Here is a 71,588-nt window from a genome sequence, read left to right on the forward strand (position 1 = left end):
GTATTAACTATATATCAAAAATGTTTCAAAGATGAAGTGGAACTGCTGGGACATTTCAAAGTTCAAATTCAATTTTCCCAACAGTCTCCATTAGAGGAATAAAAACAATGAAGGAAAATCGTCCTCCTGATTATCCTGAAGAGAAACATGTGAGAATTAATAAGTTGAGCGAGAAGTTGTTACCTACTGTGCGCTTAAGGCAAAATGTCGGAATGCCTGTTATTCTCTCTCCCTCTCTCTCTCTCACTCTGTCTAAGTGCCTGAATTACGAAAATGCGCGGGCGCCGCACGTGTTTTGGGTTGAACAACGTCGGCGCACGCGTTTTTCGCCCGACATACGAATACCTGCTGCGGCGTAAACCGCGCGCAGACCTTGCTGGTCCCACATATTAAGACAGTCCGCGCTACTGTCGACAAAACAGTTCAGAGCAGCAGCTCGTCGTGTCAGTGAGTCGAGTGATCAAACGCAGTTTGAATTAGCACGATAACCAGTTTGATAATTTTACAGTGTTTCTAAACAATCTAAAGAACGTTGAAAAAACCATACAAACCAGAAAAACCATCCGCTAAAAGTGAAAGAAATTTTTATACTAAATACTCAAAATAAACTTTGACGCGGAACACTTTAAGGGATAACGAAAAGTGCTCATCCGCCCATCGCCTGAAAGGTGTCCGGTGCAATTTGGAAGCTTATCAAAGGTAGGAAATGACCTATCGATTCTTTTTTTTTTCTTTTTTTATTTTTATTTTTTACGATAATTGGAATTATTGAAAAGTTTTAGTTCTGAAAATTTTCTCAGAGGTCCGTTTCTTCGTGGCAATAAGATCACTGCATGCGGAATTGTGTATAATTGTATATATACAAAGACTAAATTCGAACTCGCTGCCTCGGAACGAATCGCTGTAATTTAAACTATGTGTAATCATTTCATTTTTTTTTTTTTTCTCTCTTTTTTCTTTTCCTCTGGTAATATTATGTACGCGTTGCCCGATTGTATGCTCGTCCTTCGAAACGCCCACGCTTTACATGTCGAGATAAAATTTAAGTCTTAATTCATGCGTTTTGGTGGAGGAAGAGGAGGAGGAGGAGGAAGGAGAAGAAGAAGAAGAAGAATGCGACCCCAAAAATACACCGCACAGTCCTCGATTGTGTAATTCGTTCAATTATTTATATTCTCATCACTAATTATTTATGCTCATTCGGCTCGAAAAAATAATCATTCGATAGGCTCGGTGAAAGCTATAATCACGGATAAACAAAATTGTAATCAGTTCAGTTATAAATTACAAATTACAAATTACAAATTACAAATAGAAGTTGCCATTCAAGGTTAATAAAATACAAGCTGCAATAATATTTTATTACTGGTAAAATATGTATATATGTATACAGATTACATTTATATTTTGTAATTGAAGCGAAATAAGATATTGATACTTAAATTACTTACGTCTCGTACATTTCCCTGTAAGATATATCGTGAACACTATAAATTTAAAATTCAGTAACAGCGATTGATTACATTGAAAAATTGGAATTGGATCGAATACATATATCAGTCACACTTGAAAATAATAACTGACATAAATAAAGATATCAGTTAATTGCAAAAGTAGTAATTTAAACGAAATTAATTAATTTCAAAGACAATTTTCATTTTATTTTGTTATAATTACAAAATACAATTACAATTTCTATCTCAATTCACCATGATTCTAAAATAGGTATGTAATTGTTAGCTTATTTTGCACCAATTACAAATTCTACATGTTGAAAATGCGATAGTAATACACGCTAAGTGTCCTAAACAGCTCGTGCTCGAAGTGCTAAAAGTCAAATTCATAACGGAACGAAGAAAAGAGTAAATGAAAATTCGTTCGCTCTGTGTACACAAAATAAAAGAGCTAACCGAAAACCCGAAGCCAACGAGCTTAATTCTCTCTTAGCCAGATATTTCGACTCTCTTTTCTCCGACCGGTCGCCGCAGTGGCAGGCTGCTGGCTGGTATGCTTGTGAACTAGTTGCGAGCCAAAATATCTCAGACACGAGAACGAGAACAGCTTAGCCAAGTCCGTTTCAAGGGTGGGCTGTTCCAACGATGAGCAATACTTGAGACCGCCTGCATCTCACAATTGAATTTTGGAACGGCAAAAGTATCTTAAAATCGTTCTTATCTCTGGAATCCAATATGGCGTCGCACAGGGAGATCAGCTGATCGTTTTAACCTCACTTTTAGGTGAATCGTGAGAGAGTGAATCTCATACAGAGTGAAATGTGAGCCGAAAAATTACTCATCTAATTAAATAGTTGCTACTAGATTTTCGGCAGTCAGGTAGCGTCTTTCATTACTTTCCAATCCGATTTTTGACCAAATTTTCATCGCGTAAACAAAGAGAGCGAGAAAACAACGAGGACAAATAAAGGCTGGTCGTTAATTTTACCTTGGCGCCAGGGGGATTACCCCGCTATTTTTCTCGTGTCAAAATTGTCCAGTTTATCGGGAAACCGATTTATTATATCGTGGATTTAGATGTTAAAAACAAATTCCCTAGACATTTGATTTGGCGTCGGTCGTATTTATTTCAACGGGGCAGATGCACCTTTACCAACATTTATAAAACATATCTTTCTATAATTATGTGCTTACCATAAAGCATCGAGATATTTTTACGAATTTTCCTTTTATATGTGTGTGCCCGCGTGTGTTTTGTAAGAATATTATATTTATCATCTCAGTGGCGCCGTATTTCCGGTCGTTTGGACAACGACCAGGATTTCTTCTTTTTCTCTCTCTCTCCCACATCTTGACGAGTTTTTAAACTCCTGCACAGCGATCGTCGATGCTCGTATGTACGCTGTATACCTATATTTGGCACTACTCGACTGCGAAGATTCTTTCCTCTGTCGAATCGTGCAATAAATGTAACCTATACAATCGGCTGCCTATATATCATGATCACGTTGCCAGCGATGCGTCAGTTCATTATATTTATTTTTCTAACACATAGTATAATGGATAAATGGCAGGTGTCCTATTTTCCACATGGAGTTGCCGTGCCTCTCGTATTTGGCTTTTCGCGCGCGTTGCATACACAGCTTATAATCACACGGATATATATATAATCTCATTTGACGTAAAGAATGTGCACAAAGCCAGGAAATGATTATTCAATTTTATACTCCTTGAATAGATGTCAGAGAATTTATCGTCATTCTTAGTTGCAGGAATTTATGCACAAAGCAACAACGTTATTGCTCGGACAAATATTTTCTCATGATGAATGAAAAAAACACGTATTTCTTCACGTTGCTTTCGAAAAGAAATTAAATATATAAAAATAATAATAAAAAGCTTTCTATTCCGACAAATCATGATCAATAATATTTCTAGACCGCAAACAATTCAGTGTATAACGGTAAACAAAATTTGATGTCAGTCTTGTGTACCGTATACAATATTCACGTTTATTCTTACAACTATAATAATAATATTAACCAGTTATGAAATGTTTTCACAGCGTGAATGAATATTGCAGGAGTTTCTAGATTCACCGTGCGAGCAAAAGAAAATATTTTTCATACTTCTCAAAGGAGAGAAAACTCCTCAAAGTATAATTTCCACAAAAAACGGTTTGATTTAAAAATCTAAAATTATTCAATTTAGGCAAAATAGTTTAGTTCAGGCGCATTAATAGTCCGTCACAACCCGTTGGAATTGAGGTTTCGCCAGGCGTATTCTCGTTAGCTTATAGCAGATGGGTGAATCATAAAGCCCGCCTGCTTTTAACAACCTTGACCAATCGGTGACATCCAAAGGCCATCGCACTGCGTCTCCATTTGACGAATTGTGAATAAAGCGCCAGAATACGTGTGAAGCGACACATTGTTTGTCAAAACGACACGTTGCTAATTGTGCTGAAAATGGAAGTCAAATTTTGACACATCCGCGTCAAGACGAAGAGACAATATAATGCATTCATATTTTTTTCGTCTTGTAGTCAGGGTAGATCAATATGGCGCGAACGGGCAATCAACTGATTGTTTTAGGTCAATGTTACAAATATCACCGCATGGAAAATGTCATGCAAGCTGATGGACTTCTATTTTGCGATATTTAGTCCATGTGACGTAAAATATTCGATGAAAGACAACATTTATAATTAAATATGACGGCCATGACAGTTAGCGGTGCATATTTACTCTCGCCAGATGGCGTCCTCCGGATTCAATTATTAATACCATAACCTTTTATTTATTTCCTGTTGCAGATTCAATAATGAAAACCGATGAAAGGAACGGAAATGTTTCCCGGGTTAGAATCGCGGTTCTTGGTAGCAGCAACGTTGGTAAATCCGGTAAGCAGTTCCTCAATACTTTACTGTAGTAATAGCGCTTCGTTGTATTGTTTTGATCAGTTTTTTGGCAAAGACTTCTAATTCTTTTCATCGTCCAGTTGTCACTTTCAAAACAAACTACCCGGTTTCTAGAAAGTTTCGAATTTGTATTTACACCTACTTTTGCCCCGGACTGATCAATTCAAGTCAAATTAATGCCAATTTAAACCGAGCCTTGAATAATCTGATTTTTATGAATTTTCAGCATTGACTGTCCGCTATCTTACCAGGCGTTTCATCGGAGAATACCGCTCGAATACCGGTGAGTGTCTAAATTTCATAGGTAATTAATAAATAAGAGTATTTAGCAGTTCGAGAGAAAATTATTCCTGGTCGCTTAGCGTCGTCAAATTGTTGAGTAATGAATTCTAAAACGTTTTGTCAATTTTTATTGATCTATTAAATTCTTACTCGCTTCTAAGAATGTAGGAATAATTTGTTCTAAATTCAAATTTCGACGATCTTACATGTTAGATTTATAAGCGAGTAAAATCATTCAATACCGATTAGTCAAGAATTTATAAATCGTTCTCCCGAAGCGGAAACGATAATAATTCAAACTATAAGCTCTTACCGGGAAGTTCCGGTTCACTGGAAATTTCTAGATATTTAATTATTTAAACGGCTACCGTTTTCCACCAGTATAACGACAATTTAATAACACATAAGACTTCGACCCGAGACACGTCATTCAGTCCGGATTCACGCAAAGGAAGAGTAAACAACCATGAAAGATCCAGCTCTTCGCGAATAAGCAGTCGCTAACGGACGTTTAGGTTCTCAGAAATTTAATTTTTAATCGCTTCTTTCCGATGCTTAGAAAATTCGCAAGAATTTGTCCGGAAGTTTATTTTCTCTCGTCGGTCGGAAATCGCTTGAGAACTTGCACTCGGAAGTACGAGACGTTAATTCGCAGCAGGCCTTTAACAATAAGAGATACATTCAATTTATGGATACACACTCTGTAACTCATAAAGATTCAATTATTTCCGCGTATCTGGATTATTAGGATCATTGATGCGGGTGATTTTCTGGCAATATGGCGTCGGATCAACTGATCGTTTTGAATGCAGAATGTAAGAAATATAAAGACATGAAATGCAGCGGAAAGGCTTTTGCAATATCATTTTGTGACATTAAGATAGTGTAGATTGAAATATGCGATGGCAAAATAACTGGTTTATAATTAAATACGTCGGCCATAACAGTTAGTGACGAAGTACATTTACCATCGCAATATCGCATCTTCTGAATTTAAATTATGATCCCACTATCTGGAGAATATTTAATCTAATTTCAATACTGCTAAACAACGAACTAGATTCCTAGACCCATCAACAGATACGCATATTATGTATTATATATATAATAATCGTAAATTATCAATCGCGTTTTTAGCGTTGTGGCAATCAACAGTAGAAACTGGGAAGTGTGCGTCCAGACGAAATTCCTTCTCCAGTAATATTAAGAAATCTGCTCTCGACAAAGTGTGTATATGGCTATATGCATATAGATGATTATATACACGGGCGCCTGCCGCAAGGAATCTTGTGATAATTATAGACACGCTCTTCCTTAAGCCAAGCATTGCGACAGCGTCGAAACGACATGACATCGCGAGCCCATATTTTCATTTTCCGCAGGTCGGTTGCAAGGGCGTGAGTATCTCGAATTTTGAGATTTCCAAGCTTCTTCGTTTTTTGCTTGTCAACCTGTTATTCGAAAACGTAGCGCTCGTATTTTGCGTTCAGTTAATTTTAGCGCGTATTATGAAGTACTGCACCATATATATATATATACCTATATACACACATTTTTAAACCTGTTATCGTTCGTTATCGTTCCTCGTGTATCTTGTGTAAAGAGGGTACACCGAAGGTGGATCGGAGCTTGACTAAACTTGTCTATAGATATGCATAATCATAACACACGCATATAGCTATGCCTACGTACAACCTGCCACAGTAATTGCACGTGATGACCTCGTGCGATCCTGCAGCATTCAATATTGTTCGACATGTTCACTGTTTGTTTCAGATCTCCTCTACAGGCAGATCATCACGATAAATAATATCCCGCTAGAGGTGGAAATAGTCGACGTTTCAGGCGAAGCTGTAAGTACATATATATATATATATATATTTATAAAAACCTCTCTAATCAAATTTACACATACGTATTGGGATCCGAAGTATAGCAAGCTCTTGGTGAAATATCGGATGGCATCCATCTCATAATGGCGGAAAATGTACGCTGACTGTCTCGTATTTATTTAAAATATAGCTTTGAACTACAACCGTGGCTGGAACGATCAGCTGATCACTCAGTGTGACGCCATATTGCTCTGTTCACTTGGAATCCCAATAAATTTGAAAATTATGTACATTAGTTGGTATAACATCGGTGCTTTCCCTTTTTCCAAACAGATAAGAATTACAAAAGTTATTATACAACCGTTCTATGTAGATTTCCACTATGATATCTCTTGCATGTAATACTGTGAAGTGATAATTGAGCAACCTAACCTTAAAAATCGCTACATCTTTGCAAGTTTTCGAAATTTGAAAAGTTTTTAATGATATAATTGCATTGTGATAGCATTAATCTCGATCAATAATTCGACGTTCGTAACGATACTTGCGTAACATTTCACTTCTTTATAAAAAATCTATAATACAATAATACGACGGTAAGAGAAACAATTGCATCATATTAATGGTATGTTTTTTATAATTTTTGTTTTAGGAAACGAGTTTTCCTTCCGATCAAGTTGCCTGGGCAGACGGTTGCCTAATAGCTTACAGTGTAACGGATCGTCAGAGTTTCTTGTACGCGGAGGAGTGCCTTCGACATATTCAAAACGGGGATAGTCCATCAGTGCAGACGGTATTACTGGCGAATAAAATGGACTTAGAACACCTCAGAGAGGTAAGAATCCACATGTATTTTTCATATTGAATACAGAAGAAAAAAAGTCAGATTACGATTAGCCATAATCCTCCAGCGCAATAAGTCACATGCTCCCGCAGAGACAATCAAGGATTTTGTCCTTCGAGGCAGACGATACGATTCCGTCTCGTAACCTCGTGCCTCCTGAAATATATTACTTCTTTTCGTGTATTGCGAATATACTTATTCATGTATTATTATAGTCACGTAGGTTCAACTTGATTTGGTTGCAGTTGTCGCTTTGCGGAATATGTTATACTTTAGAAATTTGTCCAAGGGTGGAAAAAAAAAACTGGGCAACACCGCGGTTGCCAGATAAACACGCGCACGCAAGAACTCCACGTGTCGTGGCATCGCGGGGGGTGAGAGCCCATCATCTCATTCATGATCCCCAATTGCTCGGGGTTAGATTTCTGGGTTGGGATCCGAAACAATTTCCCACCGCAAGCGTTTCTCATACCTAAGTAATCACAGCCACGTGGTGACTCCTCTCCTTGTTGATTCTCGGGTCTATAAACTCCTCGTGCAGATTATCACTTTCGCGTGGGATTTCTACCTCTTATATACATGTTTATTCGGGGATGACGAACACGTGCAGCCATGTGAAACCCATTGTTCCGTAATCGTTTCAGCCGGGAAAGGTTCTGAAAAGCTTGAATTTTTCTCAGATATTATGTCTCGAAATCCTGACTACCGCGGTTTTTCCTCGTGCAGTAGGATTATTGATACCTGGAGGTCTGGAAAGTAGAAATTTTTTATAATGGACTATAGGGTTGTAAGATTTATCGATTTACTGTAGACTTGAATTGACTGTTTTTCCAATTTATTAATTGGACAAACGAAAAACGATTAATTGAAAGGACCAAACAATCGATAAATCGGAAAATGATGAATTGAATGGGTGGATTAATTGATTAGGTGAAAAAACGATTGTCTAGGAGGGTCTAATAATCAACTAGTTATTATAACAAATAATTGATTCATATAGTGCAGCCCTAATATCTTAAATAGATTACCATCATGACATTCCATTGCAAACTTTTCAATTTTTTTCGACATCTTTAATATCGTCAGTCATGAAATGATTCAAACCGAACGTATTGGAAGATGCTTCTGCTGCCATAAAACGTTAAATAGATGAAAGTCGTGTTTTAACCCACATTTCATTCTTTATGGACTCAATTCAACAAAGACTAAAACGATCAGCTGATATCCAATTGCAGCGCCATATTGCTCTGACTGCGTGCCGCGTAGTTTATATCTCAATAACTTTTGTGATTCTCATTTGTTTACACAAAAAAACAAAGAAAATTATATTTCCAAATTTAACCATTAAATACAAAATAAGTCACTGAGTCGTAGGAAAAAAATATTCATCTTAATGGTCATTAAATTACGGTGCTTCATGCTGGTTACTACAGTTACTCCTTTCTCGTCCTCGTCACTCTCAAACTGAATAACTTTTCTACCGCAAACTTTTTCGTATTGTTTGACTAATTTAAGAACGATCAAGTTCCGACGTGGTTACATGACTCCCATAGTAAAAATAACAGCGTAATGTAAACTCTTTTATACGCCCAATATTCTTACATCACTCCACGACGTCGCTGCTCCGGCAAACTTCGCATTATTTCAACGCAGTTGCGGGATCGTCTGCTATTTACAAACCGCGGATCAATCACACAATATGTACCTACCCTATCGGGAAGGATACCTACCGGCTATCACTAGCCATTGAATCATCTACCCCACGATGTCTTTTAGCCATATTGCATCAGATTGTTGCATCAACCATACTTTATTCTCTTTTGATCCTGCAAAAGGGAAATTTATATTAATTTAATAGTGGGTCAGGAATTTCTTTGTTTCAAAGTTTTCTCAAGCGTCGATGGAGCGTTTTAGCGGGAAATTAAAAAAAAAAAAAAAAAAAAAAAAAAAACTTACCTGACACAGAACCTAACGTATGAATCATTCTTGTGTTGCCAGGTGGATGAATTGGAAGGCTTGGAACTTTCGAAACAGTACAGATGCCAATTCCACGAGATCTCAGTTGCCGAAGACTCGGCGTCGCTGTACAAGGCCTTCGAGCATCTTATGACGGAGTGCCGAGTTTTGCTGCAAAATACAAAGACGCGAAAATTCTCGGTCAGCAAAATGATCGGGACGTTGATCGGCTCGCAGAAGAACATCGCGCCCCAAGGCGGGACGGTCGTTGTCTGCAATAAGAACGACCTGCACCGATCGAGAGTGATGAAAAGGCGGCAAAACCTGGTCGCGACCGCAAGCCTCTGATGCAGCCCCGAAATAGCCGGGAGCCAGTAATCGGTTCAAGGCGGTGACAGGACTTCGATTCTTCATCTGAATGATGAGCCTTTTAGGCCAAGGAACTTCAGAACTTCAGTCAGACTGGCTGGCGGGTCGAGGAAAAATCCTTTTGTTTACTTCGGTATTTCCTTCCACGTGGCGGTATCGACGCCGCGGTGTTAAAGCCAGCCGATATTATACTTGGAGCTTGCGTTTGGTTGTACCGCTTGTCTACAAAAATAACCGACGAGACCTGGTATGTCGGCAGTGGCGCCGCCATAGTGACTTCGTCGGCTTTTCATTCATGCCTGCAGGGACTCGAGATGATGACTAACGCACTGACGGAGACGCGATCCGACGCCAAGCGTCGCGTCGTTTCGAAACAAGAAACCTCTTCTCAAATAATGAAAATCACCTCGAGTCAGATTACGACGAGGCATTATTTTCATAAAATTTTTCCAAGAATAACAATTTTCTGCTGCAGGATAGATGACTATGGATACGTCACTAATAGTTTTAAATAACTAATCAGGGATTTATATTTTGAGATAAAATTCTGTCGTCTAGGGTATCTCAGGGAGGAAATTGATCAGGAATCATCCTAAGGTATTCAATCCAGGAAGGCTTTAATAGATCTTCTAATTAAAAATGTTTTATATGTTTCGTAAGCGCGAAAAAACGGCTAAAATTCGATCTTTAACGTAAGGTTTTATTACATAACTTGTTCCGATAGACGTTAATTGCAGAGTGAACATATTTTCAGGCGACAGATTTTGTTGAAAATCAAAAATATATTATACACTTTCTGATGATTCAATACAAATTACAGTAGATCATTTGATCATCGAATTTATACAAGTGACATGCAAGATCGTAAGCGATTTTTCTATTATGAAAGATTTACGGTGTGCCAGATTGAAGAAATAAACAAAGCCGTAACACTAGATGATTGGAAAACAATTTCATTTAAGGACTTCTTTTTGCGAATATGTACTTCAGTGCAGCAATCTTAATTTCACAATTGGATCATTATTGACGAACAAACAGGGACGTATTTTATAGGCACTTTCAAAGTACCCCAAAAAAATATGGTCTCACGCAACTGAGTTACCTTAATACCCTTTTTTTTATCTTTAATGACTTATAATATATTGTAATTTCATTTTGAAATTTCGTTTTCAAGACATATGAATAGATATTGAATACATTCAGTTTGCAGATATTTGATCTAGGTGATATTTATGTGCTCAGATTCTTTTGATCTTTAAAGAAAACATTGAGGACGAAACAGAAAGTTTTGTTGCATGAACGCGATGAGCAAAAGTTGATTGATCTAAAGCGAAAAGGATAAGAAAATGTAATAACGTTTCGACGAAACAGAGAATTACCAGTTCGAAGGTTTTGAAAGAAAATATATAAATTCATGTATTATGAATACATATATTGCGAACAAAAATTCTTGGTAGCTTTTGCAGATCTTAGACTGTAATATTTTTATTTATTTATTATTTATTCTCTTTTTACTTTCACCGAAAATGTTTTACACACGACTCCGTCGTAGATCGTAAAAGAATTTTAAAATCAGCAGCTAGAATGTTTTTTTGAAACGACGATTATACCGACAACTTATTTTTGGTCACTAAAATATAGTGACTATATAATACGCAAATAGCATCTAGAAGAACGTGAGATTGAACAGTACGTGTAAATATAAACGTGTGAGTAATTCTGCAGTATACATGTATAGAATGAGCTGAAATTCCAATATATATATACACTGGATACTGAGTGCTTGTGATAACATGTATGAGCCTAAATTCGGGATGTACTGCACATTTAGGCCAGTCCAAGTAGATTATAGTTTATATAATACCTGCACGTATTTAATATAATATATAGTATTTTATATAGCGATACCTTTGTATACTTCAAATTACGATTTAAAAAGTACTTTACACATAATTATCACTAAGCTTAGGATTAAAATTGTGTACTATTATTGATATCGTTGTTATACCTACTATTAGCAAAGGAATTGTTCTCAAAAGGCTGTGACATTAATTATCTATAAGCGTATAGAATGTTGTACAAAATTCGTGTAAAAATAGATCACCCGTACTTATAATTTCATAAGTTATATAAAACTGTGAAGAATAAAATAATGTTTATAAAATATTCCGTATTTTCGTAAAAAACAATTCCATATGTATGTATGTACACTGACGTCTTAAATTGTTATGTCAAAGTATTTTCCAAAATAATATTTTGAGTGAAACGTGTGGCAAAAGACCGCATTTATAATCAAATATCAACGAGTTCGTGATGTAGTATATTCAATGTCACCAAATGGACCTCTTGAATCATCTGAAGTTGTCACGCTCATCAGCTGCGTTCATGTGAAATGTAAAATGACCGTGACAAACGCTTGAATAGACGTGTATCTCATGTCAGAATCTTTAGGTTAATCATTTAAAATTAAACAACATAGAATAAAATGATCATAATACAAATCTTGTACTGTAACGTATAAACATTTGAAATGTCCTCTTCGGGTGATGGCAACAACAAGCAACGGGATAAAAAGTAAGTATAATTATTTTTATCTTAAGCAGTTTAATTTATATTTTATTTTCCTTTACTTACAACGTATAATGTTTAACTTGTATCTTATTTCACCTCAATTACAAAATACATTTGTAATTTTTAATAGTTGTAATTCACTATAATTCCAATTCTGCCTATCACTGAACTAGACTACAATGTTCTCGGTTTACCTTGCAATCTATGAAATTAATAATCATTTAACGTATAACAAATTACCTAGATAATGAAGAAAATCTCATAAACGATCGTAATCCGGATTTACTTCTCGTGGCGAGTCTGCAGTTCCTGCATCGGCTTCTCAACGAGAGAACATCCGGTTCTAGTGCACAGAGCGACGTCGAGGAGTCCAGAAGACTGAGTGCAAACACGCTGAAACGAAGCAATTATAAAACCGGGCGATTAGATCCTCAGCAAATCGGTCAGATCGAAGAATACAAACGACAGCTGCGATGTATGGAACATTTTTTGTCCATCATTCATGCCGAGAGAAATCGATCACACCCTTCTAGCGATGAACTTCATCACGACAATATTTCGGAGCCAGCTGATACTCAAAGTTCAGATGCCAATTCAGTCGTACAAGAGACGTCGTCAGATGAAGTGCGCGATTTTGGCGATGCTCGGTCGGTAACAGATTTATTCACTTCTACCGGCTCAACGGGGGCTCAAAACAGCGCCCAATACAGCCCTTCTTACACGAATATTGTTCGGAGTAGGGTTTCACAATGGGCGAGAATCCGTGGTCAGAATTACATGAAAAGCAGACAAGCTAGTCCAGCTACGACAATCACCGGTGAACGGTGTGCAAAATCCGAAATTATGGAGAACTGTGAAAACATTCAAAATGACGGGGGATACGAGAGTGAAATTGACTCGTTAGCAAGTTCTGAATTGTCCAACAACAACGAAACCAAACGAACACCACTGCGATTTCACCTAGCGGTGAAAGTTAATCCGATCGCTGTTTTTGGCCCATTAAGTCGCGAAGTATCAAAACAAAGGTCTAACGTATCGAAAGCAAGGAATCGGCTGGCCTCGGTGTTTCTGAATCTGCTCAAAGGCAGGAGATCGGCTAGCTCCGCCACTGTCACCAAGGTGGAAGACGATGTGCGTCGAAACACCGATTGTGAGCACGTTTTAATACCGGTGGAAATCAAAACTACTGAAGCTCCGCTGTGTCTACAGCATAAAACTAATCGAAAAACCCTGACTAAAAATGAAGGTGATGTATTTAATCGAAAAAAAGTGAAAAGTTATCCAGAGTTGCCGAACACCATGCAAACGGAGGAATTTTTGGAAATGCTAGTCGGAACTTTGCCGAAAAATAAAAACCGTTTCACTTGGACCGGCGAATCGGTAAATCCGCAGGAGAATACGTCGTGCAGCAATTCTTCTACGCCAAAAGGTGGCGAAGGTTCAGCGTTGGAAATTCTGCTTCGCCATATCGCAAGTGATACTCCGATGTCTTGTCGCAGACTGCAATCACCTGAGGAAGATACTGGTATGTGAGGTACTCGTATTATTTTAAAACGTTACATACAATTAGGTGATACAAGGCCAATTTTCAAAATTTTTTTGCTCTTCCGATTATTAAGTATATACTGGCATGAGCAAACCATTTCTGCGTGCAAAAATCTATTCATTGTTCATTTCGACAAATAAAAAGCGAATAATACACATAAAGCCTACAAGTATTCCAAGACGATGATTACAGTTTAGATTCTCTCGGATAAATAAATATGCCGTGAAAAAAGCGCTATAAGGTAACATTTTATTGACTCTGATTATTGCATCTAAAATCTGCTTAGACAAAAACTTATGTCTTGTTCGTTCTCCGACATTCCCGCGCGATATTTAAACCTGCTCTACCGTCCTGTTTTTTTGACGAAGTCAATAAACCGTACTTCACACGTTTCTCCTCTCCCGAGTGTGAGAATCGCTTCAAAATTTAGAAAATAATAGAGTTTACGGCCGTACATGTATGATTGCTGAAGAAAGTTCAAAAATCGAGGGTGATCGCACAAGCTCAACTGTAAACTTTGTCATTACCGAAATCCAAAAACTCGCGTTTTCGCACGTTTACTGTTACCATCGGGTCCTAACACCCTCCAACTCAAAATGGGGTTTCAGTTGAAACTAATTGTACATACATACGTCAGTGATCACTCCTTTCGCCTTTTTCTTACCAAGCTTAGATAAAACAGAGCATGTTCATCATACAAATAACTGCTATGTTGATAAAAAAAAAAAAAAATTACAAACATCACCAAATGATATTACTTCTTTAGGTCTAGGCCTACTAGTGTTTGTATTATGTTTATTTTGTCCAGTATAACAGCAATTTGAATGGTAAAATGCTCTTACTTTTATTGAACTCAGTCGGTAACACGAGCGTGGATACAGCCAGACCCTAGAGCCGTGCCTAGAGCTACCTGAAAAACATTCAACGTTCTACTCACGATTCTACTGGTCATTTCTCCTCGTCCTTTGCTGTGACTTGGTAAAGATGCTGCATTAAAGCCCGATTGAAAAACAAGACATGCGGTCATGAAACGGGAGGTTAAAGTCTACCATGTCGTATTCACGTTTGCAATATTATTTGAGCAAAGGTACGTTCCTAACCTGTAAAGTGACAAATAGTTGTTTCCCTAAGATATTATTTCGCTTCAAACACGAAGAGAAAAAATTGATATTGAAAATGAATGAGGCGTTCGTTCGTTACGACGAAGAAGCCGAGACATTCGATGTGAGTTTTCGATATATTAACGCAGAACGTAATCTGAACAAGCAGTTCAATTTCAACAGAAAACCCGATTCCACGGTGTCCAATTTTCTCTCAAGAGTCGACACGAATGTCGGTAACGCTCTGAACGCAAAGAAAAAAAAGAGAAAATTGAAAGGTAAGGTTTTAGAAGACCCCCTCCCTGTCGAGGAGTGCAAATCTGCTCTCCTATCCCATGGTATACCTGTCGAAGGTGACGCAGCCTGCAGAAGTATTTTCACATCAAAAGCTGACATTAGCCTAGTGGTACTAGGAAGTGTATATTCAGTCAAATACAACGCTCCATGGGTGAGCGACATCAGATTGCCAAAATGCATACTTGCCGCGTTTCCAACTTATCCGGCAAGGTTTGAAGCTTCTCACACTTCTCAAACCGAGACAACATTTACGTGGTACACAAATAACAAATCGAAACCCCATACCAACGATTGGCAAGAAGTCGGTCAAGGATTTGTTTACACCCCCAAAGTCGAAGAAATTGGCTGCCTGCTGAAACTGCAATGCGTGCCCAAAAAAGCAGATGAAGTAGGACCAACCGTCGAAGTCCAATCTTCGTCAACAATTGAGGCTGGTCCAGGGCATTGTCCATTCGAAACAAGGCACTCATTTACCAAGAAAAAACTCTCTGGCGATTGGTAATGCGTTCGAATTTTTAATCATGTACCTATTGCGGCTTTGATTTGCAAATTCTGCTTCCAAAGTTGACTATTTTATTGTAAATATCAAACTTGTCTTAACGATAAATGATGCAAGTTCATCGCTTGTGTGCGCTAGCTTTTGAGATTGAACAATCAAAATTGTTATACAACTGTGATTTTATTCTTGAATCAAGTTTCAAGTTTCAAAGGTCTGATTTTTGGTTATAGATTTTAATGTTTACAAATAACTGGAATAGCAGGAAGTTCTAAGACTGTTGTGTTCGGTCTGACCGATTTGTCTTGCTAATTTTTTTTTACGTTCCACTTGCACTTCTGCCAACTTAGGCCACAACTGAATTTAAGTCATTATTAGTTTCAGAATAGTGTCATACAACATACTCGCAGATTTGTACACTGACTCTGGCTACTCTAGAGATGAACTCTTTCCGTACTGCCCACCATACGCTCTAGAGATGGACTACCGAAAGTATCTTATTCTCAAAGAGTTGATAGGTGAGCAAAACATAAGTTACACGCTTGTATTCTTCTTGGCTTGGAAAAATGAGATTTCATTATTAGTTTTCTCATTTAAAACAGAATATTGTAACACTTTCATTAAATACTCGCGAAGAATTACCTTCAAATCAGCTGGCGATCGTGTAAACTGTCCAAAGTCTAGATGAAAGAGATTCATCTCTTTATATCGAATTATTTTAGGGTACAATTCTGATATTATCTGTCTCCAAGAGGTGGATCATAAAATATTTCATCGTGACCTACTTCCGACACTTTCAACTCTTGATTACAACGGTGTTTTTAATCGTAAGGGTGGGACTGTGAGTGAAGGGCTATCGACTTTCTTCAACATTCATAGATTCCAAAAACTGAACTTCGAATCTACTGTCATTGGTGAGAATGTAGATTTACCAGGATTCGATCAGACTTGGAATTCTATAACGAACGAAAAAGTCAAGGAAAGGTTTTTGCGCAGATCTACTGCTGTGCAAGTGAGTTGTACACCTTACCTTGCATTAAAAATACACTTCAAACCATAGTGTTTCTCATGCACTATATTAATGTGCTTCATGTTTTAGGCAACAACATTACTGTCGCTTGACAATCCTTCAGAAATTCTTGTTGTTGGCAATACACATTTGTATTTTCATCCGGATGCCGATCATATACGATTATTGCAAGGCTATTATAGCCTCCTTTACGTTCGTAACGTTGCAAATGAAGTTCAGAAAAAGGTAAAGAATAGAACTCTGGTACTGTTCGTAACATGTAGTCGATTGTTGGAAAATTTTTACATTTATTTAATTTTCATTGCAAAATGCAAAAGATTAGGCCAATGAAAAGGGGATACGAACACCTTTTTATCATATAACTAAAAGATAAGAAGGTCTGTTTGTTTCGTTAAGTGTTAGGAAATTGTCATTGCAATTTGTAGAAAGTCTTAAAGCACTCCAAAATTGGCAAACAAACAAAACAAACGAAAATAAAGATTATGTAGATATCAAATGTGAATTTGGTTCTGAGAAATGATTAAAATTTACAGTTCCCGGACCACAATGTAAGTATCATATTGTGCGGCGATTTCAACAGTTCACCAGATTCTGGTATTTATCAACTGATGTGCAAAAATCAAATACCTGAAGATTACAAAGACTGGAGTAGTAGTAAGTTGGACAAAATAAGTCTTACCTAGAATCATCTAAATGGAGAACACACACCTTGGAATGTTTTTTTTTTTCTGACTTAGTTGTTTCACAGAAAATTACCCGTATTCCAGAGTAGATTTCATATGGATAATAATTATGCAATAACATCACACATGAATAGTATTGCTAAGTACAATTCGTTTTCCGAAATCACATATTTGTAGAAAGTTCAAGCCAAATTTTCAAAAGTTCTGTCCAACGATCTGATCTCTACCCTACATACAACTACTTTTACTTCTACTGGGTATAACTACGGTAAATAAATTGGCCTAAATGTTAAATTTTTCTCAATTATTGTTTCGAATACGAGTAATCTATTGTGAGAAAATATAGTTGATGAAATAATTTAAATTTTCAACCCAGCGTTATAAAAAAGCGTTTTGTGAGGTATATTCCTCCTCAAGATGGAATCGGTGGTCCTATCCGAATAAAAAGGTAGAAATCGAGAAAAAACCGTTTGCAAAAATCTCCAGCAATGTTATTCGCCCAAATAGTAGTAAACTTGAGTGAAACATCCTTACTATGTAATATAAATGACTTTGAGCAAATTCGAATAACACTAGCTAAGATATTAACAATTTCAGAAAAGAGGTCTAAAATTAGAACCTTTGGAATGATTGAACTGGGGTTTTTATTTCACACAATTCTAAATATTTTTTGGTTTATTTTACGTGCTGAATAGATTCTCATAAACTGTTTTAAAAACATTCAAGAAATCTTACATTAATATAATTATAACACGCAAATGTAATTGTGAATATTTGTTGCACGGTACTTACACAAGCCTATTTTTATTCACTCTTAAGATAACCTACTTGTAAAACATTCTTCAGGCGATCTTTGGAGATTTCTACGGTAACAAAATAAGCCCAAAACCTTAGAATTTGATCAAAAACCACAGTTTAATCATTTTGAACAGTATAAAACCTTTACTCAAATTGTTTGAATCTCAAAATCAGGGGATTATGTCGTTCCATAGGGTAAAATTAATTTTTCCCTTGTTCTTTCTCCAAATTACTCAAGAAGCCAAATGTGTTTCGTAAACTCAGTCAAACTTGCTTTTATAATATGATATAATCTTATGCGCCGTTCATCATAAAAGCTTTCCAACATTTCTCAAATTTGGAAGCGAAAGGTGAGGGAGTACTGAAATTTCTGCTGGCAAAATTGAGGGAATAGTACTTCAGTAAACTTGTCGCTACCCTGATTTGTATTATTCAAATTTCCTCAGATGCATTTCTAGTACTGTGTAGATGTCGTCTCACTCATGTTCACTATCATTGGCACAAATAACGCTACTTAAGATTTATTAAATTGTTTGTTTGTTTTTTTTTCGTTTTTCCTACCTTTTAATTCGTGCGGTATGGCCCACATATCCTTAGGCTTAATTGCATCACATGAAGTTTATGTTTGTCACAGATACTGAAGAGGCAGTACAATCTGTATCACTATCGCACAATATGTCGTTTGCTAGTGCATGCGGTACACCCGAGTATACAAACTTTACGAAAGGGTTTGCTGACTGTCTTGATTACATATATTATCAGACGGACCGACTGCAAGTTGATCAAGTCATTCCAATGCCAAGCACTGAAGAGCTCACCCAACACACAGCGTTACCATCCGTCGTATTCCCTAGTGACCATATTAGCATATGTGCAGATCTCAAGTGGAATATAACTCGTTGATAATTATTATTTTAGTGAAATTTGTAAGATCGAATGAATTTTCTTGAGCAATTAAAATATGGATTTTCATGAATTGGAATTAGTTTTTCGAAAAAAATAAAACAGCAAATATTTTCATTCTTTCGATTGATTTGTTCAACAAATTATCGCTGTAGGTGTAAATAATGAAATAATAAACTTATTTTTATTCAATTCATTGAACTTTCGTTGCACTGTGATGAAAATTCTCACTCTTCATTTTTCCCAAAACAGATTATATCTCAATTCGGTTAGTCGAAAGATTGGAGGGAAGCGCTGAAGTAGTATTTTTTGAAAACAGTCTCTTGTTTGTAACGTTTTTATTGCAGACCAGGGTGAATACGCCATAAATTTACATTAATTTAATTTATCATACTTGCGAAGTTACATTTGTTAAGTTATATCTATTACTAGTTTAAGTTAATTTACAAAACTTATATACAGCTATACCTTGTCAATACGTTAATCAAAGGGGTCTGCGGGTATCGCACTTCCTCAATAACTAATTGAATAATTGTCCAATGTCATCAACTGTGCAATCTGGGGCATTTGATCCAGATTTGAGGCCGAAGATTTTTAAGCCGAAATTGAATCGAATATGATTTTTTAATTTTGTGTTCAAGTGGACCAAGAGTCTGAAACCCGTCAAGAATGAACCTCAAAGTAAGTACAAATAGAAAACAAGTATTATTGTAGATTGAAAGAATCTCTTGGAACGCAGTCAAACGTAAAATTAGATCTCAGTTACCTTGCTGTAATCTTATTTAGTGTAAATTAGCACTAGATAACTAAATGAATTGTTCTAGAAGGTTTTTCCATTGAATTCGAACCCGCAAAACCCAAGATTTGTACAATATTGAATTACATAGAAAGAATCAATCACGTGTTTTACCAACGAAATATAGTAATACAAAATATGTAATGATTAGGTGATGATTTTCGTATTATAAATTTGAACTAGGCACATTTTTTATACAATTTTATAAATAGCGATTGTTCAAATCAAATAATAATAAGAGAAAATTCCTACAATAAATGAAATGATAATTTACCATTGTATCTGGGATTGGCTGACAATCAACAATAATATTTTTACCGCTCTAACATTGAAAGAAAACGAGGTTACACCATTGAAATCTAATATCATCAAGTATCGTGAATAATTATCACTTGTTAGTTGCAATTTTGATTGCAGTAAAAATATAACAAATCTACAATCATATTACAATAGCTTACCAACAAAAACGTCCATGTGGGGTTCTTGCAGTTTATTGTATATCATCAAACGTCGAAACTATAAATTGTCTTTATTATTCATTTCAAGTAATTTAACTTATGTAACAAATCATTTTTGTTATTTTTCAGCGACTGTTTATAACTACTGGTGTGTATAGCATCAATAATTCTACAGATAAACAATATTCAGACCAGATCGAATGCAATGTCAGTGTCAGAATAAAGCAGGAAGGGGCCATCTGAATTAAAAATTGGATAAAGATAACAAATTGTTCGAAAAATCTTTGGAAGTATTGCTTGTGCCAATGATAGTCAAGACAAACGAAACAACAGCCCTACTATATGATCGAAATGATGCTGCGCAAATCCGAATCACACAAACCAAGATATTGGCAATAAGAGAAAAGCTTTTATAATTAGAACGTTCAAACTGATTGAACTCATTTTTTTCAGATTCTAATGTTTTTGAGCTCATTTTGCTTGTTTTATTTAGGAAAACATTCAAGAAATCTTACAGTATACCATAGTTATAACGCGCAAATGTGAATGTCGAAGAAAATCTATTTTTATGCACTATGAAGATATTTCTAGGATTTTTGTGGGCGATCTCTGGATTGAATCTGTATGGTGAAGAGAATATTTGCAGAAACATTAAAATCAGATCCAAAACGTCAAAGATTAATCATTTTGAGCGGTCTAATTATAGAAGCTTGTCTCAAGTTGTCAATATCTGAGCTCGCGATATTCAAATTTGCTCAGACTCGTTATTCTAATTATCGGTATGTTAAGTTCGAATTTTCTTAGATTCATGTCTATCGTATCATAGGGATATTGTTTTATTGGTATTCACTATCATCGTCACAACACCGCTGGATATTTTTTGTTACCATTTTTTTTTTCCTTTCCCAACTCTTGATTTCAACAGTGAGACCCATTGATTCTGAATATAGTCAGAACATAATTTTTCCTACTAAGTCACATCCATACCATTAATACCACGGAATGATTGATGATACACGAAATACCACGGTATTCATACACGTAGAAATGAAAATTGTGATCGTTAAGAGTAAATTAGATATTGAATTTAAAATATCTGAATAACCCGTTTATTCTTACTAAGCTTGAGATCACATTCCTCGCCTTGGAGCACTCGGTGCAAGTAACTGTAAGGCTGTCATTGCGTCGGGGAATAACGAGTGGTAATTAACGAGAGGCACGTACGCTGCGGTTATAACACGTCCCGCGAACCATCGTCCGTGCAACGAATTCACAGCAGCGACGGCTGTCGCGATTGATGGACATTTCACGTACACGTTACCTTGAGGAGAGGCCTGATCAACGTAGACGTGTAAAACACCGCCGTGTTTGTTACACTCTTCGATAACGTCGTCTCGGATTTCCTTTGCCCAATTTGGATTCGTCTCGCTGAAATCAATCAGTGTAACTTATTTTATTTATTCAAAATTTCAAGTGAAATTGAATACTTCAGACAAGTTCCATTGAAATTCTGTGATTCGTTTTGAAAAAAGAAGTCAAGGTGCAAAGTGCGAATCAATTTGAACAGCTTTTCAAACAGAGACTGGTTTTCTCTTTAACACGAAGGTTTTCTGTTTAATTTAGCAATTTTCCTAACAACAATACCTAATCTTGCCAAAATTGTTCTTTGACATTGTATTGTTTTCTGATTTTCCTTGAATTATTATAAAGAAACATTGAAATTCTTTGCAAGTATTCCGAAGAATCCGAATTCCAGAATATTAGATTCCTTCAAATAATTTTAGAAAAAACTTTAGGGATATTCGTCGCATTTCCACCGAAATATTCAGATACAATCAAAGCACGAAACTTACTTTTGCGGATCAAACATGTTCGACAACATGAAACACTGAGTGGCGATAGGTGGAGCCGCTTGCGGAGGTGGTTGTGGGGCTGCAATCACCGGTGCCATGTTCAAAGCATTCGCTGCTGCTGGAGGAATTTCGAGACCAGTTCCTTCAGCCAATTTGCACATTAGCTGTAACCTGAAAAATAATATTAAATAAAAATCATTAGCTTTACAATATTCGGATATGCTAATTGTCGAATAAATTAGGTATATTCTTTCCTGTTCAATTCCGTGTGGTTTTACCAAGCATTTTTTAATTACTACCTGTGTAATTTGGTCTAGAATTTTTTGTAATTTCTGAGTCACAACGGCAGTAAATAATTCGTAACTTCCAAGCCAATAAAGTACTATTTTCGAGAAATATCTTCAAATTATCGTAATTATGCGTAGAAATTTCAAAAGTGGCCCGAAGATCCGAAATTTTACGGTTTCTAAGTTCGCAACAGTGGGGACTATCGAGTAGAAAAACAGAAGGTTGTATCATATACTACCGTATACTACCATATACTAAAGTTATAATAAGATTAGGAATGGAAACCGTCCAGTGTTTGGTGAAACCACGTGGAATTTCCGATATTTTATTTTGTATCTACAAACCTGCCCGTTGCACCAAGGTCTATACCGCTGCGATCCAATTCATCAGTGTCTAAGAGAGAAGAACCCTGGAGTAAATCTGTGCGTTCCGTGACATTGCCGACTTTCATGGGCCTGCCGGCTAGTTCAAACCCGTTCAATTGTTCCAAAGCTTTTTTCGCGTCATCAGCATTTCGGAACTGTATCAGGAATGACATGTTATGTGAAAAGATTTCTTATCTGGGTTGATTTATTCAACCATTTCCGATCGACATACAAGAGAACAAATATTTTCTTGTAATCAATTTATTTTTGTCATGCTTCTGTTGTTTTTCACGTACGTGACAATACATCGCGTACGTGGCTGTGTAACAGTAGCTTGGAATTTCTTTAGCATATGATTTTCCCCCTGATAAAGATACGTCAAACTCTGCATCAGGTCTACTAATATGCAGGCAAAAAATAAAATAATAATAACGCACATTGTGCATCAGTGACTTTAAACGGTTTTTCAAAATTCATTTGTTTTTGTATTGTGAAATCACATGTTTGTAAACTTACCGTTAAAAATCCGTATCCTTTGCTGCGACCAGTTTCCGGATCCATGATCAGTTGGATGTTATCAATTTTACCAAACGGTTCAAAAATCCCTCGAAGCATGTCTTCAGTTATATTGAAATGCAGAGACCCAACGTAAAGCCGCATCGGTCCAGTCTGTCCCTTTGGCATAAGATTTGGCATCGAGTTGCCCATACGATTTTTCTCTGCTTGAGTATGTTGGACAACTATCGGTATACCCAGTAATTTCTGTCCCGATAAACCCAATGCCTTTGCAAAAAGAAAAACAGAAACTGTACCAATATACCATTGTTTCAAACGAAAATCATGTCAAATTAATACAATTTGAGAATTACTGGGAACAAGTATTGCAGAATAGATCAAAATTCTTTTCTCTGGTGATACATGTGACCAAATCTTTAGTAAAAAAAATAGCCCGAATAATGCATTCTACATACCAGTGTGACGCTTTCTGGGTCCTTAAATTCGACATAAGCAATTCCTTTGAACCGCCTGGTTTTATTGCAAGTGATAAGTCTGACATCCTGGACTTTGCCAACACTAGAGAAGAACTCTTCTAAGTCACGTGCTCTAATTCGCTGGCTCAGTTGCATGCAAAATACAGTTCTAGCGTCACGTTCTTCGGGAGTGAGCTCATCAACCCTGCAATAAAAGAGAGAACAAAAATGAGATTATATCAATTGTCAAAAACCATTCGTTGACTTTCAACTGGCTTTGGCCATATGATATCAATACTCACAGTCCTAGCGGGCTAACTGCCTTCCCAAAGGGTGGTCGAACTCTAGGAAGCGAGATAGGCGTCAGCGATCTCTTCTTTTTTCTATCCCTGTCGCGGCCTCGATCCTTTTCTCTTTCGGGTTCCTTATCTTTGTCTCGGTCACGCCGCTCTCGAGAGCGCGTTCTTCGTTTTCTGTCACGATCCCGCTCCTTATCACGGTCCTTGTCACGATCCTTATCTCGCTCTCTGTCCCGATCCTTGTCCCGCTCCCGTTCTCTGTCTCCCCTATCACGGTCTCTGTCTCCTCGGTCACGATCACGCTCTCTCTCACCGCGTTCACGCTCACGATCCCGATCTCTCTCTCCACGATCTCGGTCTCTCCTGTCTTTCCGATCTCTTGATCTTGAACGGGTGCGCGAGCGATGCTTGCTCTTTCTGTAAATGATATGTAATTTACTTCAAGGGTTACACGATTGTCAAGCCTTAAAAATATCCACATGTTAATTTTTTGCTCAAGAAGTTAACTTATAGAATTGAAGGAATTACTTCAGCCTATTGGGAGTTTTCTATTTCGCAGTTTGCAGAATATGCAATTAGAACACAGATTTTCAAATTTATGATCATCTCTAAGCGACAAAATGTTTTCTACTGACATTGAATCTTGATAGAAGTAATTTTATACTCTGCTGATTTTTCTTTAAGCATCATTTTTTTTCTGATATGAAATTACTTTGAACTACATAGTAGAAGCTTAAAAGATTTGACCAATACTTTTTCTCGGATCATCGCAAATATTTTTGGCAAAAAGCACAAAAGGTCCTAACTACATAATACTTGAGGATATATTCCCATTTTTCATTTAATTTTCTTTCTTTTATCGAGAAGTACAACTGTGGACAATCCTTCTCAAGTTATAAAAATATCATCCAATCCTTTTTCTATTTTTTTTTCTGTTTTTCTATATAATATTATTGTTTCCTGAAACATGAAACGGACATTTTTTTTCTTTTTTGACCAAATGAAACCGAAAGCTAATATGCCTCCTTTACTGTAAAAAATTTGCCTTTATCCTAAAGTTGTGAGCTGTAAATTTCCAGAAATAAATTTCTTCTTTTGTTACATGAACCGATCCACCAACTTTCAGCCAGCTTCTCAGTGAAAAATTTCGATTTTGATGCAATTTGGATATGTTACAGTGTGCATCTAGTTGCACAAAACATTTCTTTAAAAATTTTAGCACAGCTTATTGTCACAAAAGAACATGATCGAGTGTGTTTTGAATGCGATAACGTCTAATTTTTCCAAATAAGAAATTATTTTAAGGTAGATCCTCAGGAACTGTGAAAAAAAACCATGGCATTGTTGATAATGACGAAATTTGAAGACAGACGATCAATTGTAAAATGTCATACAATTGGTCGAATGTTTCTCTTAAAGGTATGACCCAGGGCCTGAAAAGTGGAGGATTTTCATATCTCGATATAGGATCTTTTTGAGCAACGAAATTATTATACTATAAAATATCAAAATTGCAGGCAAATAGAAATTTTTAGCCTGAAAAGTTGATGGAAGGTCAATGAATCTGCCCATATCTTCCTCTGCTTTATTCTGCTTAATTAAGGTATTTTTTGATATGTGAAATCTGTTATTGGCACAAGTTGGTAAAACGGTACAAAATTCCAAGTATTGGGTCCCATTACAACTAGGAATTTTTCACGTTTTCACGCTACGAGTATACATCCTATATACTCACCATATTCAGGTTTAACCTTTGGTATTATCAAAATAAGCGGCATTTACACTAACTGTACGGTTTCTATAACAAAGAGAATTATGACTTGAGGTAGAATTGTCAAGCAGAGCAGACAATGTTTGGCACAATCACAACATTCAATCGCAAACCATTTTATTTTTTATTGGTACTATTGCTACTGTTATTATTATTATTACTTATACAACACATGTACGTGAAATGGTATGGGTTGAGCGATGTGTGCGCAAGTGCAATTAATAAAATGCAACAGAAGCGAACGTTGTAAACGCCGATAACTTTGCAATCTTCCGAAAGACCAAGTTGAAATTCGTAATGTTAACTTGGTAAAACTTTGAGAAAAACATCAGAATTTTCGGACTTGAGAATTACTTCACAGAGCTGTAATTTAATATTTATTGCATTTCGAACAATTTCAAAGACTTTTGAAATAGCAATCCTTCTCAAAATAGCTCTGCTACGTAATGTAACAACTTTCAACTTGTTCCAAAGAACACATCATCATGAGTTGATGATGTATATTTATAAAGCGTAGTTCGATCAATTGCCTCTTCTGTCACACTGTTAGACACTTTGTAACGGTAAATAATACATGTATGTTAGGATATTTTGTTTGGAAGCATAATTCCTTTTTTTATGATGCCTGAGAAACTTGTATATAGCACAAAAAAATTCTCACGAATGGGATATCTCGTATATCGAATTTCAGGAGGTTCTTCTCGGAATTCAGAGCTTTCCTATTTAAATACCATATGAAAGATGTTATTATTTTTAAAATTATTAACAATCCTGGAAGCATTCAACATTTGTAGAGACTAACAATTCGCTGCAATAGTGATCATTGAAAAAAGTTCATAACTCTAATGGTTCAAAAGTTGTAAGCGGAGAAAGTTAGCTTTAATGTAAATATTTATCTTCTATAATTTTCTATAAAAATATCAGTAGAATGAAATCTGCAGCTTCGACTGTTCACAAATTATGAACATCAGAAATCAATAATTTTATTAAAAATTCATTTTTGAACATTTTTGGTGCCTACACCATGGAGTTTACAATAAAAAGTTCAAATAAAAAATTCGTAGGTAATTCATTTCTCTACAAAATGAATGATTGAATGTGGCTTGTAAAAATTTTTTTTGTCTAAATGATAGATTCCTCGTATTATTTAACCCTTTAGGTTTTAGTTGTAAATATTCTCAACACCTATTTGAAATCCATTTTTTGGATATTGACAGAAGTTTTCAACATATTTCTTTACGGTTCTTTGCTAATTCCATTAGTATACTAGTATACTATTGCGATATAATGTAAATTATTATTGTTAAAAACACAAAAATGGCAAAAATTGAAGGAATAATTCATTTTCGAGTAAGTTATAAATTAAACGTAATAAACGTATAAATTAAAGTAAATTATAAATTTGACACAACACATTAATGTTTGGCTAATCGAGTTAAATGGAAAGACTTTGAATTTCCGAAGACCACCTTTGAAAATTTTATTGGAAAGATATCTGTCCGCAAGCATTTCCTTTCTTATTGCGTACAAATTTCAGATCAGAAGCGAAAAAAAAGGATGCTTCCAAATGAAACATCCTAACTGATATATATGTAAATATAAATACGTATCAACTTACCCAGAAGATTTCCGACTGGACCCATTCTCTTTGGAGGATTTGTCTCGGGATAAGGAGTCCTGCTCCTACGAACAGCAAACAGGTTGAATGCCATGCCAACCAGCCGATGTGGCAAGGACGAACGCGAACAAGGGGACAAAAATCAAAATTCAGATGATATTAGTTAAATAATAATAATGTTGTGGAAAAATATATGTGTATAATATAATATAATATAAAATCTGGTATTGTGAAAGAGAGATTTCCTTGATGACTACTCGAGCATCGACGTTGTCGGCAGCGCAATTGTCAGCTAGATTTTTTAGCGGGTTTGGGTCGGGGCGACGACTGAGCATAGTGACACGATGCATCGTGTTACACTTGGCTCAAACTTACCAATTGGGTTTTAGGAAAGCATTGCAATCTTGGGTTGAGCATGCCTTGGTCTTAAACTACCAATGGCCAACCACACATCCTTTTTCTTCTGCAAAAGAGAGCCCTCGTCAAAGACAGTACGTTTTCAAATTACACTTGATCATCACCCTAACGCTAGCCTAGGTACTCACACTTTGGACGCAAAGTTACCCTTAGAGAAAGGGTTAAGGATCAACAGATTACAGTACAAATTAGTGCCGAAGAATGAAAGTACAAGTTAAAAATACGTCGATAAATCGGTGACTCTGTTGTTCAACAGGGGAATTGATCGTCTATGGGCTGTATTTGCTATTTGAAATAAAACAATAATGTTATTTATGTATACTTTGATAATGGAAATCACACTAAGATTGAAAAAATCAATGCGCAAGCTGACCAGAACTCGTCAGTTCTTTATTAAACGTAATATCGTTGCGCGCTCCACATAAAACTTAACAATGAACTTGCACAGTTTGATATAGTCATCGCTTATACTAAAATTCCATTCAACTTCTATATTTAACAATATCATTTATTGACAATTCAAATTCAATCAAAATGACCAGTTATCAAAACTAAAATACCAATTGCAAAATCCCAAGGAAAACATTGAGGAAACAATGTGTGTTTTCAGTTTGTGATAAGCCTGTTTTTTAAGGTGACGGATACTTGTTATACTTCCATCAAGATCTGATACTGCAGTAATATTCCTAATTATCTTTCTTTTATTTGAAATCAGATAACAATACTTTAGCAAATATCTTCCACCAAATTTTGATGACTCGACAAGTGGTTCATACATTAAACTCACAAGGATTGAAACACATGATTTATAAATCCTAGAGATAGGTGAACCAATTTTTGTCAATGATTTGCATTGCATCTCTAATATGAAAAATAACAAGCTGGTCAAATAGCTCCATACATTTAGTATTCGAAAAAAATGTCTAAATTGATAAACATTTTATCAAATGCGGACGAAAGTAGGCTAGAACGAATATGAATTGCTTTACATTCACTGTTACGAGTTATATACTTCGTATGTAGTTTAGCGTTGAACTATCCTGACCTATCCTCAATGATATCTTAAAATTAGATATTATGTCAAAAACTATGATAAAATCGTTGCATCATTTAACTTGGACAATTTAGCACACAAAAGTATATTAACCCTGCAGGTGAAAAAAAAATCCATACGGTTCAAATGGTAAGACTAAACTGAACTGAAATGAAATTTGCCTGTAAACGCAGGGCAGCCATAGAAAATATGATTTAAATTCAATTCAGGTATATTTTTTCTATTTCGTTCGGTGAATTGTGCATAAAATGTGATAACATTTTAGTGTTAACAACATTTTGAGATGAGAGTTAATTTTTCTCATTTTCTGTTGATTGTCAGTTTGAATAATACAAAGTGAAATATGAACTTCCACTGAAGCGCTAAGTTGGATGAGGACCATTTATCTAACATCGGCGAGCCTACGGCGAATATAATAAGGAGCATTTAGTGAGCCACATTGTTTAAATTGAGTTCTTCAAAAATTCTCTAAATCCAAGCAAAACTTCTTTCTTGTTAAATGTATCCGGATTTACCAGATATTTCAGATAATCTCCAGCTTTCACGAAGATACTATACTCGTTAAATTGAACAAATGCAAGTTTTCAAATTACTCCTGAATGGGGCAATAAAACACATTTTCCTTTTTACCTTCAACAACCTACAACTTATGAAATGTCCCTTACTACAGAAGTCGATTAAGATTTCAAAAATAATTGCTCTAAGGGTAAAGTAGTAAGATTCTAATCATTACAGGTAGCAAGCACCGTTCGATATCTAAATTATTGAATCGTATGAGAAGATTCATCTTTATGGTTAAATTCAAGAGTGATCAGAAAACTTGCAATACCGATAATTTACCTGAGTACAGCATTGTCTTAGGGTTGAACAATTAGCAGGAAAATGGCAAAACTAATGTTATGGACTGACGAAGAAAGTATCAGGCCTCTGGATCATGGATTTTGTTGAAATTTATAATAATTGTAAGTTTCAGTTTAAGTCTTTGGCTTAAAATATGGAGTCCGTGACATGTAATTTTATTTAATAGGTCTCTTTTCACTCTGGTTTCAATCGATTATTTTAACAGTTTGACGAGTGAAATGCTGTAACAAACCAAACATGTATGGTATTTTTGCCTTCAAAATTTATTTTCATTTTCTTGTTCTGAAGTTTCAATGATAGGATTTCATATATTCAAGTGTGAATGAATGAAAAATACAACAAAATGACTACAAATTTTCAATGAGCATAAATTAAGTGGAGGAAGGCTCATCAGGTGAACCTACACATCACAAGTTTCATAATTTTGGCCAAAAAACAGACGTAAAATTTTTTGAAAGATCCATGTTCTGAAGAACTGTCTGATATTTTTCTTGCAAGCGGTCATAGATTATGCAGCACCCACAAAGGGGCACAAATTGAATTCCAAAATCCAGTGAGTGTTGACGCGATGAGAATCTCCCAAGCTAAGACTTACAGATATAAATTCTAACGATATTATAAACATTAGTAGTAATAATAATACCCTACGATTTACTATAAATAATATTTTAATAATTATTATCCTGATGAAGAATAATGATGTCGTTCTTAGTACCTCGTGTTCAAGTCTTTTCTAGGAACTCGCTGTGGAACATCGCACGAGCGCGAGGGTACATGTTACATACCATCTATAAGTACAGAAAATGGAGGAATTGATCAATAGTCAAGAATATAGAGTGAGCATTTTTTGTTAGTTTCGATTCTTTTTAATGTTCTGATTTATTTTCTCGTTTCTTGCTTTTCATGTGTACATTTGTATTTATGTGTACATATATGTATATATATTTTTTTTTCTCCTTATAAATAATGAATGCAACAGTTACGCCCAAAAGACGGGAGTGTTATATACGTATGTATGATATAAAAATTACAGTAGCGTTGTAATTTTCCACCCGCGAGATATTTTCGACGACTGACGACCAAAAAAATTACGTTTTTTTAAAGCCAACTTATGGCATACGTATGTATGTATGTACAAACGTAACAAATGAACTTACCCCTTTTTTATAGGGCGCCTCCAGCAATGCCTCAACATCAAAGTCCTCCGCCATTGTACGATTTGGGGAGCTTTCTGAAATTCCACGCATTAGCCCAGGATGAAGGGGTGAAAAGAGACACGAAATAGGCAAAAATAAGAAGAAAAAAAAAAAAAGAACGAAAAGAAAACTACCAACGTCCAATAAACTATTGAAATATAATACAGAAAACGTACAGCTATACGCAAGTTAAATTATTGAACAACTGTTAGTATTTTGTGTATTCTGTTGTCGTGTGTCTCTCTGTCGGTTTTATATCAGTGCTTCGTCGACTTCGCGATACGATATCTTTCTATAGCAACTAAAAAAAATCGTTCACCAAACAGACTGGGAAAGTGACTGCGCAAGAAACTGTAGAAAACAAACAGCAGTCTGTCGTCCAGCACGGTACATGGAGAAGGAAATGGCGCAAACCGGATGTGCAGTGGTTACGCAAATGAGGATATATATCAAATTAGCAGTTGTGTAGCGCGAAAGTAATGCCGGGAAGTACTTACATACAAGTTTTCAAAATGATTATCGACAATTCTTACGGTGAAATATTTCCAATCATTTCTAATCTATCTGCTCATCAATATATTTCTAACGATATGAATAAATCAAGTACATAGTAAGTCATGATGAGTTACACCACGGAGTATGAAGGAGTGGTGAATTACTTTTTGGTGACAGATATGAAGGTCTACAAATGTCGTCGTTACGAAATGGTTCCAAATATTTTCGTCGACCGATGGCACTGTGACCATAGAGAACTCTCTGCTTCTGTTTTATAGGCATAGATATGTGGATATTATGCATATTTTATGGTATAAATAGCTGCCAGTCGCCAGGTCTGAAGACGAAGCCTCATTTCAATGAAACCGTGTGACCGGTTATTAGCTTCGCTATTCTTTTTGCTCTCCGCCACATGCGTCGCTGCGGTCGCTAGAGTCCCTACAAAGCAGCTAGTATCCAGCCTTCGAGCATAAGTATCCAGCAGTATTTCATCCACTCACTCACTCACCCACTCGTTTGGAAGAGTGAGAGAGACAGACAGAACTACGCTGCATTGTCGTACACTACTAAGGGTGCGTTCCGAAATTAGCTGGCAGCTCTAGAAACTCCCTAGGACAGGGGCAGAGATATCCATGAACTCGGCAGCGCAAAAGAGATAAAAGATTGTTGACAGCACTGGGAGCCAATATCGGAACGCACCCTAAGCAACAACACGACGTAACTGCGAAAAATGTAAAAATATTTGGATCGACTAACGGTTACCTATCATTTCATAATCGTCTCCAGATCTATATATAAGACCGTGGTCGCGACTTTGCCATAGAGGTCATAGACTTGTTTCAATGTGCGGCATTTTGCCGTATACCCATTGTCATGAGAGTTATTTTGCCACCGACAGCGTGACGCTGCCGTAGAGATATTTGATTTACATCGATATTTCAAAAATATTTGATGTCATTATTCGGTACATCAAAAAGTTTTCGATGTATTGCCAAAGCAAAAAAATACCGATAGAGCCTGTTGAAATTGTCGGTAACATTATTATCGATCTGAATCCTATGATGTCGATGTTTTCATAAATAAAGTTTTCGTTTCTTGTATTGTACCAAATTTCCCTTAACACGTATTTCATTGCATTCAAGCTTGTCAATGGTTCGTGAAAAATCAAAAAATTCCCATGACCTTCCGTTAGTGGTTTTCAAATTTACGACTGCTGTTGCGACGTACAAAATTTGGTTGTGTTGTGCACAACAGCCGTGCACAGCGTAATCCGACCGATCGATACCGGTGATAGACATACCGGTCGAAAAGTGGAGAAAGGTGGGAGAAAGCGGTCGCGCAGCGCTCATTCGGTTCCAGTCGCTACTCGCTGGCAGTCGTATAAATTGCGAGCAAACGTCGCGCAGCGCTCATTCGGCTCCAGTCAGTGCTTGCAGGCAGTCGGGTCTGAAGAGTAGAATTTGCTCCGATTCAAATATCTCGAAGAATGCAGACTTCAGTGCTGTAGAATCCAAATCCTAGTGTTATAATCAGTGCACATTTCTAGTAATTTACATTCGGTAATTACTATGCAACATGCAGACAAGTGGCTCAGGGAATCGAAGTATTATTAACATCAAAACAGCCTACAGATGTTGAAGGTGAGTTTCATACGTCGCATTTAATCATCGTACGCGTAACTTGAAGTTGCCTCTGTTTGCAGGGTGTTGTGTTTTTTGCTCGCGCATTTTTGGTAACTACTCGATATCGACTGTTGAAAAATCTTTTAATATGAAATCGGCAATTTGAAGTTAGGTACATATACGGAATTATTCATGTAGCTTCTAGCGGTCACCGGCTGCGCCGATACCTAATTTACAAAACTGTAAACGAGCTAACAGTCAGCAGAGATTCGTTTTTCAACAGTAATCTCGATCATACTTTAGAATAATTCAGCATGCGTATTACTTTTTTTATTTCAATGAAGAGATACGTTGGTTGTACGGTAAATTGGCTTGATAAAACTGACCTTGCGGGGGATGACCTTTGTTTGAATCATTGTTTCTGATTTCGGATCATACGTAGCGCTCTCACAGGACTATAAAATGCAATTATCGCGTATAAGTCATTTTGGCACCGAATCTTGCGTATTGAAAACAAGCTAGGTGAAAAAATGTTGGTGAGCTTAAGGATGCATTGTTTACATTATAGTGGCCCTTGTGTGGCGGCTGGTGCAGCTTACCCTTCGAAAACATACCTAGATTTGTGTTTATCACTGCGAGTGTTTCCTTGAATTACGAATCAACAAATTCATCTTCCTTCGCATTTCTTTCTGAGAATTGATATTATAATACTGCGTTTCGTATTCTATTATATATATTTTTCACAAGTTCATAATATTACGACGTTACTTATTTTCGAATTTCGAATAACTCGTACGTTCTTATTCTTATTATACGTCTGACGACGACGAAGTATATTACGGTAAAAACAGAGGAACGTAAACGATTAACTGTTTTTTAATCGTCGTATTATTTTTTTTGAAAATAGTAATTAAATTATGCTTGATTAGTAGATCGATTTTAACGTTATATCGTGGTATTTTGTCTGTTTACAGAAACGAACTGCAATAACATTGATTGGTGTTAGTGATTACCTGGATCGAGTGACCCTATCAATAAATCCTGGAAACATCCTACATTGACTGAGGAGATCAATTTATTTCCGAAAAACAAAAGGTATAGTGCAATTGATTATATTTTTAAAGATTTTGGAAATGAACTATTATTATATTAATTATTATATTATATAAATATTTGGAAATATTAACAAAATTTGGTGTTATTTTATCTGATTACAGAAATAGACTGCAGCATGACTAATCGAGGTTTGCGATTATTTGAATTGAGCCCAGCATTAAACATCGCAAAATAAAATGCAAAATCTGACCAGGCCTCAGTGCTGTTGGAAAATAAAAAACAGGTACATGATCAAAATCATTTTCGATTACACTTTCACGCTAAATTCACTCTAAGAAAGTTGACCTTTAGTTGAAATTTAATATTATTTAGTCCTTAATTACGCTCAAGAAAATTGTAGTAAATTTTCAATGCTTTCTATTATTGATTCTGTGGTTCATGTATCGGTGCATAAAAAATTACTGAATTTTGAAAAAAAAAATTGTTTTCAACAGACAGTTTCTAGTTAAACGAAATCTGATCCAAATATATTGCATGATTATTATTCTGTTATATTCTTATTGCAGTGTAAAAAGTGCGTCACTTCACGATTCACCCTGGGATCTACTAGAACTACTACATCTGAAGTGTGGAGCAGCCCGGAGGAGGTGAAAATTGGTGAGTTTGCATGTGTTTAGGTTACGGATATTTCCCTGGTATTCCCCTGTCACGTGGCGTGGCGGTAACAATAATATTACATCAATCTTCGATTTCTTAGCTGCATGGGTAGGCTCATTCGCAATTGCAACGGTGCTTGACTTTCAGTTGGATCGTTTTTCTTTTGCACTTTGATTTACCGTAGCTTACTTAAAGTTAGAACTTTTGCACGTTGCTAAATGTGGAATGAGCATCGCGACAGGTAACCATCACTCATTCGCAAATCACAAGATCGAATCGTGTTTCGCTCCTGATGTAATAATCTAGATTTGAATTCAACAATTATGTCGTTTAAGTGGTGGTTTCACCTGAGGTCTGAATGTATTCACTTGTTCGCATTATAGTTGAATCAATGAAACTACAAAGTCCAGCATAAAGTAACGTAATGAAATTTCATCTTATATTACGAATCATTTTCAATTTTTTAACAAGCAACAAGTATCTGTCAACTGTAAACTTAGCTCGTTTAGAAAAATGCTGATTGGTATTCAGGATGTTTTTAATCCATTTTACAAAAGGTTGGTGTATCGATAGTCTGCCAGTATTTTCTAAAATAATGCATACAATATTAGGGTTGCCATGATACAACCGCGATACTGTATTCTGAGTAGGTGGACTATGGTACAAAAACATTTTGCTCCCTACAGGCAATCAACGAAAAAGTAAGTGACAGTGACCACGGCGCGAATGAGGAAGAATGATGTGTGTTGGAAAAAATGGAGAATCGTTTAGATCGAATATAGGTAACCGGGGAGGTAGATGGTCGTTTTGGGATCCGTCGCGGGGTTTGATGTGAATGTGCGTGTGAATCTTTTTTCAACATTTCCGATGGGTGGTTCCGTTGGGAATCAGGCGAGGGTAGGAAGGTCGCGATGTACCGTGATGTTACTAACTTTTGTAATTCACAGCGTCAAACTATCACAGAAATTTTATTCCAATCGAAAGACTCTGTTTACGAGTCTAGACCATTTATCAGTATTTGAATATCAAGGCGGTTGAATTTTCCATTTATTCTCACTCTGCAATTATTTACCAGCCGTTATTCAATTCAATTATTCAGTCATTATCCATCATTATTTCATTTAATCTCTGTGATCGTTTGAATAGGCAAAACGCATCTCTGGACTATCTATCGCGTTCCGTGGTACGCTAGATAGGGAGAGATGCTGAGCTCGAAGACTTCGCGTCGAAGAGGACCGCCGACCGTCACGCCACACAATAATGCATGCTCTCCAACCTCCCTCCCGGACTTGATTCGTATCTGTGAACAACAATCCGCATCGCAGTGTATCTGATTTGAAAAAACGTAGATGTGGATTGGGTTTCTACAGAGTTTTTACGACAAGTCCTAAATATTAGAAACTTTTTGACAATTTATTCGATTGCGCCTTTTTGTGCGGCAAGTAATCACTTAAACCGGACGCGCTTTTAACGCGACAATTGATGATGCGAATCGATTGCTCGTGCCTTTTGCGCATCGATTTCGCTAATAGTACGTGGGAAAGTAAAGTGCTCTTGATGTGCTTAGCTTTCAACTGTTAAGTCAATTTTGTTATCAACAAACAAGTTTTCAAGTTTGACCGCGCCTTTTGCGCGTCCACTTGATACCTTGTGGTTATAAGAGAAAGCGCGGCATATGTAAGCCGGTGCTCACGGGACAAAAATCGTCGAGTGTATAGTGATAGTATTTATGAAAGAGATCTGAAGTGTATAAAATTATTGGTTCTTTAACCGTGGTATTACTTTTTCTTCCAGGGCAGCAAAGCAATTTTTTTTTACAAGTACACTGATACCTATAAATTCCAGTCGAACAAAATATTTATTTCAATAACTCTTGGTGGGAAATAGATAATGATTAAAAACAATGCAATTCGTTGTCATTATTAAAAATAATCGAGTTAAATTTTATTGCCGCGAATATCATGTTGGATTTGACAGAGATTTTATCACTGTACTTGTAGCAACTTTCTATGTTTCAACTAATCAAACCTCTCCTCTGTTTCAGCTCATTGAACTTTTCATCTGTTTCAGCTAATTAATTCTTTTTTCTATTTCAGCCAATCAAACCTTTCCTCTGTTTCAGATAATGAAACCTTTTGTCTGTTTCAGCTTATCGAACTTTTTCTCCGTTTATGCTAATCATGCCTTTCCTCTGTTTCAGCTAATTAAACCTTTTGTCTGTTTCAGCTAATCAAATCTTTCCTCTGTTTATGCTAATCAAACTTATTTCTTCTGTTTCAGCTAATCAAATCTTTCCTCTGTTTATGCTAATCAAACTTATTTCTTCTGTTTCAGCTAATTAAACCTTTCCTCTGTTTCAGCTAATTAAATCTTTTGTCTGTTTCAGCTAATTAAACCTTTCCTCTATTTCAGCTAATTGAATCTTTTGTCTGTTTCAGCTAATCAAACTTTTCCTCTGTTTCAGCTAATCAAACTTTTCCTCTATTTCAGCTAATTAAACCTTTTGTCTGTTTCAGCTAATCAAATCTTTCCTCTGTTCATGCTAATCATACTTATTTCTTCTGTTTCAGCTAATTAAACCTTTCCTCTGTTCCAGCTAATTAAATCTTTTGTCTGTTTCAGCTAATTAAACCTTTCCTCTGTTTCAGCTAATTAAATCTTTCGTCTGTTTCAGCTAATCAAACTTTTCCTCTGTTTCAGCTAATTAAACCTTTTGTCTATTTCAGCTAATCAAATCTTTCCTCTGTTTATGCTAATCAAACTTATTTCTTCTGTTTCAGCTAATTAAACCTTTTTTCTGTTTCAGCGAATTAAACCTTCTGTCTGTTTTAGCTTATCAAACTTTTTCTCTGTTTATGCTAATCAAGCCTTTCCTCTGTTTCAGCTAATTAAACCTTTTGTCTGTTTCAGCTAATCAAATCTTTCCTCTGTTTCAGCTAACTATACCTTTTGTCTGTTTCAGCTAATCAAATCTTTCCTCTGTTTCACCTAATTAACTTCCCTCTGTTTCAAGCTAATAAAAACGTTTTGTCTGTTACAGCTAATCAAACCTTTACTCTGCTAGAAGCTAATTAAAACCTTTTGTCTGTTTCAGCTAATCAAACTTTTCCTCTGTTTCAGCTAATCAATTTTTCCTTTTAATCACCAATCATAATAATTTTTCATCTAAGATAATTTCTTTCTTGTCTATTTCAAGATCCTAGATCAAGATTTATATCCTTATCTGTTCCATGTCACTGAGTTTAATTGGCTCCACTGAAAAATCAACATTTAATTGTTTAGGTCTCGTTTAGGTATATTGGCTGTAAAACTGTATTGAAATTATTTCATAAGTGTATAGTTAATTATTATGTATGTAGTATAACTGTATATTAGTATGCGCTATCATTAAGATTGTCATTAATTACAACGTGAAAATTAAATGCCACTGACTCAAACTAATAAACAAAGCATTTTTCTGTCATGATTTGTCTCAATTTTAAGTGACAAATCGTAATGTTTGACATCTAGTTGGTTGCCGCATTTTGGAGAAAAAAAAATGAATCAAACTCTCTAGTTGAGTCAGTTACATTTTTCGTTTTCACGGTGTAAAATTTATGGAAGATTATTCTTTTCGCAAATTCTGGACTCACAATCAGTGAACACAAAATGCATCAAAACTTATTAAGATTTTCTTTAGACGTTTTCGTTATGTTCTCGTTTTATTTTAAAATAGAGTTTCGTCCCGAGTTGTTGACCATCGGTTTTATTGATACTCCTTGAATTTTTCGTTTTGAATTGGACTGTAGAATTCTGAAGATCTTACGTTTTGTGGTGATTCGGATTCTTCTTCCTCCTTTTCTCCTCTCATTATTTGGATTGCATACAAAAACAAATTTATTAATGTCGTTGAGATCAATTTTACATTTCATCTTCGTGGAATAGGCCTATTGGGGATACCACGTTTAAAAAAAACGCACCGAATGCTCTACCCCTAGTGGTGGTGTGGAAACGAGCTGTCTCTATACTTGCATGAAATTTTAACAAACGTATTATTATAGTAATGGTTGTCTTTATCTTCTTATGGATATATACACAAGATTGAAAGGGATTTTAATTGAATGATATTATTACAATTTATTGTTACAATTGTTATATGGATCTTATACTCTTTTAAATAACTGGACTTTTTTAGAATAATCATCTTTTATATTATGTCAACTAAATGCTGTTTTATTTCGAATAAAAATCACTCAACGGTTGATCATGAATTTAATTAAAACTACCTTAAATGTATACATATTTATTATTTATATTAACATATTTTAATTGAATTATATTGTTACAATCGTTATCATATAGATCTAATATTCTTTTGAGCAACTGTACTTTTCTAGAATAATCATCTTTTATATTATGTCAACTAATTGCTGTTTTATGTCAAATATAAATCACTCAACGGTTGACCATGAATCTAATTGAAACTATCTTAAATATGTATGTACATATTTACTATTGCAACTGACGGTGTTGACTGAGGATATCAGTCAACTATTGCTCAACGGGTAACACAGTTCTCAATTTTTTTTTCAAATTTAATTAGCCTACAAGAAGACTCTGAATTTCATTAAATTTCTTCAATCAAACTGTTTCTAGTTATGATTTTTTTTCAAATCACCTTTTTTAAAAATTGACATTTTTCCAGAGGACGTAGCGCAAAAACGTGAAGTCTGACAACAAAATTTAAAAAATAAAATGTTTGATAGAAAAAAACTTGAAAAAAAATTAAGTCTTCTTGTGGGCTAGTAGAATTTCGAAAAAAAAAAATGCAAATTGAATCCCAAAACATGAAATCAAAACTAGGACGAGTTCAGCTGTTGCGGGATTCAGTACCCAAAATTCGTTAGCTAACGATATCCTTAACCGCTACTAACGATGAGTGTCGTTACGAGCTATTCTGCGGGTGAATGCCCAACTGTATATTTCTTCAGTCACGCCACGAGTAAAGGGCTTGTCCGTGCCTTGTCCAAAAATTCCTCGTATAGTAGTCAAAAATGCTTGATTTAAACATGTACGAACGGGTTCACAACTCGAGCCTCAACACGAGTTTTTTTTACTTGTGTCAAATTTACCGACAGTTGACGGGAAAACTCTCGCCTTATCCCGCCGGGCCGAGTCTTCGTGCACTAGCCAGTCACATGACGCGTTGCACGCCGAGTCCAATGAGAGGCTCATGAGTAAAGCTCGCTGAACCACGGGCCGTGTAATCCGGCCTTAAAACAGCAATCTGCAAATACTGTCAGTTCCGTGTTCTGTCAGTCGACCTTGTGTGAGTCTCGTGACCACGTTTGATTGTAACTGCAGCCAGCATCTCATTGTAAGTCAGCAGCGGGAGCGGTTGGCTGGTGTGCAATGATGAATTAGTCGGTGTCACAAGTATTGATCCTGATTGTGATCAATTATTCCTAAATTAAGATCTGTAAACTAAGCCTTACACGGATTATTTTTGATATTTTATGATAATCGGTTTATGATAAAAGTCGTGACGGAATGGATAGCAGTCGAAAGTACGATAACCCCAGTCCCCAGGTAAAGGCCAATCCTTTGAGCCGATTGTTTTTTTGGTGAGTAAAGTTATAAATCCACAAGTGTTCTGTGCCTATAGATACGTTCGACAACATTGTCCCGTTAGTTATAAAAATATACACCCAGTCTGTACGAATAAAAATTCACGATATAACAAAGACTACATTCATTCCCATTCTATTGTTATACATTCAGTTTACTATTCTATTGCGTGATCAAATGAGGTTGTACTGACATTTGACTCATCACACTATTCGTTACATATCACATTTTCTGTATATCATCTCTTTGATGATGTAATCACTCATATCTACATAATGATGAATGATGTTCAGTTCTGCTACAAAATTTGGCAATATTTTTATCATGCAAATATGACATAATGTGGATGGTTTTACTTTAAAATCAAATATGGTTAATAAAATTCAATTGTATTGAGGTTGAACATGGTTTGAACGTATTTAGTGATTAAAAAAAAAAATAATTGAGCTTCACTTTGAATGCAAAAAATATGATCCCTATAAATTTTCCTCACACATTATTTCAATGAGCATCACAAATTTTAAGGAATGCTGTCTTCATATCCAAGTCATTGAATTAGCTGAAGCGAGTTTTCTGATTACTTCCAATTGTCCATTCTGTATCCAACAATTAGTTACAACTTATGACGTAATCAGAAATTATTCAAAATTTGAAATTAAAACTTGCCAGCTCTGAAGGTAAGACAGTGAAGAAAGCGACATTTGTAATTTCTGATCAGTAGATCCAGCAAGTGCCATTCTATTGTTTATAAATTAATGAATGGTGAATGGAAATTTTATCATACTGCTCTTTTCGAGGCAGTAACTCGAAAATCTCTAATGATGGGAATTTGCGTCATGGCAAGTAACACCGTTCAGTGATGCGTATGGATAGACTATCAAAATATATTTTCAACTTCTTTGTAATCTTATCACACCTGATGTATAATGACTTTTACAGGTGGTTGAAGTCGCTCTTTGCGTATGGCAGAACTCATGATTTGGAAATCAAAGATCTGTACAATGCTCTTCCTGAAGACCACAGTGCACCGCTTGGCAACATCCTTGAAGAGTAAACAACGTTATATAAATATATATTCTATCTTACAAATAGTATCACCCAGAATTACAGACAAGTTTATGCTCATTCTGTTATATCTGAAAAGTCTTCATTTTTTCCTATAACTGTCCTATAACTTGAAAAAACAATTTTTCAATTTCCAAGTGGAAAGTTCTAGAATTCTGAAACACCTGACTATTTGACATTCTATTCTACTGTAATTTTTATCATAAAGGCTAAAAATAATAGTTTTCCTCCTCTGGTCACAAAATCAATCACAAAAATAATAGTTGTGTTCATAAGGTTTATCGTACAAGGTAATTTTGAATCTAGGATGTAAAGAAGTATTTGCTAATATCAAAATTTTTTTACAGAAATTGGAAAATTGAATTACAAAATGCCAAGGAAGAAAATCGAAAACCAAAACTGTTACATGCGATCAAGAAAACTTTTGCAAAGTCATATTGTATTTATGGTATATGGATATTGATTTTATCTGTATTCATTAGGTAAGATGAATTCATATTTCATATTTATTAAACCATTTAACTTTATACAAATAAGCGTTCAAATTGTAATATTGTTCATTACATTTTTATTTTGTGGAGCCGAAAAATTTTAGATTTCTCCAAATTTCTTATGAAAAAATTGATCAAAGATGGGGTTTTACCAGAATAAAAAATTAAAATAAAAAAAAATTCATTTGAATGTGATACATTATTAATGTTGAAATTTAGTTCTGCGGTGAAATCTGCTGCAATTTTTAGTTTCTGAATAAAAAAAGAAGACATTTTCTTTGTCCTACAAAGTATAAAATCGACTAAATAAAATTTCTTATTCTTCTTAAAAACAAAGCATGAACTGTGAATGTAACTTTTATTAAATTCATGAGTAAAAAGTAGTACAATGTTTCTCTAGAGTAGCACAACCGTTTGCATTGGGACTTTTGATTGCCCATTTTCAACCTTGCTCAGCTTCTACTTCTGAAGAAGCTTATATGTACGCCAGTGCAGTTGTGGTCCTGGCTTGGGCAAATGCAGCGATTTCACATCACGTAAATGTGGGGCAACTACGAGTTGGCATGAGAGTTCGCATCGCCTGCAGTTCTCTGGTTTATAGAAAAGTGAGTGCATATTAATTCGTAGTGACAATAAAAAATGAAGATGTGACATGGTGGAAAAAATTCTCAAATATTTCACGTAATTTTTATTGGAAATTCAGGTCTGAGATAAATTCTTTATTACTTCTGTAAAAGTTTGAATTAGTCTTACAATGTCTGTGAGATTTGAGAAATTCTGCAGAGTTTCTGCAAAGAAGTCATCTTTTTTAGGAATCTTAATTTGCAATGGGAATCTACAAAAAAAACTTCGAGTTTGTATCCTTCAGACTTTTTCTGATTAAGTTGAGTTAGAGGTGAAAATTCAACCACTTTCTAGAGAAAACTCGAATTTTTTCAGAACTTAATTTTGTGTTACTCAACTAATAAAATCGGAATTCTGAAATTTTTTGCTATATAGAACCGCATTATAAACAAACTGGGATGGATTTTGAAGAGAAATTATAAATTCACAGGAAACATTTGAAATTAAAATGTCTTAAATACTACCGAAATTTCACATTCCAAGCAGATTAGGAGAAATTTGTAAAAGTTTCTGAAAATAATTTTAGCTAGGGTATCCAGTTCATCCTTATTGATTATATAAACGTTTATCGATCATCGAACACTTACACACCTATTTCCATTTCAAGATCTTGCGTTTGTCGAGATGTGCATCCAATAAAACTGCCAGTGGACAGGTCGTCAATCTGCTTTCGAACGATGTGGCACGATTTGATACAGTCGGCATGTTCTTACATTATATTTGGGTATTGCCAATTCAGGGAGCCCTAATCACCTACCTTGTCTGGCGGAGTGTCCAGGTTGCCTCGTTGGCTGGGATATTATTAATCACTATACAAACAGTCCCGTTACAAGGTAAGCCGTATATGAAATGGAATTTATTGCAAATCAGGCTGGTGTTTTGGATGAGTGTAAAATTTTTACATATAGAAATTATTCCGTCAATGGACTTGGCGAGTGAATCTGAAATTAGGCTGTACGATCTTCAAATTTATCTAAATTTCTAATTTCGGAGTACTCTTTCCTTTTTTGTTTACCGTAGTTGAATGTTCTGAATTTTAGTCATGCAGATTAGAAAGTTTTTCTCATCAACAACACAACTAATTTTGTCAAACGAATTATTACTTCGAAGTATGTAATATAAAATTCTGTACACTTCTAGGGTATCTAAGTAGATGGACGTCGAAGTTGAGGATGAAAATTGCCTTAAGAACTGATACAAGAGTACGACTGATGAATGAAATAGTTAGTGGGGTTCAAGTCATCAAAATGTACGCGTGGGAAAAGCCATTCGAAAAACTTGTGTCAATGGCGAGGAGGTTTGTGATTTATTTTTCGTATTTAGATTTCTGTTACCGAAAAATATATACACCTTGAAAAACAATTTTTTATAGGATCTGGTATATTGTAACTAGTAATGAAATATTTTGGCATGCATATCCTTTATTTTTTTTTCTTTCCAAATTTTTTACATCTCTGTACTTCCAGTGCGAACAAATAATATTTCTAGATATGGTGACAGATGTGTTTTCTATATTTTCGACCTCTAATGAGATTTTTTCTCCCCAAAAATCCTGCAAGTTTTGCTGGTTATTATTCTAATCACGTATGGAAAATTGAGTAGCTCGTTAATTATTTGTTGGCACCTTAATTATATAATTTTTGAATACTCCAACTCAGTGTGAGAAAGTTACGATGAACGATGTGATTTGTACCCTATGACAACTACCTTTATCTAAACCCTTTTCCTGTTCTTTCAAGAGCCTCCACTCAGTGGTCTTCACTACGAATTCGGATCCACTATTAAAGATCACATGTGCAAGCTAACACTCGAAACTTTCTATTAAAATTTATAGCCTTTCCTGACAACGTAAAAAATCTTTGGCTACTTTTCTGTTGTGTTTCATTCTATCTCTAAAAACTGCTCCCTACCTACCTTCAAACATCTTATCTTATGCAATCTGTTGCATTTAGTCTTAAGTTCTATTAAGATATATTAAGGTTTATTAATAGTGAATTTTAGTGCACAATCATTAAAAGAATCAACTCATTTGAACCGGTCACACAAAGACGTTGACCACATATGACATTACAAACATGGCAGCATCTGCTGTGTTGAAAAGCATCAAAGATATTACTTCAAAGATATTTAATAAGAAGATATAGAAATTTTGGTGCTATCGAAACACGAGTTTCGTTTATGCGTTTGTTGCCTTTTCAGTGCCTTTACAAAGTTATACCCATTGATAAATATTTTTCTTTACAGCTACGAGGTAGAGGTTTTAACTCTGACATCATATCTGAGAGGGTTCTACCTTGCAACCATGGTATTCACCGAACGTACAACTCTATTTTTCACAATCATGACATATGTACTTATCGGTAACAAAATATCTGCCGACATAGCATTTTCACTGGCACAGTACTTCAACATTCTTCAATGTACCATGGCTATCTTTTACCCTCTGGCTGTCTCAATGTTAGCTGAAAGTTTGGTGTCAATCAAACGTCTGGAGGTATAGTAAACAATATAAACTCTTTATATGTTCTGGAATTCGTTCCAAATAATCACACGTTTAAATGAATGATACATAAATTTGGAAAAGTTTTTTTCAGGGTGACAAGATGTTGTCAAGCTTTAATTCTAATTTTTGAAATATTTTCAGACTTTCCTATCTCTTGAAGAAAATGTTCCTTCTCCTCAGCGACACCCATCTGGTGATGAAAAGGATGCTATCATAACAAAAAATGTTACCACCTCATGGACTGAAAATTCTATTGCAAATACCCTCCACCGCATAGATATTCGTATTAAATCGGGAACATTATGCGCCATTGTAGGATCAGTTGGTTCTGGAAAGGTACACCATACCGTTACTAATAAAAGTTCTCAATGAAAAAAATTCTCAGTAATTTCTCAGAAATATATTAACGTTTTCATACAGTCCTAAGAAAAATTATATATCATTTCTGGAGCATAGTTGCCACTGGTTAGGGAAAACTTGGAGAACTCGAAAAAATGGTCCGGGAAATTTATGGCGGTGTAGTGGAATGAGAAAGAATACAGATTTTTCTATGCAAAACAAACTAAGAACAATTTATTTCAACATGCTCGGTTGCATGACTCTTAAATACATCATAAATGTTCATTAAAGACCGATCGCCTCGGAACTTTATTTGTTCGAATTTTAATCACGTAAAAATTACAATTCGGTTAGGGAACGTCAAAGAATTCTTTCGAGTTTTTTAGTTTTCGCCATGTGGAAAGATTTGACTTATCCTAGTAACGTCTCCAAAAAATTCAAAAAATTTTCGAGTTTTTGTTAACACTTACATTTTTTCAAAACTCTCACTCATGAAAAAAGATTTGATGTCTAATGTGTATTTTGGGACTGTGCTGCATTATGGAAAATTAAAATTGATTTCTGAGAAAAATCCAATATTTTTCAGGAAGCAGTTGAAATTAATTTTCTGAAATGCGTTTATGTCATTATTATTCGCCTTCATGAGTTCTTTTCATTCTTTTACTCAATATCGCTCAGCAGTATCCTTCTGATTCTCCAAAAGATCGAATTTTTCCGGATAGCGTTAATTTCAGTTTTTCATTTAAAATTGTTTACACTTTTTAGAGTTCCTTTCTGCAGTTGGTTCTGGGTGAACTTCCACCAAATCAAGGTCACATTTATGTCAATGGCTCTATTGCATATGCCAGTCAAGAGCCATGGCTGTTCGGTGGCAGTATTCGTAATAATATACTATTTGGCCAAGAGTACGATAAAGAAAAATACAAAGAAGTTACAAAAGTTTGCGCTCTCCTAAAAGACTTTGAGCAATTCCCTCAAGGTGACAAGAGTATTGTTGGCGAAAAAGGCGCATCACTGAGTGGCGGACAACGTGCCAGAGTTAATCTAGCCAGGTAATTGCTTTCACGCGGATATAAAAATACTTGTAAAAAAATTCGGAAGCTTCCTACTTCATTCAGACAATATGGTGCTGATGATATCATTTTTGGACTCAGAGTAGATAAAATGCTACAGCTGTGACTAAATTGATCATTACAGAGCTGTCTACAGAAGTGCAGATATATATCTCTTAGATGATCCGCTTTCTGCAGTAGATACACACGTAGGTAAACAACTTTTCGACGAGTGCATAAATGGCTACCTAAAACAGAAGACGAGAATTCTAGTAACACATCAAATACAATACTTGAAAAATGCTGACATGATTGTCGTCTTGGATAACGTGAGTATTCAATAGTTATTGCAGAAAAATTGCATAGCTTGACCACTCGGCGAAAGGATAATGGGCTGTGCATCAGAATCAAATGTTAAGGAAAGAAAGCAAAATCGCTTTAAAAATCTCAGGCAGAGTTATTTGTGCCAATGATGTAGAACACCGTTCCAAACAGGTTCCTACTATGTAATAGAATTGATTTAGAGCAAATTCTATCAATCTTAGGTACGAACAATTCAAAAACATTATGATAGGGCATTTAAAATGATTAAACTCCGTTATTTTTCGTCCGATTCTGATGTTTTTCGGCTTATCACATTCATCATAAAGATTTCCAGAGATCGGACAAAATTTTTTTTACAAATACCCACTTATCTCCGCAGTGGAATAAAATAGTTTTGCTGGGCACAAAATGTTCCTCAGAAATCACATTTATGCATTAAATCTGTACTCGAATTTGAGACTTCTTTAATGTTTTGCATAAAATTTTTGAGCATCTAATCACCCACTAAAAGAGCTTAAAAGCAGTAAAATCTGATGAAAAAACATGACAATTCAACCATTCTGAACATAGCAGGGATGATATTTCATTTGTGTTTGTCATCATTGGCGCAAATAACGCTGTTGTAAATTCTTTGGACGTGTTTTTTTTGCTTTCAACCATTGATTCGAATTGTACCGCCTATTCATCTTCAAAACGAATGGTAGTTGGTTTCCTTCATATGAAAAGATTTCAAATTTCATCTTGAAGCACCTGTATCCAATCATCATAAAATTTTTCCTGAATAGGGCAAAGTTGCAAGTCAAGGGTCGTTTGAAGAATTGCAAAAAAATAACACAACATTTGCAAATTTGCTGAACGAAGACGAGCCTGAAGAAAAGGTCAAAGCTGCGGTACACCCACCTGCCGATCGAATGGTATCCGAAATTTCGAATCTGAACGAAGATGAGGATATAGAAGACGAGCCTAAGGAGACCGACGAATTGATGGCCAAGGGTGGTGTCTCGAGCACGCTGTATTGGAAATATTTCAGAGCTGGTGGTTCAACATTCATGATTCTAATGGTTATAGTTACATTGATTTTGGGTCAACTGGCCAGCAGTGGAACCGACTACTGGCTCTCATATTGGTAATTATACAGAAATTTTGAAGCTTCGACACTCATTAACATCCCGAAGTGCCTAAAAAATATTTGCGATGGAGATTTCTTGTATTAATTCTGATTCATTTGCCTTTTTAAAATAGGACCAAACAAGAAGACCGTCTATTAATGGAAGAACCTCAGCAAAATTGCACAAACAATAATTTTCCAAGCAACGTAACAATCGCCACACGTCCATATAACAATTCTGAGTTAAATTCATCAAATACTCTGCTTCCAACATCGGTAAGTTCCACACATTTCATATGCTTTTCATTTTGTCTACAGTTTTCCCTATGTTTGATTTGAAATGCTGATTCAAAATACCTAGTTCTCACAATTAGTTTCAACAAGTGCGCATTAGACTTGATATTGAAAAAGTATTGTCTGAAGGATTTACACTAGAGTTGTGCAGCTAATCGATTAATGTAGACTTAGACGAACTGTTTTTTCATCAGAAAAACCGATAAATTGATTATTCAGGAAACCGATTAATCTGAAAGATGATTAATTTAAGAAGCGGTTTAATCGGAGAATTGTTGAAAAAACAATGAATTGAAGTTTACGATTATTTGAGTCATTGCATTAATTTATACCCAAAAGTAATATATTCTGGTATATTGTCTGATTTTGCAATTAAGATGTACCGATTAATTAGATTAAAATGTGTTGCATACTTAGGTTATTTCAAAAGATATAAGTGAAAATGCATCTCACTTTGACACAAATACGGCATTATGGATTTACGGTGGTTGTATAACTGGAAGTGTTGTGATAACGATACTTAGAAGTTTACTTTTTTTCAAACTATGCATGAACGCCAGCAAGGGCTTACACAACACGATGTTTGCAAATATTTTGAAAGCCCCCATGCATTTTTTTGACACAAATCCTTCCGGTGAGTAATGATGTGCTGCGACAACTATCTTGCATAATTCGTAATTTCAAATATCAACACTTCAATCATTCTCCAGGACGTATTCTCAATCGATTTTCAAAGGATATGGGAGCAATAGACGAAATTCTTCCCCGAGTAATGATTGAATCTCTACAAGTTTACCTTGTAATGTCTGGTATCCTGATTCAAGTGGTCATAATCAATTGGTGGATGATATTCGCAATAATTGTTATGGGGTTCTTGTATTGGCTAATCCAACAAATTTATGTCTCATCGGCCCGAGATATCAAACGACTGGAAGGTGTTAGTAAGTATTTACAGTTTAGATAATTTAAACATACTATTTTGTCAATCATTTTCGCCTGATTTCATTTGTGAGACATTAGACAGGTTGAGGCAATCCTCAAAAATTTACCATTAATTTTTTTCCAGAGAGACTTTTAAAATTACATTTTTTGAAGACAGTTTTCAAAGAAATTGGGTACTATTTCTCAAAACTTTGAATTCTGAAAAACTCACAAGTTTTGTAGTTTCTGAGTATTCTGACAAATTTTAGTTAGCGGTAAAAATCCACCGAATGTTTTAAAAAAAAAACTAATATTTTTTCAGATCTTTATTCCGTATCACTAATCTGTCAATTTTCTGAGTCCTGGAGTTTTTGCGTCTTTTCTGACAACACCACGTATCTGTAAAAAAATATTTGCAGCGATACTAGAATTATCATAAATTTTGAAAAACTTTCATTTAACAAATTTTTCGTAAATCTGACGAAATTAATTCTGTCTTAGAGAAATTGAGATATTTTCACATAGACATTATTATAATCTGTCGGAGATTTAAAAAAAAAATTGAAACTCTCAAAAGTTCTTCTTCCGAGTAGATTGATGGAAATTACTGAAAATTTCTTAGAATAATTTTCACTTGGGATTTCTATTTACTCCCCAATATTAATTGAATTCACAGCTAAAAGCCCTGTGTTCTCACATGTGAGTGCTTCCTTGAGTGGATTAGCAACAATCCGATCATCTGGAGTAGAAGAGTTGTTGCGCAAAGAGTTTGACATCCATCAAAACTTGAATACTGCAGCTTACTATCTTACCGTTGTAAGTAGCACGGCCTTTGGATTTTGGCTGGATATGGTATCTCTTGCCTTTGTTTCATTTGTCACGTACAGCTTCATTTTCTTAAACCATGGTAAGTAAATATAATTTTTTATTCAAATACTGCATGGACGTACCACCAAAAAGTCGTGACCAGTAATAAGGAAAGCAATTGGTAATCGTATGAGTCAATATGTTATCTGGAATGCAAAGGGAATTTTTCAGGTTGCGCCTTAGTGGTTGGGAGATATCGATATTGCTATTTTCGTTGTGATTGTTACTGTGTCAAATAATCGTTTTCGCTTTTCATCTGAGTGAAAAGACTTGAAACCTTGTAACTCAATCTTTTCTTCAAGGTAATACATTCGCTGGTGATGTTGGACTGGCAATTTCACAAGTTCTGATTTTGTGCGGAATGCTGCAACACGGAGTGCGTCAAATGGCAGAAGTTATTTCTCAGATGACAAGTGTCGAGCGTGTTCTACAGTTTACGAAACTCGAGAAGGAGGGCCCTTTCGAGAGCGAACCTGGTCAAAAACCCCCAGCGCAATGGCCAAGTGAAGGTCAAATTCAATTCAATCACACATATCTGCGCTATGTGGAGTCCGAACCTCCAGTTCTCAAGGACCTGAATCTTGTAATCAAGTCTGGAATGAAGGTAGGTTTAAGGATAAATAAAAAGTGGCAAAAAGAAAAAGCACCATCAACAAAATCTCAAAAATTTTATTTATGCCAGTGATGGCGAACACGAATGAAACAACATTCCTACTGTCTAATGGGAATAAATCCAAGAAAATTCGAATAAGACAAGTTAAGATATCAGCAATTTGAGGAACTTTGATGTTTTCAATCAGAATCTAACCCTTTTGGGCTCATTGTTCGAAAAAATCCTCACGAATTGTTTGGAAATTTTTTAAGAAATCTTACAGTCTATCATAATTATATGACTGTTAGTAAATGTCTATTCTACAGTACTTAAAAAATCTTTTTTTGTCCACTATCAAGATAACTATTGGCACAATTTTTCTTAAACAATTCCTGAAAATCACTATGGTAAACAAAGTAAACCCAAAACCCTCGAATCAGAATCAAATACACCAGAATTTAATCAGTTTCAATGTTCTAATTTTAAAACTTTTCTTTTCGTGTTGATATCTTAGCTTGAGGTATTCAAGCTTGGTCAGAATCATTTCTTTTGCATAAGAGGGATGTTGTTTCCTTCGTGTTTATCATAATTGGCGCATATAAAATTACTGGAGGTTTTTCAGAGAGTGTTTGCTCACTTCCTAACTTTTGATTTTGGCAGTGTAGTCCATTCATTTCTAAATATCGGTGAATTAAATCATTAATATTCGTAACAATTCTACATATCAGGGGAAAGACACAGTGAGGTGTAATGAAACAGTTAGTTCTTCATAAAAAAAGATCTGATGATCTTGCTCTGTGAAATTATTAACTATTTCAATTGATCTCAGGTTGGAATAGTCGGCCGCACCGGAGCTGGTAAATCTTCGCTCATCTCAGCCCTGTTTCGCTTGGCGAAAGTGGAAGGGGAAATAGTTTTGGACGATATAGACACGAAGAAGATTGGCCTTCACGATTTGAGAACAAAAATTTCAATAATACCGCAAGTGCCAGTTTTATTCTCTGCCACAGTCAGGGACAATCTTGATCCGTTTCACAAGTTTGAAGATGCCAAACTTTGGCTTGCCCTGGACCAAGTCGAACTGAAGGATTCCATCGCATCGCTTGACCACCTTGTCAACGAGGGTGGAACGAATTTCAGTGCCGGACAACGCCAGCTTGTCTGTCTGGCCCGGGCTCTCCTAAGGAACAACAAAGTTCTCGTTCTCGATGAGGCTACAGCAAATGTAGACCCGTCTACTGATGCCTTGATACAACATACGATAAGAAAAGAATTCAAGGATTGCACTGTGTTGACCATAGCTCACAGATTGAACACGATTATGGACAGTGACAAGGTCTTAGTAATGGACCATGGACAAATAGTAGAGTTCGATCATCCTCATCTACTCTTACAAAATGAGAATGGATACTTCTCTAGAATGCTTGCTGAAATGGGGAACAATATGGCCGAGGAACTCAAGACCGTTGCTAAAGAGGTATTCTTAATTTTCATCATCAAACTTAGCATCTAGTCACTACAGGAAGTATAGGAAAAAGTTAGACATATGTGCTGGAATTTTATATTTCTCTTCATTGATTTGTTCCTTGGGACATGCCTCAGTATTTAGAAATATTAAAAAATACTCGAAATGTGCAACACAAAGAACGTGATGAATTTGAGAAGTATTATGACAACAATTATTGGAATTAGTAACATTAATGTAAAGAAACATTGAGTGGAAAAAAAACTTCTGCAACTGTGGAACGATTTTTAAAAGAGTTGGGTTAGTAGAATATAAAAAGTATGTAAGAGTAGTAGAGTAGCGAGATTTTTTTTTATTGCTCCCACTGCAAAAGCCGGATATATGTAGCAAAAAAATATTGTTAAGAAGAATACCTCTTAAATTTAACTTTATAAGGTTCCTCTCAAAATTTAAAGTTTTCCCATTTGAATGAAAGATGTTATTTTTTTCTTTTTACTCGTACCACTTGGCTGAATTTAATGATACGGACTCGATCATTTTGGCAAAAGTTAAAATCCTTACAAAATTGTCATGTGAATTTTTGCTGCCATGCCAAGAGTTTGGCCATTAAAGTCGGTTAAAGATGAATTTTTGCATAAAATTGACTTCTGATGCTTACACAACATATGAACATGGATTTTGTTGAATTAACATTTTTTTAGAGAATTTAGTTCTGTATACCACGCTTCTAGGATCAAATTCGTATTACAAAATATGTTCAAGTGGTAACAATTTAAACAAACAATTACATCTTTCCTATGTATTAGAGTTAAGAAATATCCAGCCCTAAGAATTTTTTTATTTTTTATTTTACTAACCAGGCATTTCAGTTTGGTGCGTACGTGTGCGTGTGTGTGTGTATCTGTTCCGAATTTGTTACAACTCATGTATGTTGTAGAACTTTGAAAACTAAAAAACACGTATTTGTTTTTTGATCAGGCAAAAACGATTTAAGCGATTTCCAAAGATAGGCATTCAACGGGGTTGTCTCTCAGTTTTGGATAGAGGCTCTTGATGTAGTTAAATAAAACCAACGATGAAAAGTTTCTATTCATGAATCTTGCATCCATGAATGAAAAATTTTCGCTTTGGTTTCATTCAAATAGTTCAAGTGTTTTTGCAGGGGTCGTTTCCACCCCATTAAACCGTTTTTCCCTCGGTAAAAAAAAAAATACGTGTCCTTTAGTTGAGGTGCAACGAATTTGAAGGGGCACAACAAACTGGTGTTCCTTGTAAGTACAAGTTTTTCAGGTCGGAGCGAAAAGCAAATGTTGCTTACCGAATGAAACCACCTAAAGTTTTGCTTTTCTCATAGTACATTGATTTCCAGACAATCTGACATTTCATTTTCTTTTTTTTTTTTAAGTTGAATTAAAGTGGTGTGACGCACATTCTGTTTTCTTCTAATTTGAATTAGAAATGTTCCAACTTGTAATTGATTGTGGTTTAGAAATGAAATTATTAGATAGGAGCAACGGCGTGACAAAAACATTGTCTATTTCTGTGTGGAAGAGCTAGAAATATCAGGAAACTTGATACCCCCTAGAACTTGATTACACCACATACTCTACCAAGTAGTTTTCCAATTATAAGTTAGATAAAAATTACTGTCAACTTTTCCAAATTATTTTACAGGCCTTCGACAGCATCACACAAGAAATAGTTCCAGTACATGGGTCCAATGGTACTGTCCAGAAGAAGTAAAGATCAGCCTATTCGAACATAATATTCTTGCTCATAGGCCTAAACACGTTGAACAGACATTACCTACCAGCAGATCGACAACTTTAAACAAAAGCATTCACAATGAATGGTTATAACCGAATATTCTATTTGTATTTTTCAACAGTACAAACTTGTAGTTAATTTTTTTTCCTCTTTTAAGTCAGTAGAAGAATTTTATCCCGAACAAAACATTTATTTTATTATCATTGTACTTCAGGAAAAAACTTAAGATTATGGTGTTATTGACACTGATTAGCATCATCGGAAGTATTTGAATCTTACGTGATATTTTTTTCCCTGTGCATCACAAGTTAGTCAGTTATTCAAAATATTCTAGTTAATAATTAGCACGTAGTAACAAAATCTTCACTACGTGATAGACGTTCTCTTCATTTTTATGTCCAAAAAGTCTCCAATTACTCCAAATATTTCAACTGCACATTGAATCTATAATGATTTCCTGTTTTGCGGCTGTGCTTAAAACTACCAACTTAATTCAAGTTATTTATCATATGTTATACACACCTAATGTGCCTGAAACTGTGGCGAAAGATTTAGAATATTTGTGATAAAAGAAATTGTCAGTAAGTAATTCGCCGCTACAATTCACAATGTTAAACATGAACAAGAACATACAATTTTCGGGTGGAGGTCAAAACTTGGAAGGGTCATTATATTGAATGGCTGATATGTCGAAATTTCAAACAGGTGAATATAAAATAACGAAAGATTAATTGTTCCAAAATCAAGATTTTAAACAATTCATCTTTCGTCATTTTATTTTTACACGTTTGAAATTTCGATATATTGACCCTTCCAAATTTTGACCCCAACCCTAATTTTCACTCTAATTAGGCATTAAGGAAAAATATTTAATTTCTGAATCTTTCTGATTTATACAAAACATTTGGAGATACCTTTGAACGTACGAGAAATGAACTTGATCTCGTGGCATTTACATCTTATTTCACACTCAGGGCTGAATGAACTCCACTATCGAAAAAAAAAATTATAAAACACCGAAAACCTGTTTAAAAATGATAGTGAACACGAATTGAACAACATCCCTACTACGCAGTTGAAATGAATCCGAGAAAATTTGAATAATTTGTGAGACAACGATTCGAAAAAAAGTGTTATAAGTAAAAGATTTAAAATTAATTAACTTTTTGTGCCAATTATAACGATTATAGACTCATTTTGCTTGCTGACTAGACCCTCAAAAGTTTTCTGAAATACATTCCGGAAATCTAATACTAAAATATAATTATAACGCTTAAATGTAATTGTTGATGAACATCCGTTGTACCCTACTTTGGAAGATCTATTTTTATGATAATCCATGCTGGAGGTAATAATTTCTACCATTTCTTCTGTCGCCCTTTGCAAGTCTTTACGATGAGGAAAGTGAGTTCAAAAACATTAGAATCTGTAGAAACGCCAACGATCAATCATTTTGAACAGTTTGGTTACAAAACCTTTTCTCGAATTATTGATATATTAGCTGATATTATTCAAATTTTCTGAGCTTCAGATTATTACACAGTAGTAATGTTGTTTTTATTCAGTTTCACTACCATTGGTATAAATAACATTAATGGAGATTTTTTAAATGGTTTTTTCTGTTTTCCTAACATCAATCATTAATAGTGAACATTAAAAAAAATATTGTGCCAGAAGTGGTTTCATTCATCATGAAATCATTCAAATGAACTCAAAATAATCAATAACAAGAATGATTGGCACTGAAACTTTTACTGCCAAATATAAAATAGATTATTTCAACATGTTGTACTTAAGAAACTTTTATTACCAATGCCAGAAGTACAATGTGATTCCAAGCAAAAGCATTTGCTCTACAAAGCTCTTCTACATGTTCAAAATAAGTAACATTGGTTGGATAATAAATTTCAGCAATGTTATTAGTATATTTGGATGACATTTTATGGTGTTAGTAATAATAGATCTAAACAGTTACTCCAAATTCAACCACATTCTTTTTTGAAACCGTATTTACGCGATGCCATTACTGAACCATGGTATATTTGTACTTATATATGTATATTTTCTAACTCATTTAGATATATTTATATGTATAATAGATATTTACAAATATTTAGTTATATTGCTGTATGACACAAATGTCGAAAAAAGTAATCCAGTTTTTAGTTTATAGTGAAAATCAAAACATTGTGCTGGCTGTAAAGCACATATTATTTTCATCAGTTAAGTGTAGATAGGCTCGATTTTCCATTTCTTGGAGGTAATTAATTATTAATATTCATGGAAAATGGATCTGCCAGTTAGGCTCTCTGTGCTCTTCCTCTCTCTTTTCAAATTAATTTTTTAAAATATACAATCTACTGCAGAAGTCTTAAGTTTCTGATTCTTCTTAGTTTCGTACAAAAACTAGCATCCTCTTTAGGCAATTGATTTACTTAAAGCAAATTCATTTATATTTTTGCACTATTTTTAGTGACTACCGAAACGTGGTTTTTAACTCTGCAATTTCCCAAATTTTGGATAGACTCTAACAGTCAGCGTGCATTCAGTACAGAAGTGTGAAATGCTCGGTAAACAAAATAGAAAAATCTCAGGTGAAATCGTAGAGAAAATTACGTGAAATCTGTTTGCTTTTAGAGGATTAATAGTACATGACAATTTTCCTCATTAATTTAAAACTCAATGAATTGAAGTTATATTAATTGACCATACATGTCAACAGCTAATCATTGGCTTTTTTTTCTTCTTGATTAAGTAACGAGTTCCATAAAACAATGAACCTCATGGTGTCCGAATTGTATGAGGAATCCCTTTTTATAACCTCACAAGCATTTGGAACATTATTTCTGAATTCTTACAACTTGGGATTTTTTTTGTTTCATGTTTTTTTTTTTTTTTAAGTCGTGTATAAATGTTCAGCGTACATTAACGAAATGCTATCATTGCTACACAATGATACATATTGCGACCAATACTTTAAATCAAATGTTCTCACGAGACTTACAGGGAAAGTATTTCATATTGATCAGTAGGGTTTGAGAACTAATTTTATGAAAAATCGATTTCCAAAACTACACAACAACTTGAAAACCAATGTTTTCCAATGCTATTATACATAAAACTTCTTAGACTAATTTTGCAGAATTATATACACAAATATGAACATTAGAAATCCCTAAAAAAATCTGGTACTTAATAGATTAAGGATGTCTTACAATTTCAAGAACAAAATAGTAATAGGCTGGTTACAAACTATAACCAGAAATGTGAATACCTCATGCATATTTGCGAATGACCATATTGAATGCACATTTTAATGTAATTCATGAAGTCTCAAAAATGTAATAAACTTGGTTTTGAAAAAAATTGTTTAAATTTACTACTACATATTATTTTTTTGGCTCACGGTACCTGAAATTTTCTGTCGTGAAATCGATTTTTACTCGAGGCTTTCCACCAATTTGACGTGAGCTCAAAACGACATCCAGAATATGATAAAATTAACAACTGCGATAATACCATATGAAGATTTCGCTTTTCAGCAATTTATAACAATGACTCAAGACTGCACACAATCGACTAATCTCGATAAATTACGTCGGTTTAAAAGCAACAGATTTGTAGAACCCTAATACGAGTGGACAGTGAACCCTCAGGAATTCAAAAAAGATAACAACAACATTGTCAGATCAACAGCTACGAAAATACAACGAAATTTTTTTGTTTCTCAGCTGTAACTTTGAAAGTATTAATTTTATTTTCTCTAATATCCACATATCATATAAAACATTCACTCCTGATTTACAAGACAGTCTAGAATAAATTTTGCCTAAGGACTCTCAGTGGTAAAAATGATTTGATGCTGGCTCTTCGGACTGCTTGAAACTATGGGTATCCAGAGTATATCTCAGCTAGGATATCATAGAATCATTGCGGAGAAAATACTGCCGGTTTTCACTGTTCAACTTGCCGTAGTGAATCAAGGTAAAAATCCACAAGCATTTCATAATTATTATTCTTGCTGATAGATAAGTTGTATTGATTGATTTGATTTTCAATGAATCCCAACAGAGACCCTGTTTTATAATTTTTTAACTACAGTCGTATATGTTACACGACGAAAAGAAACCAGCATGGGTGTACAATATTATATTATTTAATGTATAGTAACATGAGATCAAGTTAAAACAATATATAACTATAGAAATACAATATACGTTAAGTCATAGTTTTATTTTCTTACGAGTGTACATAATGCAGTCTGAGGTGTAAATGGGTCCAAGGCCTACTTCATAAAGATACCCTTTACCTTCATAGTCATTCTGATAATCTCAACTCTTACATTGAAATACCTGATATCATTGAATATCTACTCTACAGAAAACATTACTTTCTAAATTTGATTAAATATACATTTTAAATTATATTCGATGGCGACGGGAATATTTTAACACGTCTCTTATGAAAGCGTTACAGTTTTTACGGTCACATCATATTCATCGGCAGTTATTATACTGAAAATAAATGAAAGAAAACCAAAAATAAAATTATCACTGAGCTACATAAATTTGTAAGAATCGTTCCTGTTACACAATACATAACTGTGAAGATTAAAGTTTTTCAAATATTCACGGGTTATTAATTTCAGTTTTAGTACTTAATTAATCCGGGGTAACTGTTTTCGTGCAATACAAAGCAAGATGATATTTTTTTGTATTTTTGCCTTGATATGCTTCGATTAGAATAGCATTGAGTAAATATGTGCTAAACTTTCGTTCATCACAAGGAGGAAAAACGTAGCATTGAATCTTCTGTAAAACAGCGGAATAAATCACTTTGATTCAGATTATTAAAGTTTGCATCTATCGGTGGACTTTCTAATATCAATGATGCATGCTACACTCATACGATTGTGCTAATAGTGTAAATACATTAGATGGTTACTGGCACGTCAGTGTATTTCACACCATAGTAGAACGTTTCAACACACATTTACATGATTTAATGAAGCAAAGAACAATAATGGAAGAGTTATCGAATATTTCATTCAACATTTCGACTATTGGTCACTGTATCTCCAAACTTTCAGCTCTTCAGAAATTGAAAGTTTCATCTTTAATCGTGCTTTTGATAAAACAAATAATCAGCTACAAATATTAGTACACTAAATTTTCAAATCAAGTAAACTTTTTGTCGACTTATTTTCATTCACCTTATAAAGTAATTTAACGTAAAAAAACGAATAAGAATAATGTTTCCGTTACCAATTGAATGCAACTTGTATCACACTATTTAGCAAAATGAAAACCAAAACATATGTGATAAATTGCTACATTCAATTCGCTCAGATTTTCATGAACTGCTGAAAAAAAAAGATTAAAATATTTATGATTGTATGATCTGTCAGACAGTGAATTTCTTCTGGTTGAGAAGAATTAACGGAAACATCTATTCATCGTATTATTCTAACGATCAAAATATTCGGTTCAAAACCGGGAGATTTGTCATGTCGAAAAAACAACTTTCCCTCACTTATAAACGAATAGTTAATAATTTCATCCGTAAGTTAGTTTTCGTCTGAAAATATTTTTTTATAATTTAACGTGCTGAGAAAAAATCGTTTTTAAACGAATTTCTTCAAATTTCTGCAAATTACCTAATAAAATCTCCAATAGGCGTAACAGGGAAAATAATTTCGTATGCTTAAAACCTCAATTGGATAGGTATGATTGAAGACATTTTATCCTGCCACATAAACAGAAGAAAAAAACATTCAGAGAAAAAATATGAAAATTTAATAACTAGTGATATAATTGAACAAGCTACTTTCGTCGAATTGAACGATACAGAAACCCAAAGATGAAATGGTTGTGGTTTTATATACAGAGGTGCATTTCATCTTGTGACGTACACATATCTATTATATAGCAGTATTACTGAATCAAAATTAGCCGAAGTGGGCAGTAAAACCGTTGGGCATACCACCTGCTTGGAACTGATAGCCACCACCATGATGTCCAAAGAAGGATTGAAACATTGCATTCGGATCCATTTCTGCAATGAAAAAAATTGCATGTTAGCATAACCAGGCTGATTACTCCGAAACTAAGCAAGATACAAAAAAACGTTTCCTACAAAATATTTAGAGTTCAAAGGGGGAAAGAAGATGAAAATATCAGATCTGTCATAAGCAGAGTCGCCAAGGTCAGGTGAAAGTCAACTTGGTTTTTTTTAATGAAATAATATATTTTTTTTGTCAGCATCATAAAATTCAAATACTCACCGTATATTCCACCCTCCATATCTTCCAAGTCATGACCATTGTCATATCGTGCACGTTTCTTGGGATCTGAAAGAATGCCGTACGCCTCGCCAACTTCTTTGAACTTTTTCTCCTGCTCTTTTTTCTCACCTTCAGAAGCATTCGCGTGTTTATCTATAAAATTTGAAACTCATTACGGAAAGTTCATCTATTAAATACTGCGGTTCAATTGCTAAAAACGAAAATGACCGTATACTTTACCTGGGTGATGTACCATGGCTCTCTTTCTATATGCTTTCTTGATATCGTCGGTTGACGCATTTTTGTCAATGCCAAGAATTTTATAGTAGTCTTTTCTTTTGGATTTTTTCAATGCAAGTTTGGCTTCCTGCAGCAATCTTTTGTTATCTGGAATTAAGTATGCGATAAGTTAAACATCTAGTTCACGGAGAAATATGCTGTGCTTATAGCAAAAATTGATTTTTCTTGTAAGCCATCTAATTTCACAGTACCTCTGCTCTTGTCCATTTTACACGCTTGTTCATAATCGCGAACAGCCTCTTCAAACTCTTCAAGTTCCATGTAGCACGCGGCTCGTTTAAGTAAAGCTTTGAGGTAACTTTCATCGAGCTTCAGTGCTTCGGTACACTCTTGTAAAGATTCTCTGAATTTTCTTAGCTGGAAACATATTTATTGTAAAATGATATGGGAATAAACTATATCATTGATGGCAAAAGTGGCAATAGACTTATGATTTACAATGCAGTATAAGAAAGAAGTACGACTGTTACGAAAAATTACACATTCCACCTAAGCAAATATTCAAATTTATATGTTTGGATAAAAATAGTATGTTTACCTTGGCATATATCAATGCTTTATTAAAGTGTAATTTAGCATTGGCTAATATGTTCTGAGGATCTATGGTTAAGGCTTGGGTATACAGATCGAATGCCTCGGCATATTTTTCCATTTTAAACGCAGTGTTACCGTCTTCTTTTTTCTGTTTCAAAGATTTTGCTCTCTGAAATATGACAAGAATTGAAAAAGTATTATAATCATTAATATGCCTTTCAAGGTGTTGTAACAATAAGAGGGAAAAGATTCAAGGGGTAAAAGATTTAAGAATATTTCATGTATGTGAGAAGATTTGTCTTCAATTCGATAGAATGGCTGAAACTGTAGTTGGATTTTGACGTTACCTTGTAAATCTCCATCGCCTTAGTATGATCAGGTGCTAGACGAAGAACTTGTTGAAAATGCATAAATGCTCGATCTACGTTGTCTTGGTAGTAAAGACACATGCCGCGTACATAAATTGCATCTACGTTCTGTTTGTTAATGTGTAAAACATCGCTAAAACAAACAATACATTATTCCTCACCATATGAACACTTGTTTTCAACACCTTTTATCTATACACTTTTTCAAAGTGTTCTAGGCTTTCAAGAAATCGGAAAAAATGCAGTTTCTTCTCAAGGTGTTGACTACATTATCCAAAAGTTGGTAAACTCAGAAGTTCTCAAGTATTATTCACAAAAATTGATATTCAGAAAACGACCGTTCCCTAAAAGACTTTGTGTTCACACGGAGGGTTAAAACGGTGAAAAAAATCCAAAACGAAAACAATGAATAAATATGACAAACTTGGATATTTCCTGTGCCTCTTGAAATCTGCCTAGAAATGCCAAGCATTCTGCTTTGCGGAGCTTGAATGTTACGCAAGAGGTGCTCACATCGCAACAGCGGTCCATGCAGTATACAACCTGTAATAAATTTAAATAAATCATAACAAGATTGAAGCTTTGAATATGAGAAATATAACAATAGAAGAAACAGTTTGGGACTGATAGAGATGGTTTAATTCTGTCAGCTCTCATTGAAGTTCTATAAATGAATCTTACTTTACGAAAATCTTTTTTTTCATAAGCCACTTCTGCTTCTTGTAAGTATTTCTCAAGGTGTTCCAAGTTTTTTTTTTCCGAAAGAATAGCACTGTTACTGGGATCCAGCTCCAACACCTTTTCCAAGGCTGCTCTAGCTCCGATGTTATCGCCGACAATCAAAGAGCATTTCATAACTCGTGGATAAGCCTGTAGGAATACTAAACATGTCACAAATATTTCAGACTTTTTTGAGGGTAACCAAAAGTTAGGAAAAGAGAAGAAAAACTGTTGAAAAAATCTGCAGCAATGTTAATTGTCAATGATAGTAAATACAAATGAAACAACATTCATACTATGTAATAGAAATGATTCTAAACAAATTCGAATAATACAAGCTGAGATATTTAGAACTTGACAAAAGGATGTTTTTTCATTCTTGTTCACCATCATGGCATAAAAAACATTGCTTTCGATTCATACCTTGGGGCGCAATTATCTTTAATAAATTAAGCTAATTTGCTGCAGATTTCATAATGTTCAGACTAATATACCTTTACAAATCCTGGATCAATGGCGATGCACTTCTTAGCATCTGCCAAGGCGTCGTGATATTTACCCAGCATCATATAACATGCAGCACGGTTTCCGTAGTATGCCGGTGAATTGGGACAGAGCTCTGTAAAATTGTAGTTCACTTGAATCATTGATCACAACATGAATTATTTATGTTCAGAGTGAACGCTTTTCCATTGGTATTATTCACAGGTACCTACCGATAACTTCAGTATAAACTGCTAAGGCCTCTGTGTATTTCTTAGTTTTGTAAAGTTGATTGCCAGTTTCTTTTTTCATTTCTGCCATACTGAAAGTAAAAAAAAATATAAACATACCTATAATGTTTATTATCAATCTTGTGCGCCTTTATCAAAGCACTAAAAGAATAGCAGTTTTCAAATTGTTCATGTATAGCAGATAATCAGGGACGGTGTATTAAAAATGAAGATTCAGCTAAAATTTGATCCAAAATTTGAAACGATAGATTACTTTAAACTCAGTTGACGAGAAATCATAAGTAAATATATATAAAATATGAACCTTTTACGCAGATAACAGATCACTGGCTTCAAACATTGGCTGGTTGAGAGCAAGCCAATTTGGTCTTGGGAAACAACAGGAGTTGCATAAATGCTAATTGTCTTAAAAAAAAAACTCCTCAGAGCTTACAAATTGAAATTGTGTCGTCATATTATAAGTCAGTGCTCAAGGAATTGAATTTAATCAAGCGATTACTGGAAAAATACGAGAACTTGCAGAACAAATACAACAGACTTTGATTATATGACTAACACTAGAAATTTGATTGACTTGGAGACAATATGGTCAGCAAAACTAGGCACTGTAACAAGGCTAAAGTTAGTAATGTCATCGAAACGAAACACCAGTGAAAAAATCATTATTGCAGTTTTTAAATTTAAAAAAAAAAAAGAAAACGAAAAATTGGTGGCTTTTTATGCATGAATATGTTTTATTTATCATGGTTTACTAAAAATCGGTCGACCCTGACGATATGAAGTATTATTTCCTAAACATGCATCATTACAGTAACATTACTAACTTCATCCTTGTGAACCATACGAGTAGTGTTCTTGATTGTGATAAAGATTGCGGTTTTAGATAAAAACAAATGTACTTGTTATAAATGAACCATATGCAAACAAAATATTGCATCATTGTGGCCTGGAGGTGATGTAAACACGGTTTTCTGTAGCCTAAGCATGCTTGTCGATGAGACGAAACGCGATCAAAAATGTCGATGAGGGTTCAAAAATCTGAAAAGACGTTTTGGGGCAAAACGATACGAATCGGGGGGGATTTGCAGGATTGTTAAAAACACTAATTGCAGAATGTTCAAAGCTCAAGAAGCGTATTTGGGGTATAACGACTCACTCCTGAGGGGTAAAGGCTTGTATTTCTTCCATAGGATCAGGATCGTCGACGGCTTCCCATTCCTCACCGTTCAGTTGTTCAGCCATATTTTATTTGTTTGCAGGCAATTTAAGTATCGAGAGTTATTCGATCGCTGCAAGTTAGATGATTTGTGAATTACAAACGGTTTCTAGATCGATGTGAACGAAACCCGTAACTCCGCAGTGCAAGACTGACAGAACAGAATGTGTGGAATGTCCCCTGGTTCGTGAACATCAAGATGGTCTGTGAGCCAAGATTTCTACCCGTTTCTACTTCCGGCATCTACTGACATGACTGTCAACTATGTGCGCATTTCCTGTTCCTAAATTCCCTAGAAATGAAACGTCATGCAGAGGCGTCATGTATAAATTATTTTTAACATGGATTCCATTATTTTTTTGATAAGCTGAAAACCATGGTTCATGCAAGTATGAGTGTATGTATCTATTGTAAATCCGGTAATACTGGAATGATAACTTGTATTGCATGGGTATACGGCTCGCCTGACGCAGAGATAGATAGGAGTTCAAATGCTGTCTCGCATGCATCGGTACAGTCTTTCAAAAAGCTTACATGCGCCACTGTAGTTGCAGCCATGCGCGATTGTCCAGCATGTGCTGAATGTCTCGCATATGAGACACATAAACTGGGCATTGAACACGGTTTTGGAGTGTGCAAATAATTAAATTATCAGAGAGTTTTAGAAAATCATAGGAGAAATCTTCGGACTATGTCAGAAAACGTCTGGTTATTATTTTTGGAGATTAAAGAGTATGGGTTTCGCAGGTATTGCAAACAGATCTAGTAATATGTATATTGATACATTCGGAAATAGGAGTGATTCAACGCAGTCCCAATGCGCTGCGAGCAACGGACCAGGAGGTACTGCCAAAGACCGGAATTCGTTTCTTTCGTCACTTTTTTGCTTGGGGTCTCGTTGACGTCACTTTGCTGCTGTTGATCCAACGCGCATTTTGGGGCCGTTTTCAGAGTTCCTTGGGATTCAAATAATCCGGAAGGGGTCGTACAAATCAATTCTAGGTCAAAGAACTTTGGGTTCTGAAAGTGAAGGAAAGAAGGAAAGCTGACCCCTTTGGATTTTTGGAGAAAATTTCGACGACTTTGAAAAGTGCTGCAATTAATTCTGTAGAGCACCATTCCGACGTAATTTTGCGAGTGAAATCGATTGAGCGCAGTCCCAATACGCTGCGAGCAACACCTGTAAAGTTACAGCCGAAAAACTCATGATTTTCGTCGTCATTTCTCTGCTGCTGGTCCTACGCTATTTTTGATGTGTTTTCTGAGTTCCTGGGCGTCGAATTAGTCTAGAAAACGTCATACGAATCGATTCCCAGACAAAAGATTTTTCGGCCAAAAAAAAACCAAGGCTAACCCCTTTGCATTTTTGGTGAAAATTTCGACGACTTTGAAAAGTGCTGCAATTAATTTTGTAGGGCACTATTTCGACGTAATTTTGCGAGAGAAATCGATTAAACGCAGTCCCAATACGCTGCGAGCAACACCTGTAAAGTTACAGCCGAAAAACTCATGATTTTCGTCGTCATTTCTCTGCTGCTGGTCCTACGCTATTTTTGATGTGTTTTCTGAGTTCCTGGGCGTCGAATTAGTCTAGAAAACGTCATACGAATCGATTCCCAGACAAAAGATTTTTCGGCCAAAAAAAAACCAAGGCTAACCCCTTTGCATTTTTGGTGAAAATTTCGACGACTTTGAAAAGTGCTGCAATTAATTTTGTAGGGCACTATTTTGACGTAATTTTGCAAGAGAAATCGATTAAACGCAGTCCCAATACGCTGCGAGCAACACCTGTAAAGTTACAGCCGAAAAACTCATGATTTTCGTCGTCATTTCTCTGCTGCTGGTCCTACGCTATTTTTGATGTGTTTTCTGAGTTCCTGGGCGTCGAATTAGTCTAGAAAACGTCATACGAATCGATTCCCAGACAAAAGATTTTTCGGCCAAAAAAAAACCAAGGCATTTTTGCATTTTTGGTGAAAATTTCGACGACTTTGAAAAGTGCTGCAATTAATTATGTAGGGCACTATTCCGACGTAATTTTGCGAGAGAAATCGATTGAACGCAGTCCCAATACGCTGCGAGCAACACCTGTAAAGTTACAGCCGAAAAACTCATGATTTTCGTCGTCATTTCTCTGCTGCTGGTCCTACGCTATTTTTGATGTGTTTTCTGAGTTCCTGGGCGCCGAATTAGTCTAGAAAACGTCATACGAATCGATTCCCAGACAAAAGATTTTTCGGCCAAAAAAAAACCAAGGCTAACCCCTTTGCATTTTTGGTGAAAATTTCGACGACTTTGAAAAGTGCTGCAATTAATTTTGTAGGGCACTATTTCGACGTAATTTTGCGAGAGAAATCGATTAAACGCAGTCCCAATACGCTGCGAGCAACACCTGTAAAGTTACAGCCGAAAAACTCATGATTTTCGTCGTCATTTCTCTGCTGCTGGTCCTACGCTATTTTTGATGTGTTTTCTGAGTTCCTGGGCGTCAAATTAGTCTAGAAAACGTCATACGAATCGATTCCCAGACAAAAGATTTTTCGGCCAAAAAAAAACCAAGGCTAACCTCTTTGCATTTTTGGTGAAAATTTCGACGACTTTGAAAAGTGCTGCAATTAATTATGTAGGGCACTATTCCGACGTAATTTTGCGAGAGAAATCGATTGAACGCAGTCCCAATACGCTGCGAGCAACACCTGTAAAGTTACAGCCGAAAAACTCATGATTTTCGTCGTCATTTCTCTGCTGCTGGTCCTACGCTATTTTTGATGTGTTTTCTGAGTTCCTGGGCGCCGAATTAGTCTAGAAAACGTCATACGAATCGATTCCCAGACAAAAGATTTTTCGGCCAAAAAAAAACCAAGGCTAACCCCTTTGCATTTTTGGTGAAAATTTCGACGACTTTGAAAAGTGCTGCAATTAATTTTGTAGGGCACTATTTCGACGTAATTTTGCGAGAGAAATCGATTAAACGCAGTCCCAATACGCTGCGAGCAACACCTGTAAAGTTACAGCCGAAAAACTCATGATTTTCGTCGTCATTTCTCTGCTGCTGGTCCTACGCTATTTTTGATGTGTTTTCTGAGTTCCTGGGCGTCGAATTAGTCTAGAAAACGTCATACGAATCGATTCCCAGACAAAAGATTTTTCGGCCAAAAAAAAACCAAGGCTAACCCCTTTGCATTTTTGGTGAAAATTTCGACGACTTTGAAAAGTGCTGCAATTAATTATGTAGGGCACTATTCCGACGTAATTTTGCGAGAGAAATCGATTGAACGCAGTCCCAATACGCTGCGAGCAACACCTGTAAAGTTACAGCCGAAAAACTCATGATTTTCGTCGTCATTTCTCTGCTGCTGGTCCTACGCTATTTTTGATGTGTTTTCTGAGTTCCTGGGCGCCGAATTAGTCTAGAAAACGTCATACGAATCGATTCCCAGTCAAAAGATTTTTCGGCCAAAAAAAAACCAAGGCTAACCCCTTTGCATTTTTGGTGAAAATTTCGACGACTTTGAAAAGTGCTGCAATTAATTTTGTAGGGCACTATTTCGACGTAATTTTGCGAGAGAAATCGATTAAACGCAGTCCCAATACGCTGCGAGCAACACCTGTAAAGTTACAGCCGAAAAACTCATGATTTTCGTCGTCATTTCTCTGCTGCTGGTCCTACGCTATTTTTGATGTGTTTTCTGAGTTCCTGGGCGCCGAATTAGTCTAGAAAATGTCATACGAATCGATTCCCAGACAAAAGATTTTTCGGCCAAAAAAAAACCAAGGCTAACCCCTTTGCATTTTTAGTGAAAATTTCGACGACTTTGAAAAGTGCTGCAATTAATTTTGTAGGGCACTATTTCGACGTAATTTTGCGAGAGAAATCGATTGAACGCAGTCCCAATACGCTGCGAGCAACACCTGTAAAGTTACAGCCGAAAAACTCATGATTTTCGTCGTCATTTCTCTGCTGCTGGTCCTACGCTATTTTTGATGTGTTTTCTGAGTTCCTGGGCGTCAAATTAGTCTAGAAAACGTCATACGAATCGATTCCCAGACAAAAGATTTTTCGGCCAAAAAAAAACCAAGGCTAACCTCTTTGCATTTTTGGTGAAAATTTCGACGACTTTGAAAAGTGCTGCAATTAATTATGTAGGGCACTATTCCGACGTAATTTTGCGAGAGAAATCGATTGAACGCAGTCCCAATACGCTGCGAGCAACACCTGTAAAGTTACAGCCGAAAAACTCATGATTTTCGTCGTCATTTCTCTGCTGCTGGTCCTACGCTATTTTTGATGTGTTTTCTGAGTTCCTGGGCGCCGAATTAGTCTAGAAAACGTCATACGAATCGATTCCCAGACAAAAGATTTTTCGGCCAAAAAAAAACCAAGGCTAACCCCTTTGCATTTTTGGTGAAAATTTCGACGACTTTGAAAAGTGCTGCAATTAATTTTGTAGGGCACTATTTCGACGTAATTTTGCGAGAGAAATCGATTAAACGCAGTCCCAATACGCTGCGAGCAACACCTGTAAAGTTACAGCCGAAAAACTCATGATTTTCGTCGTCATTTCTCTGCTGCTGGTCCTACGCTATTTTTGATGTGTTTTCTGAGTTCCTGGGCGTCGAATAAGTCTAGAAAACGTCATACGAATCGATTCCCAGACAAAAGATTTTTCGGCCAAAAAAAAACCAAGGCTAACCCCTTTGCATTTTTGGTGAAAATTTCGACGACTTTGAAAAGTGCTGCAATTAATTATGTAGGGCACTATTCCGACGTAATTTTGCGAGAGAAATCGATTGAACGCAGTCCCAATACGCTGCGAGCAACACCTGTAAAGTTACAGCCGAAAAACTCATGATTTTCGTCGTCATTTCTCTGCTGCTGGTCCTACGCTATTTTTGATGTGTTTTCTGAGTTCCTGGGCGCCGAATTAGTCTAGAAAACGTCATACGAATCGATTCCCAGACAAAAGATTTTTCGGCCAAAAAAAAACCAAGGCTAACCCCTTTGCATTTTTGGTGAAAATTTCGACGACTTTGAAAAGTGCTGCAATTAATTTTGTAGGGCACTATTTCGACGTAATTTTGCGAGAGAAATCGATTAAACGCAGTCCCAATACGCTGCGAGCAACACCTGTAAAGTTACAGCCGAAAAACTCATGATTTTCGTCGTCATTTCTCTGCTGCTGGTCCTACGCTATTTTTGATGTGTTTTCTGAGTTCCTGGGCGTCAAATTAGTCTAGAAAACGTCATACGAATCGATTCCCAGACAAAAGATTTTTCGGCCAAAAAAAAACCAAGGCTAACCTCTTTGCATTTTTGGTGAAAATTTCGACGACTTTGAAAAGTGCTGCAATTAATTATGTAGGGCACTATTCCGACGTAATTTTGCGAGAGAAATCGATTGAACGCAGTCCCAATACGCTGCGAGCAACACCTGTAAAGTTACAGCCGAAAAACTCATGATTTTCGTCGTCATTTCTCTGCTGCTGGTCCTACGCTATTTTTGATGTGTTTTCTGAGTTCCTGGGCGCCGAATTAGTCTAGAAAACGTCATACGAATCGATTCCCAGACAAAAGATTTTTCGGCCAAAAAAAAACCAAGGCTAACCCCTTTGCATTTTTGGTGAAAATTTCGACGACTTTGAAAAGTGCTGCAATTAATTTTGTAGGGCACTATTTCGACGTAATTTTGCGAGAGAAATCGATTAAACGCAGTCCCAATACGCTGCGAGCAACACCTGTAAAGTTACAGCCGAAAAACTCATGATTTTCGTCGTCATTTCTCTGCTGCTGGTCCTACGCTATTTTTGATGTGTTTTCTGAGTTCCTGGGCGTCGAATTAGTCTAGAAAACGTCATACGAATCGATTCCCAGACAAAAGATTTTTCGGCCAAAAAAAAACCAAGGCTAACCCCTTTGCATTTTTGGTGAAAATTTCGACGACTTTGAAAAGTGCTGCAATTAATTATGTAGGGCACTATTCCGACGTAATTTTGCGAGAGAAATCGATTGAACGCAGTCCCAATACGCTGCGAGCAACACCTGTAAAGTTACAGCCGAAAAACTCATGATTTTCGTCGTCATTTCTCTGCTGCTGGTCCTACGCTATTTTTGATGTGTTTTCTGAGTTCCTGGGCGCCGAATTAGTCTAGAAAACGTCATACGAATCGATTCCCAGTCAAAAGATTTTTCGGCCAAAAAAAAACCAAGGCTAACCCCTTTGCATTTTTGGTGAAAATTTCGACGACTTTGAAAAGTGCTGCAATTAATTTTGTAGGGCACTATTTCGACGTAATTTTGCGAGAGAAATCGATTAAACGCAGTCCCAATACGCTGCGAGCAACACCTGTAAAGTTACAGCCGAAAAACTCATGATTTTCGTCGTCATTTCTCTGCTGCTGGTCCTACGCTATTTTTGATGTGTTTTCTGAGTTCCTGGGCGCCGAATTAGTCTAGAAAATGTCATACGAATCGATTCCCAGACAAAAGATTTTTCGGCCAAAAAAAAACCAAGGCTAACCCCTTTGCATTTTTGGTGAAAATTTCGACGACTTTGAAAAGTGCTGCAATTAATTTTGTAGGGCACTATTTCGACGTAATTTTGCGAGAGAAATCGATTGAACGCAGTCCCAATACGCTGCGAGCAACACCTGTAAAGTTACAGCCGAAAAACTCATGATTTTCGTCGTCATTTCTCTGCTGCTGGTCCTACGCTATTTTTGATGTGTTTTCTGAGTTCCTGGGCGTCAAATTAGTCTAGAAAACGTCATACGAATCGATTCCCAGACAAAAGATTTTTCGGCCAAAAAAAAACCAAGGCTAACCTCTTTGCATTTTTGGTGAAAATTTCGACGACTTTGAAAAGTGCTGCAATTAATTATGTAGGGCACTATTCCGACGTAATTTTGCGAGAGAAATCGATTGAACGCAGTCCCAATACGCTGCGAGCAACACCTGTAAAGTTACAGCCGAAAAACTCATGATTTTCGTCGTCATTTCTCTGCTGCTGGTCCTACGCTATTTTTGATGTGTTTTCTGAGTTCCTGGGCGCCGAATTAGTCTAGAAAACGTCATACGAATCGATTCCCAGACAAAAGATTTTTCGGCCAAAAAAAAACCAAGGCTAACCCCTTTGCATTTTTGGTGAAAATTTCGACGACTTTGAAAAGTGCTGCAATTAATTTTGTAGGGCACTATTTCGACGTAATTTTGCGAGAGAAATCGATTAAACGCAGTCCCAATACGCTGCGAGCAACACCTGTAAAGTTACAGCCGAAAAACTCATGATTTTCGTCGTCATTTCTCTGCTGCTGGTCCTACGCTATTTTTGATGTGTTTTCTGAGTTCCTGGGCGTCGAATTAGTCTAGAAAACGTCATACGAATCGATTCCCAGACAAAAGATTTTTCGGCCAAAAAAAAACCAAGGCTAACCCCTTTGCATTTTTGGTGAAAATTTCGACGACTTTGAAAAGTGCTGCAATTAATTATGTAGGGCACTATTCCGACGTAATTTTGCGAGAGAAATCGATTGAACGCAGTCCCAATACGCTGCGAGCA

The 71,588-nt window shown here is 35.7% G+C and overlaps 5 protein-coding genes across 11 annotated transcripts; 3 read left to right on the forward strand and 2 right to left on the reverse strand.

Moving 5' to 3' along the window:
• The first annotated feature begins 390 nt into the window (after positions 1 to 390).
• Positions 391 to 11,792, forward strand: LOC124404401 (ras-related and estrogen-regulated growth inhibitor-like protein). Its single transcript, XM_046878496.1, has 6 exons — positions 391 to 699; positions 4,270 to 4,356; positions 4,601 to 4,657; positions 6,433 to 6,509; positions 7,141 to 7,323; positions 9,331 to 11,792. The coding sequence occupies exons 2-6, from the start codon at positions 4,278 to 4,280 to the stop codon at positions 9,634 to 9,636; spliced, it is 702 nt and encodes a 233-aa protein (XP_046734452.1). The 5' UTR covers positions 391 to 699; positions 4,270 to 4,277; the 3' UTR covers positions 9,637 to 11,792.
• Positions 11,793 to 14,670: 2,878 nt separating this feature from the next.
• Positions 14,671 to 19,178, forward strand: LOC124404981 (2',5'-phosphodiesterase 12). The gene is made up of 6 exons (XM_046879555.1): positions 14,671 to 15,669; positions 16,046 to 16,185; positions 16,390 to 16,679; positions 16,767 to 16,922; positions 17,231 to 17,351; positions 18,813 to 19,178. The coding sequence occupies exons 1-6, from the start codon at positions 14,825 to 14,827 to the stop codon at positions 19,079 to 19,081; spliced, it is 1,821 nt and encodes a 606-aa protein (XP_046735511.1). The 5' UTR covers positions 14,671 to 14,824; the 3' UTR covers positions 19,082 to 19,178.
• A 226-nt stretch (positions 19,179 to 19,404) lies between these two features.
• LOC124404982 (RNA-binding protein 39) lies at positions 19,405 to 31,433 on the reverse strand. Of its 6 annotated transcripts, XM_046879561.1 has the most exons (11): positions 31,205 to 31,332; positions 30,990 to 31,063; positions 30,548 to 30,620; positions 27,876 to 27,963; positions 27,501 to 27,565; positions 24,115 to 24,528; positions 23,813 to 24,017; positions 23,358 to 23,624; positions 22,821 to 22,996; positions 22,189 to 22,359; positions 19,405 to 21,763 (listed from the first exon to the last, which is right to left on the reverse strand). In XM_046879561.1, exons 4-11 carry the CDS (start codon positions 27,915 to 27,917, stop codon positions 21,466 to 21,468), a joined length of 1,638 nt encoding a protein of 545 aa, XP_046735517.1. In that variant the 5' UTR covers positions 27,918 to 27,963; positions 30,548 to 30,620; positions 30,990 to 31,063; positions 31,205 to 31,332; the 3' UTR covers positions 19,405 to 21,465. The 6 variants fall into 6 exon arrangements, with proteins under 6 accessions (XP_046735517.1, XP_046735515.1, XP_046735514.1 ...); XM_046879559.1 differs by having other exon boundaries at positions 30,990 to 31,333; XM_046879558.1 differs by lacking the exons at positions 27,876 to 27,963; positions 30,548 to 30,620; positions 31,205 to 31,332 and adding an exon at positions 31,348 to 31,433.
• Positions 31,434 to 40,147: 8,714 nt separating this feature from the next.
• Positions 40,148 to 54,095, forward strand: LOC124405018 (ATP-binding cassette sub-family C member 4). 2 transcript variants are annotated; one of them, XM_046879620.1, is made up of 18 exons: positions 40,148 to 40,461; positions 41,405 to 41,515; positions 41,878 to 42,012; positions 42,422 to 42,626; positions 43,253 to 43,478; positions 43,786 to 43,942; positions 44,890 to 45,139; positions 45,290 to 45,484; positions 46,253 to 46,539; positions 46,685 to 46,868; positions 47,649 to 47,989; positions 48,106 to 48,247; positions 48,683 to 48,899; positions 48,976 to 49,206; positions 49,863 to 50,093; positions 50,356 to 50,657; positions 51,475 to 52,122; positions 53,785 to 54,095. In XM_046879620.1, the coding sequence occupies exons 1-18, from the start codon at positions 40,388 to 40,390 to the stop codon at positions 53,851 to 53,853; spliced, it is 4,005 nt and encodes a 1,334-aa protein (XP_046735576.1). In that variant the 5' UTR covers positions 40,148 to 40,387; the 3' UTR covers positions 53,854 to 54,095. The 2 variants fall into 2 exon arrangements, with proteins under 2 accessions (XP_046735576.1, XP_046735577.1); XM_046879621.1 differs by lacking the exons at positions 40,148 to 40,461; positions 41,405 to 41,515 and having other exon boundaries at positions 41,911 to 42,012; positions 42,427 to 42,626.
• Positions 54,096 to 59,595: 5,500 nt separating this feature from the next.
• LOC124405019 (dnaJ homolog subfamily C member 7) lies at positions 59,596 to 64,221 on the reverse strand. The gene is made up of 11 exons (XM_046879622.1): positions 63,973 to 64,221; positions 62,799 to 62,887; positions 62,577 to 62,701; positions 62,044 to 62,232; positions 61,787 to 61,905; positions 61,342 to 61,495; positions 60,999 to 61,163; positions 60,652 to 60,817; positions 60,401 to 60,547; positions 60,161 to 60,313; positions 59,596 to 59,931 (listed from the first exon to the last, which is right to left on the reverse strand). The coding sequence occupies exons 1-11, from the start codon at positions 64,056 to 64,058 to the stop codon at positions 59,825 to 59,827; spliced, it is 1,500 nt and encodes a 499-aa protein (XP_046735578.1). The 5' UTR covers positions 64,059 to 64,221; the 3' UTR covers positions 59,596 to 59,824.
• Between the last annotated feature and the right edge of the window lie 7,367 nt (positions 64,222 to 71,588).

Source organism: Diprion similis, chromosome 3, assembly GCF_021155765.1.
Source record: "Diprion similis isolate iyDipSimi1 chromosome 3, iyDipSimi1.1, whole genome shotgun sequence".
NCBI lineage: Eukaryota > Metazoa > Arthropoda > Insecta > Hymenoptera > Diprionidae > Diprion > Diprion similis.

Bases quoted from the DNA above. Each gene is read 5' to 3' on its own strand.
- LOC124404401 (XM_046878496.1), top strand. From the start codon at position 4,278: ATGAAAACCGATGAAAGGAACGGAAATGTTTCCCGGGTTAGAATCGCG. The intron at 4,357-4,600 runs GTAAGCAGTTCC...ATGAATTTTCAG, and splicing joins CAGCAACGTTGGTAAATCCG to CATTGACTGTCCGCTATCTT. The intron at 4,658-6,432 runs GTGAGTGTCTAA...TGTTTGTTTCAG, and splicing joins AGAATACCGCTCGAATACCG to ATCTCCTCTACAGGCAGATC.
- LOC124404981 (XM_046879555.1), top strand. From the start codon at position 14,825: ATGTCGTATTCACGTTTGCAATATTATTTGAGCAAAGGTACGTTCCTA. The intron at 15,670-16,045 runs GTAATGCGTTCG...AGTCATTATTAG, and splicing joins AAAAAACTCTCTGGCGATTG to TTTCAGAATAGTGTCATACA. The intron at 16,923-17,230 runs GTAAAGAATAGA...TAAAATTTACAG, and splicing joins CAAATGAAGTTCAGAAAAAG to TTCCCGGACCACAATGTAAG.
- LOC124404982 (XM_046879556.1), bottom strand. From the start codon at position 31,079: ATGCGTGGAATTTCAGAAAGCTCCCCAAATCGTACAATGGCGGAGGAC. The intron at 24,529-27,500 runs GTAAGTTGATAC...TATCATTTACAG, and splicing joins TCCAGTCGGAAATCTTCTGG to AAAGAGCAAGCATCGCTCGC. The intron at 24,018-24,114 runs GTGAGTATTGAT...CTTTTATTGCAG, and splicing joins GCAGTTAGCCCGCTAGGACT to GGTTGATGAGCTCACTCCCG.
- LOC124405018 (XM_046879620.1), top strand. From the start codon at position 40,388: ATGGATAGCAGTCGAAAGTACGATAACCCCAGTCCCCAGGTAAAGGCC. The intron at 42,013-42,421 runs GTAAGATGAATT...ATGTTTCTCTAG, and splicing joins ATTTTATCTGTATTCATTAG to AGTAGCACAACCGTTTGCAT. The intron at 43,479-43,785 runs GTAAGCCGTATA...GTACACTTCTAG, and splicing joins ACAAACAGTCCCGTTACAAG to GGTATCTAAGTAGATGGACG.
- LOC124405019 (XM_046879622.1), bottom strand. From the start codon at position 64,058: ATGGCTGAACAACTGAACGGTGAGGAATGGGAAGCCGTCGACGATCCT. The intron at 60,548-60,651 runs GTACTGTGAAAT...ACTTAATTCCAG, and splicing joins TAAAATGGACAAGAGCAGAG to ATAACAAAAGATTGCTGCAG. The intron at 60,314-60,400 runs GTAAAGTATACG...CAAATTTTATAG, and splicing joins AGCCATGGTACATCACCCAG to ATAAACACGCGAATGCTTCT.